This window comes from Psammomys obesus, unplaced genomic scaffold, assembly GCF_907164565.1.
Source record: "Psammomys obesus unplaced genomic scaffold, mPsaObe1.curated_primary_1811, whole genome shotgun sequence".
In the NCBI taxonomy this organism is placed as follows: Eukaryota; Metazoa; Chordata; class Mammalia; order Rodentia; family Muridae; genus Psammomys; species Psammomys obesus.
The window spans coordinates 950618-1022706 of record NW_026590707.1 but is presented as its reverse complement, the minus strand read 5'-3'; the positions used below and the strand labels follow the sequence as shown (position 1 = coordinate 1022706).

Here is a 72089-nt window from a genome sequence, read left to right as displayed (position 1 = left end):
TTGTTTTGTCCCAGATTTTAGTGAGAATCAATTGAGTCTTTCCATTAAATATCTTAGCTGTAGATGTTTTTTCCAGAGCTTGGACTACATCCAGAATCTCACACATACCAATGACTGAGCTATTCCCCCAACAATAGATTTTTTTTTCATAGATTTTTGCTTTGGTTATTTTTCTACTGCTGTGATAAAACTAATGACTAAGGCAACTTACAAAAGAAAGCATTTACTATGAAGCTTACAGTTTCAGGGGAATAGAGTCTATAACCATTCTGGTTGGAGGAGGCAGATACAAGGATAAAGGAGCAGCTGAGAGCTCCCGTCTTGAGACATACCTGTGAGGCAGAGGGAACTAGGAATGCCTCCAAGGTTTCTGAAACCTCAAAGCCCACCTCCAGAGGCACACCTCCTCTAATAAGGCCTCCATTCCAAATCCCAAACAGTTCTACCAACTGTTGACAAAGTATTCAAACATAGGAGCCTATGGGGGCCATTTTCACTCAATCCACCACAATGTTCTTTATCATCTTAAGGTATGACCCTGCTACTTCACTCCTGGGCATTTACCAAGAAAACTGTCTGTACCCTCATGTTTATGTCTGTTGCTGCTTTAGTCACTATGGAAAAAAAATGGAATCAACCTAGTTGTCCATCAACAGATAAATGAACAATGAAAATTTAGTGTGTGTATATATATATATATATATACAATTTTAAAGTAGAAAAGAGAGCCCCAGGAAGGTCAGGAAGAAATGGATGACCCCGGAAGCAGGGGCAGAGGTGCTCTGCGGCTCTACAGCCTGGAGAGTGTGGGGCGCAGGATCAGTCCTACCGTACCATTACAGAATGCAGCATAAGCGCCCTCACAGCGGCGCACAGAACTGTGCGGTGTAAAGCTGCTCTGCTCTAAGCCCGTGCCGTGAGTCTGCTAGGCAGCAGGGCCAGGGATCACACACCCTCTTCTGTCTGCCTTTGAGGGTCTCCTTTTACCAGTACTTTCGATTCTCGGCATTTTTTACATACCGTACACATCTTCCCGCTTTTCCCCCAGAAGATAATTCAAAGAACAATTTTTTAAAAATGAGCCATTAAAGAGAAAAGCAATACCTGGGAAGAGGAGAAATTTTAACCCCACGTAGCCGAATGTCTTATACAAAGCAAAAATTTTTCTGATGAGGACAGACCATAAAATGCTCATACACTTAGCCAAAAAAGGCTAAGTGTAGATGTTTTTTCCAGAGCTTGGACTACATCCAGAATCTCACACATACCAATGACTGAGCTATTCCCCCAACAATAGATTTTTTTTTACACTTAGCCAAAAAAGGCTAAGTGTAGTCAATATCAACACTTCTGAGAGATTCTACAGTATTATCAAAGCCCCAAGACTTTGCATTAAAGAAAGACCAGTGTCCACACTCCAGCTGTCCCACAGGGAGCAGAGTCCACTGACCAAGAATATGTATGTGTGGTCCACCCCACCTAATGGCATGTGGGAGGCTCTTTTGCCTTACTTTGACTTAAAAATTTCATTAAGAATAATACTTTAGGGCTGGAGACGTAGCTCAGTTGGTAGAGTGCCCACGTGGCGTGGGCAGGGCCTGGTTTGATCCTCTGTGTTAAAGAAACTGGCTCTGGTGGCATGTGCCTGGAAATCACAGCACACCCTCGGTGCCGAGTTTGAGACTAGCCTGTTCAAGTCAAGAACAGATCTCCTGAAAAGAAATGCTTCAATGGTGCTATTTATTGACTCATCTAATAACTTTCTTTCAGGTGTGCATGCCTGGTGTCTACAGCCGCCGTCACATCCCCTGGAACTAGAATTACAGATGGTTTGGAGCCGCCATGTGGATGCTGGGAACTGAACCCAGGTCCTCAAGAGCAGCCAGTGCTCTTAACTGCTGAGCTGTCTCTCCATACCCTCATTTAATAATTTTATAGTCTACCTACATATAGAAATATATTGAGTTTTTAAATTTCTTTCTAAAGGGCTTGGGGAATTTTTGTTTATATAGCTCTAAATGACTGAAAAAAATCTCAAAAATTTCATCAAGAGGAAATATTCCAAAACAAAGCCTTTAACCTACCCCAGCCTCAAATGCTAACACTGGAATTAAGAAATTCTCTTGTGCCTGTCTACAGAAGCCCTGGAGATACTTTTTAACTTTATGGGGTACCTGTGAGTACGTATGTGTGTATGAATGCAGGCGTATACATGACACAACACATCTGTGGAGGCCATGGGACTTTAGCTATTGGTCCTCGCCTTAGACCCTGTTAATTCCAAACAAGATCCCTTTTGCTACTGTCTGTGTCGGTTTAGCTGACACACGTGCTTCCCTCTCCCTCTCCCTCTCCCTCTCCCTCTCCCTCTCCCTCTCCCTCTCCATATCTCAGTATTTTCCTGCTGCCTGGGAATCCAGATGTATAACTCTCCAGCACCATATCTGTCTACATGAGGCCATGCTTCCTGCTGTGCTGACAATGGACTAAATCTCTGAATGTAAGCAACCCCCATTAAATGTTTTCCTTATAAGAATTGTCTGTGATGCTGGAGAGGATGTGGAGAAAGGGGAACCCTCCTCCATTGCTGTGGGAATGTAAACTTGTACAACCACTTTGGAAATCAATCTGGTGCTTTCTCAGACAATTAAGAATAGTGCTACCTCAAGATCCAGCTATACCACTCCTAGGCATATACCCAAAAGATGCCCCACCATTCAATAAGGGCATTTGCTCAACTGTGTTCATAGCAGCATTGTTCATAATAGCCAGAATCTGGAAACAACCCAGATTTCCCTCAACAGAGGAATAGATACAGAAATTGTGGTGCATTTACACAATGGAATACTACTCAGCAATTAAAAACAAGGAAATCATGAAATTTGCAGGCAAATGGTGGGAACTAGAAAAGATCATTCTGAGTGAGGTATCCCAGATGCAGAAGAGACAAATTATATATACTCACTTATAAGTGGATATTAGAAATATAATATAGGATAAACATATTTAAAATCTAGAGCCCTAAAGAAGCTAAACAACAAGGAGGACTCTAGGGAAGACACTTAATTCTCATTCAGAAGGGAAACCAGGATAGACATTGGAAGTGGGAGAAGACAAGGAAAAGGAGAGGAGCCTTCCACAGAGGACCTCTGAAAGACTCTACCCACCAGGGTATCAAAGGAGTTACTGAGACTCATAGCCGATATGTTGGGCAGAGTGCCAGAATCCTTATGAAAGAAGAGGGAGATAGAAAGACCTGGAGGGGACAGCAACTCCACAAGGAGAATAACAGAACCAACATCCCTGGGCCCAGGGGGACCTGCAGAGACTGATACTCCAACTAAGGACCATGCAGGGAAAGGACCTAGACCCCCTGCTCAGAAGAAGCCCACTGGCTGCTCAGTTTCCAAATGGGTTCCCTAATAAGGGGTAAAGGGGCTGTCTCTGACATGAAGTGGCCAGCTCTTTGGTCACCTCCCCCTGGCGGCAGGGGGGGGATTGCAGCCTTGCCTGGCCACAGAGGAAGACAATGCAACCCGTCCTGATGAGACCTGATAGGCTAGGGTCAGATAGAAGGGGAGGAGGATCTCCCTTATCAGGGCACTAGGGGAGGGGCATAGGAGAAGAGGGAGGGTGGGTGAAACTGGAAGGAGACAAGGAAGGGGCTGCAGCAGGAATACAAAGTGAATAAAATGTAATAAATAAATATATAAATCAAATTAAATAAAAAAAGAATTGCCTGTGGTCATGGTGTCTCTCCACAGCAATAGAACGCTGACTAAGACAGTGGTTGTTAGGCCATTCAGATTGTTTTGTGCCTGGAATGTGGAAGAGTTTGGGACTTCGGGTTATAAAAGCCTTTGAATGCTGTAAACAGAGTTTAATGGACTATTTTAGTAAGATCTTGAGAAATAGAAATTTGAGGAAAGTGGGCCGTGAGGGCCTGGCTAATGAAGTTTTATTGGAAACAAGAACTCTATTAAGAATTGGACTTGTGCCATTTATGCAGTATTTTGGCCCATAATCTGGCTGAGATAATAGGTTAACTTATCTGGCAGAGGAGAGGTGTGAGAGCAAGGTTAAAGTGTTAGCCAAGAAGAGCACAGACAATGAAGCAGTGTGGTTGTTGAAACATGAACTCCATTAAGAGGCACCTGGCAGCCCGGACTGCAGCAACAGAGGGGGTATCACGAGGGCAAGACCCCGCCCACAAGAGGCTCTCACTTATAAAGGTGCAGATTTGTGTGATAGGAGAAAGCCTGAACTGAGAAAGGGGCTGAGAGGGTTCCCTGACACTCAGAAGCGCAGGAGAGTGTTGCCCCAGGGTCAGTAACCACAGTCAGAAGCTCATTTAACTATAGTCCAAGAGGACAGGCTCCGCCCCGAGCTGGCAGTGGAGTTTGGCTGTGGGGTCCACGTGGTACTATTAAGATATAACATTGTGGGGGTCATGGAGTCTTGCTCCACAGTTTCAGAAAGCAGCTGAGGCCAGGCAATGTGTGGCCAGGTTGGAGGACCTGAGAAAAGGCCTTGAGGGGCCATTGTACAAAGCTGTGAAGGTGACAGCTAGAGTGTAGCAAAGACCTAAAGATTTTGCAGATGCCAGGGCTGTGGGGTGCCCAGAAGGGAGAACGGCAGGTGTACAGGGTAGAGCTGGCCGGGGGGGGGGGGCTGTTCATATTGTAAGTGACTGAGCTAGAAGGTTGGGGCTACTTCTTCCTGGTTTCACCATAAGGCCTAGGTACTGAACACAGAGTTATAGACTATGTGCAGCGTTTATCATGCTGGATTTTGTTCTTGCTTTGATCTGAGCATCCTTTGCTATGCTCTCATTCTTCCCTTTTATAATAAGTGTTTATTCTGACATTACAAGTTGAAATTACATTGTTTATTTCTTATTTTATAGGAGCTCACCGCTAAAAGACTTTGGGTCTTTATTTATTTTGTTGAGCATATGGACATACAGATACTTCAATGTGCATGTAGTGGTCAGAGGACAATTTATAATTGGTTTTCTTCTTCTACCATGTAGGTCACAGGGATCAAACCCAGGTCATTGGGCTTGGCCTCAGGAACCCTTACCCCACTGAGCCACCTTGCTAGTCCAACTTTGGACTTTTAAAGTGTTAGAAGACGATGGAGACTTTTAAATTTGGAGTGCATGAATTTTATTTTATAACATGTTCTTGTGGGGACAAGAGGTAAACAGTTATGGTTTAAAAGTGATATGTATATGTGTCTAGCTGATAAAGAGCTAACTGTCCACTTGACAAAATCTAGAATCACCTGAGAGACAGGCCATTAGGCAAGCTGTGGAAGGCTGCTTTGACTGCAGTGACTGAAGTGGGAAGGTCTACCCATTACTGGTGCTACAGCTCCCTGGGTGGGACCCAGGACAAGTGAGGAAGAAGGTGAAGCAGCTGTGTGTATTTGCTGTCCTGTCTCCTAACTGCAAACGCGATGCAGCCAGCTCCAGCCCCCGCTGCCATGATTTCTCCACCATGATGGAGTGCGCTCTTGAACTGTGTGTGAGCTAGAGTAAGTCCTTTCTACCTTAACTTGCTTTTATCCTCATATTTTATCACAGCAGTAGAAAAGCCTGACAAGATATATCTAACCTTTTCAAACTAGAACCTGATGCTGCTGTCTACAAAGTTTATATTCTAGAAAACAATCGGGTTACAAAAAAAAAAAAAAAAAAACGAAAAAACCCCTCAATGTTGTAAGAAAGTTTATGGTTCTGTTTTGGGCCATATTTGTAGCTGTCTTTGGCTGCTTGAACCATATTCAGCCTGTGGACCACAGGTCACATACACTTGGAGGCAACAACCAACCATGTGGGCACATAGACCCCCTCTAGTCTGCAACTGCGCCATTGGATACTTCTTAGCAGCAGCACTTTTGAAATACCGGTATATATTTAAGGCATTTGTTGTCGCAGAAAGCAGCTCAGCCTCTTGAGTCCTCTTGTATCCACACTGCTCAGCACTGTGAGATAAAACTGTATCCAATGTCACCAAATTGCTAGCTGGAAAACCACTAAACATTACCTCTTAATTTCAATTTCCAAATTATACAGTAGCTTTTTCCTGATATCTCCTTTGTCTTAGGTTTTGTTTTAGTTTTTGTTCCTGTTGCTGTGATGAACCATTTCGACAAAAGCAACTTAAGAGCTGGCATGATGACTCAGCAGGTAGAGGCATTTGCTGCACGGGAGTGGTTCATTAGCTACTTTTCTGTTACTGTGATGGAAGACCACGATCAAGACAACTTACAAAAGAAAAGGGTTATTTTGGCTTATGGTTCCTGAGGGTTGCAGAGCCTGGTGGTTAAGGACAGGGTGACAGCAAGCAGCAGAGTGGCAGGAACAGGGACCCGACAGCTCACATCTTCAGCCAAAGCACAAACCAGACGGAGCAACTGGAAATGGCACAAGTGTTTAGGCTCTCACAGCCCGCCTCCAGTGACTGCCTCCAGCAAGTCCTCACCTAAATCTCTCCCCAAGAACACCGTAAGCTGGGGACATTCTCAGTCAAACCAACACCCTTGGCAAACCTGATTCAATTCCTGGAACCCACATAAAGGTGAACGTGTGTGTGTGTGTGTGTGTGTGTCAATGAATGAATAAATGTTTACGTTTTATATTTTTGTGTGTACATGTGTGTACATGCATTACATGTGGCACACGGAGGTTGGTGACAACTTGTAGGCGTTGGCTATCTTTCTCCTCATGTTAGTCCCAGGGACCAAACTCCCGTCAATAGTCTCGACAGCAAGTGTTTGTTGCAACCTGCTCAGCTCTGTGACCTGCTAAACCATCTCAACAACGTGACAGGGTTTGTTTTTTATTTTAATGTAAAGCAACTTGAAGGATAAAGGGTTTGCTTTAGCTCACACTTTGAGGTAAATTTCATCATGGTGGGGAGTTCAGGTGCCAGGAGCTTGAGAAGCTGGTCCCACCCACTATGTCTGCTGTCAGTGGAAGAGTGGGACAGATGCAAACGGCTGCTCGGCTCCTTCTCTCCTTCCTGTATGTAGTCTTTAGTCACCTGGCCACAATTAACACAGGTCTTTACATATCAGCGAATGTAATAAAGATAATTCCCCACCGGCAGTTCAGGGGCCTGTGTCCCTATTGATCAGAGATTCTGCCAATCTGAATATTAACATGACACATCACGCCCCTTCTCTTCAATCCCCCTCTCCCCCAGCAGTGCGGGGGTTGTAGCCACCGAAATGCATGCTGAGGAAATACATGTGCATGCTGAGGAGATACACAGTTGCAGCACCTGTCTTGCAAATAAGGGCACCAGAGTTTGGATGCCCAGACCCACGTAAATGCAGAGACACATGCTCCAGAGACGCTCCAGAGACACATGGTCCTGGAAGGAAACTGTGCCCTGGCACAGAGCAATGCTTTAACCAATGGGGCGGGAGGAACAAGACCAAGACAACGGCCACAGAGGAGTTAAGATTGCCTTCGAAGGACGGCTGATCCTGTGGCTTCTTTTACAGCTACGTGGAGGGAAGGAAGCTTACAGAGGGCTGCAGAGAAAGCAGTGGTCATTAGTGCTAAGTGACTGATACAATCAGCCTCATTAAGGCTACAGTGAGGGTCAGAAAACTAGATACACTAAGGTGTTCTTATTTCAAAAGATGAGAAGAATTAAAAGCAAAAGAAGATCAAAGAAAATTATTACAAGAAGATCATTCACATCCCAAGAACTAAAGACTAAGAAGGGAGGAGATGCTGGCAATCACATGAACTCGGGCAAAAAGCCCAAGATCCAGTTAAACACCGATGCTTTCCTTTCGGGAAGGACAAAGACAGTTGAGTTAAATTACCGACTGAAGGTCTAGGTGTGTGGAGGTCTGAAGAGAGCAGCAGGACCTTCTGATCCTGTAGTAATTCATAACATGCTTCTGGTGCTATTTTCCCACACCACATGGGAAGCATGAATGACAGGTTCTGCTTTGGCTCTGTCCTAATTCAAACATCCTCTCCTGTCCCTACACCACTCATGGTGGAACTGAAAACTGCACAGAAAGTTAAGAGAAGCTTAAAGGTGAGGCTCAACCCAAGGTCAAGGCCAGGTAGGAACTGCCCCTCACTGGGTATTTCTTTAAAAGCCCATGTTAAGCTTTTCAATTATAAAAAAGGTTTTATGGGTCCAGGGATCTGACTCATGGATAAAGGACTTGTCACTCAAGTAGAAGGACTAGAGTGTGGGTCCCCAGTACACATAGAAAGGATGCTGGAACCATGTCCTGCCTGTAAGCCTAGAGCTTGGGGGGCAGAGACAGGGGAACTCAGGCAAGCTGGCTAGGCAGACTCATGAACTCAGAAAGCTCTGGCTTCAGCCACAGACCCTGCTCAGTTTATAAAGTAGAGAGTAATGTACATGAACCTCTGACTTACACACACACACACACACACACACACACACACTTATACACACAAATATATGTGGGGTAGTGTCACTAGCGCTTGATTATGCCGGAGGACTTTAACCGAGATGCCACAAAGGGCGGCAAGGTATTGATTACTTTAATTGTTATACTTTATTCCAGAGCATCCCTTCATTCTTGCACACACACGGACACACGTCAGCTGCCCTAAGGGCGTTATTTAGTTACTATTACTACGAATATCTTCTTCTCTATCCTTGACAGCTCTGCTGTCTTACAAGCTCTCAATGCCTTAAGGGCGTTGCCTAGTCACTGTCACCAAAAATGTCTCTTAACTTTGCTCCTGATAGCTCTGCTGTCTTACAGGCTCATTACAGGTGAAACAAACACGTTTTAGGACTTTTTAGGATATGATTCCAGGGTGGTAGAGTTTGCTAGGTATAATGTTGGGAGCCAGAGTAAGGCTGTCTGTGAGCCTCAGTCTCTTCCCTCCTCTCCTCATAACCTACCCAAATAATTTTTATATCGAAAAGAACCATAGACGGAGCAAAGAGATCATCGCCTCCTCTCTTTAGGAATCATGCTTGTCATTTGTTTTAACTGAGTCTTAAGAGTCAAACAAATGAATAAAGCTCAAAGTGCTCTCTGGTGAAATTCAAATATTCAAACCAAAAGACAAACAGCTTAAAGATACATCGTAAAATGTGATTTCTTTCTCAGGCAGTCAAGAGGCAGTTGTCTAGACTCCCATTTCCAGGAAGACATAATAAATATAAATTTTCCCATTCTACCCACAAACTGCAACTGAAAACCCTAGACAAACAGGGAGTCCTGAGAAGGTAAACAAAGAACTTAGACATCATCCAGGGGTCAGAAGACTCATGTAGCAGGGGCCTTGAGCTCACAAAGAGGGTAACTCGTAAGTGGAGTGAAGTGAAGGAGCCCACACTCTCCCAGCCACAAGATTCGGGGAAGAGGTGGGACAGGGGGAGGGGGCATAAGAGCAAAAGAGAAAACCTCCAAACCATAAGCATTCTGCTGCAGGCAAATACCACACAAAAAGATATAGCCTCGTCCCACCCAGCCAGCAAAGACCTTGACCTTGACCTCCACATTCAAGATGACATAAAAACAAAAACCAAGTACTAGTTTCTCTGTTGCTGTGACCAAAAGCAACTTAGAAGAAAGGGTTTATCCCTTCTTATACTTGTAAGTCATCTTATTCCATGACATATATGCATAGATATGCAGAAAAATAATAAAATAAATAAATGTAATTTAAAATTTTTTTTCAATACACAAGTTCTTGCTAAATCACACAGGTTAGCCTCAAATTTGTGCTGTCTTAGTCCTTCCCCATTGGATGGGCTTGTGGGTAGGTGCCACCACTCTGAGCTCTTCTTTGTTGATAGTACTCTCATTTCCAGCTTATGTAGAGTTCCATCTCTTGCCAATTTGGAGAACTTTTCAGCCATTACTTATCTAGCCCTTGCTCAATCAAGCCTCTTTTCTTCTCTCCTGCTAAGATTCTGTTTAAACTCTGTTAGGGTATGAAAGGCAAGCTACACCTCAAGAATAAATATCTGTATGTTTTGGCAGTAACCAACACCAAATCTAATTGGGTTTAAGGCTTGCTCAACAGGGGAGAAATCATGCTTGGCACTAGAAAACTAGCCATATAGCCATGGCTAGTGAGGTCATGAGCTCTAGAGGAGAAACTTCTACTCCAAGTTTAAACCAGTATCCTAACTGCATTCTAAACACCTATCCTTCTACCACAGATGAATTTAGCTCTCAAATTCATCTCTCCAAGGAGCTTCTTTTTGCAACAGAGAGACCATTACAGAAACCCACAACTGGTCAAAATGCAGAGAACAACTAACCGTGGGGTGTCCAGTCCTGGGTAATACATCTACAACACAATCGCTACATCTAAAGATGAGGGAACATTGAGGAAGAAGGAGCAGAAAGACTGTGAGAGACAGAAGACCAGAAAGTCTGCCGTGAGATGTCCCTTCTAGATCCAACAAGGGAGGCTCATCCATGAAATAGCAACAATCCGGATGCTTACACACAACCTGAACAATGATAGAACACTGTTCACGTGCCAGCACAAATGAGCACAACCTCACAGCGCCCCACCCCTGGATGAAGAACTATAGGCCATTAGTGAGTGAAGAAAAGAAAGAGTGGTTCTTTGCTAGGGATGAGCACACTAAACAGTTACCAGGTACCAAGTACTCAGCCCTACACACCACACACACATCACTAAGTGGAGTCATCAGGCTGCATTTACATATTTATCCATGCATGTGTCAACAGTTATAATAACAGGAAAAAAGACAATGGATTTGAGAGGAAGTGGGGAGGGAGATATGGGGGGAATTGAATGGAGAGGAGAGGAAAATGATGACATTATATCTTAACTAACTCTTAAAATATATCAAAAATCTTAGGAAATAACTACATTATGAAAAGAAATGTCAAAATCCAAGAGTCAGAAAAAGTTAAATGAGCAAGTAACAAAAAAGAGACATTTTTTTAAAAACATAGGTGTGTTCATGAAGCTATTTCTCTAGATCAGCCGTCAGGGAAATGCAAGCTAAAGTGATATGTCTCCGTGAATAGTTTATCGCTAAGTGTAATGGCACAAACTTGTTACCCAGCACTCAGGAAGCTGAGGTAGAAGGACAACGAGCTTGAGGCCGGCCTAGGCTACTTAGTAAGACCCTGTACCTCGAGGAAAGAGTGCCAAAAACAGAGGCGACATTGAGGAAATTAGCAGTCAGTGGACCGCTCATAGTAGAAGCGAAGGTGTGAAGTAGGGCCACTCTGAAGAACTGCTGGGCGCTTGTAAAGAAAGCTAACCATTCAGCTACCAAGTAGACAGCTACCATAGCCCTAGGCATTTATAACAGAGATAAAATGATAAATGCGGAAAATGTCAAGGTAAGCCATTTCGAGGCCAGTAGGGAACGGCGGGTGAAGTGAATTCTATGACTCCTCAAAAGGTCCTGATCCACCGTACACAGTACTGATCCACTAGGGACTCCTAGCACACTAGTGAAGTCTCAAAATGGATCCGAGGCCAGGGCGGTGACTGCTTCCCCCTTCTTTGCAGAAGTCTCCTAAGGTGGCCTCGCCCCCGTCCCATCTCCCACACTTCCTTAGAGTTGCACCAACCTGATTGATTTTTAGTGGTGCTGGAGGCTAGCATGGGATGGTCTGATTGGCCTTTCAATCATTTAAAAGCTGTTACACTGGGTAATGAAGTCAGATCTGCACCTTTGAGTCTGGTCGCTGGAGTGTGATTCCCAGGATTCTTTGTGGGCTCCATCGCTACTCACCCCCTTCTCCCTGGTTCCTGATCCCCACAGATCTGTATTTATTAAAAAAAAAAAAAACCTGGGTATGAATAACAATTTCATTCATAATAGCTAACAAAATTTGGCTTTCAAGAAAAAAAAAAAAACTGGTTTAGTGTGTCCGTTTTTATATAGGTCTTTGATCCACTTGTATTTTAGTTTTGTGCAGGGTGATAAGTATGGATCTATTTTCATTTTTCTACATGTAGACATCCAGTTAGACCAGCACCATTTGTTGAAGATGCTATCTTTTTTCCATTGTATGGTTTTGGTATCTTTGTCAAAAATCGAGTGTCCATAAGTGTTTATTTCTGGGTCTTCTGTTGGATTCCATTGATCCACCATTCTGTTTCTATGCTAGTACCATGCAGTTTTTATTACTGTTGCTCTATAGTGCAACTTGAGATCAGGGATGGAGATACCTCCAGAAGATCTTTTATTGTAGAGGATTGTTTTAGCAGTTCTGGGTTTCTTGTTGTTCCATATGAAGTTGAGAATTTTTCTTTCAAGGTCTGTAAAGAATTGTGTTGGTAATTTGATGGGAATTGCATTGAATCTGTAGATTGCTTTTGGTAAGATGGCCATTTTTACTATGTTAATCCTGCCAAGCCATGAGCATGGGAGATCTTTCCATCTTCTGATATCTTCTTCAATTTCTTTCTTCAGAGACTGAAAGTTTTTTTCATATAAGTCTTTGACTTCCTTGGTTAGAGTCACACCAAGGTACTTTATGTCATTTGTGACTATTGTGAAAGGTGTTGTTTCACTAATTTCTCTCTCAGCCTATTTGTCTTTTGAATATAGGAGGGTTACTGATTTTTTTTTTAGTTGATTTTGTGTCCATCCACTTGGCTGAAGGTGTTTATCACCTGTAGGAGTTCCCTGGTAGAATTTTGGGGTCACTCATGTATACTATCATATCATCTACAAATAGGGATACTTTGACTTCTTCCTTTCCGAACTGAATACCCTTGATCTCCTTTAATTGTCTTATTGCTCTAGCAAGGACTTCAAGTACTATGTTAAAGAGGTATGGAGAGAGTGGACAGCCTTGCCTTGTCCCTGATTTCAGTGGAATAGATATAAGTTTTTCTCCATTTAGTTTGATGTTGGCTATAGGCTTGCTGTGTATTGCCTTTACTATGTTTAGGTAAGTGCCTTGTATCCCTGATCTCTCCAGGACTTTAAACATAAATGAATGTTGGATTTTATCAAATGTTTTTTCAGCATCTTTTTCTTTAAAAAAAAAAAAAAAAACAGACACACTAAACCTGTTAGAAGAAAAAGTGGGGAAGAGCCTTGAACTCATTGGCACAGGAGACAACTTCCTGAACAGAACACCAACAGCACAGGCTCTAAGAGCAACAATCAATAAATGGGACCTCATGAAACTGAAAAGCTTCTGTAAAGCAAAGGACACTGTCGTCAGAACAAAACTACTGCCTACAGATTGGGAAAGGATCTTCACCAACACTATATCTGACAGGGGGCTAATATCCAGAATATATTTTAAAAAAACTTAAGAAGTTAAACAGCAACAAACCAAGTAACCCAATTTAAAAAATGGGGTACAGAGCTAAACAGAGAATTCTTAATAGAGGAACATTGAATGGCAGAGAAACACTTAAAGAAATGCTCAATATCCTTAGTCATCAGGGAGATGCAAATCAAAATGACCCTGAGGTTTCACCTTACACCCATCAGAATGGCTAAGATCAAAAACTCAAGTGACAGCACATTCTGGAGAGGATGTGGAGAAAGGGGAACCCTCCTCCATTACTGGTGGGAATGTAAATTTGTACAACCACTTTGGAAATCAATCTGGCACTTTCTCAGACAATTAAAAATAGTGCTACCTCAAGATCCAGCTATACCACTCCTAGGCATATATCCAAAATATATAACAAGGACATTAGCTCAACTGTTTGTAGCAGCTTTATTTGCAATAGCCAGAATCTGGAAACAACCCACATGTCCCTCAACAGAGGAATGGATGCAGAAATTGTGGTACGTTTACACAATGGAAAACTGCTCAGCAATTAAAAACAAGGAAATCATGAAATTTGCAGGCAAATGGTGGGATCTAGAAAAGATCATCCTGAGTGAGGTATCCCAGAAGCAGAAAGACATACATGGCATATTCTCCCTTATAAGTGGATATTAGAAATATGATATAGGATAAATAGTAAAATCTGTACACCTAAAGAAGCTAAGCAAGAAGGAGGACCCTGGGTAAGATGATCAATCCTCACTCAGAAAGGCAAATGAAATGAACATTGGAAGAGGGAGAAAACAGGGAACAGGACAAGAGCCTACCATAGAGGACCTCTGAAAGACTCTACCCAGCAGGGTATTAAAGCAGATGCTGAGACTCATAGCCAAACTTTGGGCAGAGTACAGGGAATCTTATGAAAGAAGGGGGAGATAGAAAGACCTAGAGGGGGAGGAGCTCCACAAGGAGAGCAACAGAACCAAGAAACTGGACACAGGTGTCTTTTCTCAAACTGATACTCCAACCAAGGACCATGCATCGAGATAACCTAGAACCCCTGCACAGATGTAGCCCATGGCAGCTCAGTGTCCAAGTGGATTCCATAGTAATGGGAACAGGGACTGTCTCTGACATGAACTCAGTGGCTGGCTCTTTGATCACCTCCCCTGAGTGGGGTGCAGCCTTACCAGTCCACAGAGGAAGACAATGCAGCCAGTCCTGATGAGACCTGATAGACTAGGGTCAGATGGAAGGGGAAGAGGACCTCCTCTATCATTGGACTTGGAGAGGGGCATAGGAGAAGAAGAAGGAGGGAGGGAGGGTAGGACTGGGAGGAGATGAGGGAGGGGACTACAGCTGGGATACAAAGTGAATAAACTGTAAATAATAAAAACAAATTAAAATTTTAATAAAAAACTTGGGTTAAAAAAAATGTTTTAACTGTGAGTTATCTGTATCAGCAGTAAAAATGATGCCGGTTACCAAAACAGACAACAATCTGGATGGACATCCAGAGACTTAGGCTGAGTTAAAAAGGATAATTTCCAAAAGTTACACATTGAATAATTTCATTTAAATGAAATAAAAACTAGAGAGATGGAAAAGAGATTGGTACTTATGAAAGGTAAAGGAGGTGTGTTACAGTATGGTCTGGTGCTCTGTATTTGATTGTCAATAGCTTTGCTCCCTGAGGCCTGCTTGCTGTCTTTTACGAGCAGACTATCCAGACTATCGTAATGGAAAATGATACTGTGGAACCTTGCCTCCAAATTATCCCTAACTGCATGACAAAACAAATGCCTACACCTGGGCAGGCCAGACGTGAGGTAGGCGGGGCCAAGGTTTGAGGGCTTGGAGGAGAGGAGGGTCACAGGAGTGAGAGAGACAGGTAGGGATGAGGAGAGGCAGAGCTGCCCTGGGTTAGTGAGAACAAACGGCACGAGAGTGGAGGAGCCTGCTCTAAGGATCCGCGATGGAGGGAAGCCTCCCGAGGAGAAACGTGCACAGGTGTTGAAGAGATATTGCATGGGAAGTAGCCCAGATTAGAGCAATTTGGCACGGAATGTGGGGCTGGGAGACAAAAGGTAGCTTAGGGGGTCAGTTTCTGCCCAGCCCCAGGTTTAAGGCCTATTAAAAATCTAACAAGTGTCTGTCTTTTTTTGATATGCTAGCAGGTTAAAAGAATTGCTATGGATTAATAGTACACATTAATAACCAATATTGTCTACCCCATAATGGCGCCCAATGGATTTCATGCTATCCACACCCTTACAAATCGTACCTTACCGTGATTTGGCGAGGGGAGGAGAGAGCCACAGTCTCGGGCTGAGAGAACCCGGCAGCTGCTGACAGCGAACACTGCCCCAAGCTTGGGCAGGGGAGGCTCTCTAAAGGCTGTCTGAATGCTGCCCAGTGGTAGTGGCACACTTTAATCCCAGAGCTTGGGAGGCAGGAAGGTCGTTGAGTTCAAGGTCAGCCTGGTCTGCAGAATGAGTTCCAGGCCGTCCAGAGCTACACAAACAAACAAAAGGCCAATCTGGAGCTCCTGTGGCGATGGGCATGTCAGTACCCTTCCCGTGACGCTGTACTGACGGCCCCTGATTGACAAGAGCATTTTCTCTCAGTGTGCTCATCATAGAAGCTGCCATGAGACTTAAAATTCATGGAGGACACCTAACCTACTGAGCAGTGTGGCGTAGCCTGGCCGGCCTTAATCATGTTCGGAGCATGTCCCCATTGTCCCCCAAAAAAATCACTAACGTGAGAGCAATTTTAAAATGAAGTCTTTTATGTCACATACATAGACGTGACAGAAAACATAAAAACACACGCTGAATGCACTGGCGTACTACAGAACAGCATTCATCCTCATTATTGCCCGGCTGACTGAGAACTGAGGCTGAAACTTGCTGTTTCTAGCCAGCATCGTGAGAGAGAAATTATCACATTGTATAACTGGCCCAGGTGGGGGAAAAATTCAAAATCAGAACAGCAGTTACTAAGGCCTGTGCGACGGCTCAGCAGGTGAAGTCCATGAAAGAGGCCAGGCACTGTGAGGTAGCATCTGCAGTCCCAGCACCGCTTCTGTGTAAACGGGAAGTAGAAACAGGAGAACCACCCGGAAACCCACAGGCCAACTAGCCTAACGTACACAGTGGAGCAGAAGCAACAAGAGATACTTTGCCTCAAAAACAAGGTGAAAGCAGATAAGAGGCCCCAACGTTTCCTGCAAACTACACATACAAAGAGTATAACAGTAGTGACAACCACAATCATAAATTACAGTTAGTATAATCTGAAGCAGATATCACATTGCTGCATCGTAAGTTAAAGCAGTGTCAATCACACACCTGAAAAACAATGGTAGAGTAGGTATCCCCAAAAAAGAAAGAGAGGGTGTCTAGGCATGGCAATGTTTGGTGCCACAGCAATCCGAAATCCAGCAAAGCAGCCGTGGATGGTTTGGATCAGGATTTTAGTCCCTCCTCTACCCGAGACTAAGTCTTTCACTCTTGGCGCCAGTCTCTGGAAAGTGGGTTTTTTCCTTCTGATTCGTGCTTCTATTTTCCCCACAGAGTTGTACTCACAGTCCTGGCTCACTCTTACAGAAGTTCCTGCTTCTGTATGCATGGCATCTTTTCTTTGGTTCTGTCTCTGTCTCTTTTAGTACAAGCTGGGGATAGTGTTCCCAAAAACAAAAAAAAAGATCATATTTTTGTTGTTGTTGTTTTTGTTGAACTCTTAAAAGCCATAATAGAAGTCATTCCTATTAAGGTAGGAATTAAAGTAAACAAAACATAGGCCCAGAAATCTCTGAATCCAAGCCCTCCTACTTTAGGCTTCTGCCTAACTACCTAAGTACCAAGTTCTCAAGCTCCCAGAATAGTTCTGTGAGGCACGTTAGGTCTTTTCTGAGATCTTAACAAAGGACTCCACACACATAGCTATGGCTTTCTAGACGATGCTCTTTATAGATGATCTTCCATTAGAAACCGTCTCTTGGTGCTAGTGTCACTGGCTTTGGAAGGGTGGGCACAGATCTCATTCATCACTCCTGAAATGATTGTTGTTTTGAGCAGCGTCCAGGGTGCGCAAACACACCTGATGCGCCCATATGGACAATTCCAACCTTAGCTAAGTTTCTGTGTATCCCCTTCTCTCTATTACCCTTAGCTCCTTTCAGCCATATGAGAATTTTGCCCCTCAAGGAGAATGATAGAATAAAACATCTCAATATTACTCACTTGTTGGGATTCACTTCACCAGGGGCGCTATTAATGCTCTCCCTTCTCTTGCTAGTTGTACTGTTTGCCTGTCAAAGTCATTGAGCATCATGCACTCTGCTGTCTCCTCGACAGTGGTGTGCAGCTCACGCCATCACAGGAGAGTAAAGGTTAAGGAACTCTGCAAGCTGGTCATTAGTTTCTTTGTTATTAAAGTCATAAGAGACTTACAATTAAATAAACTATACTAACAGCAAAGAAACTACAGCCTAACTTGTCATTGCTTAATAATTTTTATTACATACTATTATATGTACGTCAAATATGCATTATATATTCACATGTATGTGTGGTTTATGTGTGATATATTTTATATGTACACTTACATATATCACTTATATTTATACATATAAAGCACTGTTCGGCAGAACACTGTATTACTCCCTAGGGGTGGGGCAATGTGCATCTCCTCTTTTTTGTTGTTGAGTATATGGTCTCGGTCTTGCTCTGTCCATCAGGTAGACCTTGAACTCGATCTCCCGATTATATGGCATCATGTGTGCCCTAGAATGTCCAGTGCTGACACTTCACTTATCCACACCATAGTCAACAGCCTCTTGTCAGTTCCCTCCACAGCAGAACTGTCTAGACTAAGGAAGTCCTGAAGGCTAGAAATCGAGACTAAGGTTTTCATTTCCCATGATAGTCTTAGCTTAAAGTGTTGAAGACAAGGTTAAGCAAGACAATCAAATGTGACAGTGCATGGTGCTACAGCCATTCTGAGCAGCACCCCCAGATTAGGAAATATTTGAAAGCTCTTACCCAATCATCAAAGGTCCTGCATCACTGGCAAGTGAGGGAACTGATTGTCTTTCTAAGATTTATTCTGTTTTTGAAATTATGTGTAAACGGGGGTGAGGGCATGCATGTATGAGAGGACACTTGCCGGAAGAGTCCAGAAGAGGATGTCGAATATGCTGGAGCTGGTGTTACAGGCAATTATGAGCTGCCAGTGTAGGACTGGGAACTGAACCTGGGTCCTCTGGAAGAGCAGTGAGAGGTCCTACCAGTGCGGCATCTCTCCAGCACCCATGGCCTGCTTATCTCGTTTCCCCTTTCATCACCAACAATATCAACATCTGTGTCAGAAAGCTCATTTATCAGTAACTCGAGCAGTTTCTTGACCAAATCCAATAATGTCATAATAGGTAACAGTGTGGTTTGCTTTACACTATAATTGAAAAGATAATTTTAAAGAACCGGTGAAGACTCAGGAAGAAATAACACCTCACACTGCAGTTATGTTTATAGACTACAAAACAAAGTGCCGTAATGTAAAGTTGATGTTATTTCTAAAATAACACAGTGCAGCTATGGTCTATCAGTTGGTCTTGGACATAGAGTTAACAGGATAGTATTCACCTGTCCTGATCTGAAAGTCTCTCTCAGTCATTTTAGTCACCAGAAGCTCATCAGGAAGCAAAATTAAAATAGAATTCATTTAAAAAATCTTACATGAGATTAAATATCTTATAACATAATACTTCATAATTAAGTTTATTTTGCTTTTGTTTATTTATTTTTGTTGTTGTTAGATAGGTTTTTATATTACAGCACAGGCTAGCCTTGAACTATGTATGTTCCTGCCTCAGCCTCCCAAGGGCCAGGGATATACGCATGAGCTTAATTCATTCTCTACATTTCATTTAACCACTCTAAAATTATACATGCCTTTACCACACGTTGTATGAGGTGTGATCTTAGTGAACTACACTACATCTGTGAGTAATTAAAACCCAAACGCTGGGCACACCTGCGAGGGGTTCTTCTTAATCCAATTATTTAAAGCAGGGAGACAGACCCTAAACTGGCCGACACCCAGTGACAGCCCATATGAAAGGACAGGAAAGAAGAAAACTTGGCTTCTTTGCCTGCGAAACCAAAAGAAGTTCTGTTCCTTTAAAGACTGACAGTTACAATAAGGATAAATCTAGCACAGGAGGATTGTGTTCAATATGTGCGTGTGACGCGTGCATTTTTGCATAAAGGTGTACTTATAAGGACACAGGAACCAATCAAACAGTTAGAAAAGCACTGCCCTTGTTCGCCCAGAAGCTTCCTTGACAGATGACTCTCCAGCCTCATCTTGGGGTGTAGAAGGAACCTCTTGTGTATTGAATGGATCCGACACCTGCCAATTTAAAACAAAACAAAACAAAACCCATGGCCTCTGGCTGAGACTGAAAATAGGTGGGCCATCCCACAGGCAAAGAATTCTGGGATGGTGCCTGAGCTCAAGTAACCAGCCACATGGCAGAATTTAGATTAGTATAATGGGTCAATTTAAGTTATGATCTCGTTAGAGAAGAGCCGAGCTATAATGGCCTAGGTGTTTGTAAAACAGTAATTGAGTCTCCTGAGTCATTATTTCGGGAGCATGGGGCAGGGAATAAAAACACCATCCTACAACATTGGGGGTTGCTTCCTATCGACTAAGTTGGACCTCTGCAAAACCCAATGCTTTTGCCCCTAGACTCCATTCCAGGCGCCTGGGGGAGAGCAGCTGGCCCTGGGGATGGTCTCAAAGGGTGAGAAAACTCAGGGAGTTTCCGGCCCCCCTCCTTTACTTGTCCAGAAACATCTTTCACACTCACTCCCACCTCTGAGCTGACAAATGTTCAGGGTTTTTAAGGTGACCAGGCTCTCCTCAGTCCTGGAGATGTAAACTGATCCAGGAAATTGGGAGCCCTCAGATCTGTCCTTTCTACTACGGAAACACATAGTTGCTCTTTGTAACATAAGACCCCAGAGCGCCCTCTGCTGGCGGCCGCTGTTAGGCACTGAGCGAAGAACACACTTCGCAGGCACACAGGGCTTATGCAGGTCACTTGCGGTTGGTTACGCGCCCCAACTGACAAAATAAAGTTCAAGGCCCATAAATTAATGTAACTCTAAGTTAGAAAAACCTAAGGTTTTAAGCTTACGTTTTCAAACATTACGAACAAACTTGCACCATGTGAAAGTGAACAGAAGAGTTCTCCTTACGACTACGGAGAAAGCTGTTAGAGGAAAAAAATAACTGTTCTGAAATTTTGCGTTAGGTACAGTTGTATTTCCGGAATAACCTATGAGGTGTCCACAAAGCCCCTGAGGCGCACCACAACCCGTCAACGCCCTTCCCTGGTCAGACTGAGCGGCACAGGACCGCTCTCTTTGCGGTGTTCTCTCACATTTCTACCTCCTAAGAGTCACGAGCGCAGAATGAAAATTACATCCTGGAATGATCTTTAAATGTATTTGTATGTAGATCGGTGTTCTGTCTGCAAACGGGTCTATGCACCAAGTGCTGCGGTACTCCTAGAGAGCAGAAGAGGGTGTTGGATTCCCTGGTCCTGGAGATGCAGACAGGACAGTTGTGAGCAGCCGTGCGTGGTGAGAACCAAGCCCAGGTAGTCTAGTGGAGCAGCCGGTAGCCCTAACCGCTGAGCCATCACACTTCCTGGATTATTACAGTTAAGTTTACATCTGCTGTGTTTAATAAGGATGTTTAATGCTGTTCTATGAACTCGGATTTTAAAAAGAATTAAGGGGGCAATGGACCAGTTTGGTGAGTAAAGGCACTCGCTACCAAGCCTGATGATCTAAGTCCACACTCCGGAGCCACACGGTGGAAGGAAAGAGCTGACTCCCGTGAACTTCCTTCTAACCTACACACACACACATGCATAATACATACTACAGGCACAGACACAAATGCAAAAAATAAGCCAATTATATGAAATCAAGTGGAGCAGTATCTTGAAAATTGTATCACTTAAATTAATAACTACTAAACTGTTTATTTATTCCTATGTAAGCATGGTCATTGAGAAGATAATTTAAAACACCACCATCATTGATCTCTTTCAAAGATATTTTGTGGGACTGGCAGGATGGCTTAGCAAGCAAATGTGCTTGCCACCATGCCTGATGGGAGCCACATGGCTGAAGAAGGCAGCACACCCCAAGCTGTACTCTGACCTCCAGACACGTGGACACACACATATGAGTAATTAATGCAAAATGTAAAGCTACTCTACTTACATATATTTAAGTACATATCTAACTTAACCTAGACAACAGGTATTCCCAAAGTTTTAAGTTGTTGTGCCTGTATATATTGAGGTCATTAAAATCTTCCCATAATTTCGAGTATGACTAAGTAGTCAATGGTAATGTTTATTCCATAAGAATTTAAGAAGAAGCCTAATCTAGGTATTTATATAAACGATGAGTGGAGCTAGGGGTGAGCGAGAAAGTTCTCACTGCGCATGAGCTAGGTCTTGCTGCTGCACAGCACTGAGAGATCTTTAAAAGTCTATAAAATAATTCATTTCCAATACATTAATACTTATCAATGTGCTAGATGCAAAATGTCTATATTATCAGTTAGGACTGGGTATGATAACACACATCTGCAGTGTACTCAGGAGGCTGAGACAGGAGGATCAGGAGCTCAAAGCCAGACTGGGCTACAGGGTAAGATCCTGTCTCAAAAAAGAAAGCAAAATAATGATGCTCCTGACTAACAACATCCTAGAGAAACTACTGACACAAAACAGATGTCTAGGTTTTAAAAAGCAGGTGTCTTTTATTAAAAGTTTATCTTTAAGAGCATATTTATTTTAATAATTTCACAGATAAAAATCAGGGAAGTGTGGAGCAAAAACCCTTAACATGGTTATTGAATCAGTAGACAAATAGGAACTGTATTCCTGCCACATCCCTTCAAAGCACTTCCATCTGTATGGAAAGTTCTAATGTTTCTTTGTTTAACTGAATACTTTGTTTCTATAGTAACTCTAAAGCATATAATTGGCTACAACTTCCCTAAGCCTTTAACATAGTAAATTCTTTTCATTTAGTAAACAGTAATAAAATATAATCCTTGTTTAGAACTTCATCGTCCTCCTGAATATCCCTTAATTAGTATGCAATAGGATTAAATTTAACTTTAGCCTCATTACAAGATTTTGAATAATTAGGAGGAAAAGTCCAAATTCTAAACTAAGCACATGCATCTTATAGGAGTTTACTGCCACCTTCAGGTTTTAATCAAATGCACGGAAACTAGAGTTTTCATTAAATTTCCCAAACACAGCCCCTAAGCAGTGTAGTTGAATTATTATTGTTTCTAAAAGTAAAAAACTATTTCAGTTAGCCTACAGCACAAATGTCTTAGGAAAGGCCCTTCTGTCTTCTCCTATGTCTAATGTGAGTCATTCAATAACACGTAATTGGAAATAAAAACCAAAGTTTATTTGATCAGTCACTATAACTGCAACTATACAGTGGAAGCGCCCACAACACTGCTCCAAATACAAGTATTTTAAAGGCTATTTCCAACGAATAATTCTCAGGACTAGTTTAAGGCCAGGCATCGCGGCACATGCCTGTAATCCCAGAACTTTGGAAATAGAAGAGGACTGGGAGCTCAGGGTCATGCAACTATAGAAGATCCTGTCTCAAAAGAACCAAAATGGAGCAGCAAGATGACTCAGCGGGAAAGGTACTCACCGCTCAAGCCTAATGACCTGAGTTCTATCCCCAGAACCCTACGGTGGGAAGAGAGAAGCAACTCTCTGAAGCTATCCTCTGACCTTCACATGTGTGCTGTGGCATGCGTGCCCATGCATACACAAATAGACCTTAAATTAAAATGTTTAAAAAGAAAAGAGTACTCATTTAGCTGTCCTAGATTTCCTGGGTCAAGGGCTGGAGAGATGGTTCAGAGGCTAAGAGTGCACTTCCTGTTTGCTTCCCAGCACCCACACTCGGTGGACCATGACCACTTTTAATTCCAGTTGCAGGGTTCCTATGCTCTCTTCTGGTCCCCACCACCACTCACATATACACCATCTTTCTCACATACACACACACAAATAAAATCTTTTTTTTAAATCATTCTATATATTGGTGGTTCCCAAACAAAGGTCAGCAGGAACTCATGTTGGCCAGGCTGAGCTCCTCATACACCACCAGCCATGAGTGAACTATGAGGAATGGTGGGCTTCCGACCAGGACAGCGTGAGAAAGGATTCATGGGACTTGGAGTAGACATCTTATTACTGTTATTAGATTTGGAGTAGGGTACCAGCCACGGGCCTTTGTCCTGGCTAAGAGTCTCACAGCTGTGCATGGAATAATGATCCGGGCATGTTGTCACAGTTAATAGGTCCAGATGAAGAGAATAAAGAAGAAACCCACTCAGAAAGCAGCACTCACACAGCTACAGGAGGGAACACTTGGCCTCCTTGTGGTTTACAGATAGATCTTTTTGTGAAATATAGTATTTTTATTGGTTCTTTGGGAATTTCACATCATGTACCTTAATCACACTCAGTCCTTCCATGTCTGCTCCCGACCCTTGTAACTTCTCCCACACACACAAAAAGAAGAGCAGGAGGAAAAAGAGGAGGAGAATAATTAAAAAAAAAAAAAAAAAAAAAAAAAAAACCACAAGCCTAATTTGTGTTGTTTATACACTCACTGGAGCATGGCTAAACTCAGTGGCCTACCCCTTATGTAGAACTGGGTCCTTCCCTCCTGCACCCCGCTAGAAACCATCATTGTGGAGCATCCTTATCCCACTTAGTTCTCTTCCATGGCTTCCTATTTAGGCTGTTGCTTTGCAGGGGAGCAGTGTAGGAGCTGACACAGAAGTCTTCCCTGTCTCTCCCTCTCAACTGTGCACTTGCACTCATGGATATCACTGCAAATGTAGCTTCCTTGCTCTTGATGGTCATTGGGAGAATGGACCAAGGGCCTTAACATGGCTTCTAGCAACACCACAGAACACTATCACCGCCCCAGCAGGACCGCAGACCCAGAGGAGGCCTGAGGAGGCAGCCTGGACAACAGATATCATCATGACCTCCAGCCGCAGCACAGCCCAGGGACCTCAACAAGGCTTCAGGCCCCGGCCTAGGCCATCAACATCCACATGGCCTTAGATGGTAACATGGGCCACAGACATCCATCCAGACCCAGACCCCCACCACATCAGGCCCACTGGCCCACACAGGGTCTTCAACAGCAGCATGGACCAGGGGCCAAAACATGGCCACAGGCCACTGACATCAAATCCCCACTTCCCCAGGCGGCAAAGCCCTAGGACATCACCGTCAGCAGCACAGACTGCATAGTCCACATGGAACTCAGCCTTCATCATGGCCTGGGGCAGCAGCATGGACCACAGTCACCAACGTGGCCTCTGGTGACAACACCAACCATGGTGGCTCTTCAAAGAGGTCCAGTCCAAAATTATGAACTGCTCCTCATCTTGGGCCTCCATCATTGCCTGGAGCCAGGGCGATCCTATGGCTAGGCAGCATGTTCTGGGCTAAGTCTGCATCTGTAGAAGCTCTTTCCACGGGAGAAAGCCCTGCCTACCATTCTCAACTGTCACTGTCCCGCTCTGACAGTAACGGTACACTGATTTTCTCTCCACGCCCACCTCATCAGGAAACTGGGACTTAGACTGCACAGTTGTTAGAGAAGTGCTCTCACTGGACCCACATAGTCCGCTCAGGTAAGAACCATCGACTGAAGTGAATGGAAGCAGAAACTGGGTGCTGCAGAAGCAAAGGAAGTGAAGTCCAGGTGTGAGTAAAAGATAAAAACTCAGTTCCATGTTTTAGAAATAATGTTACCATTGTAAAAAAAAAAAAAAAAAAAAAAAAGCCATCCCAATTGTTCCAGTAAAATACACCAATGGCTAGAACCAGGGGGCATCAGGAAGCAGAGAAAGGGGAAAATCTCAGGAAATGCTTGTTAGAATATGTAAGAACTGATAATCACATGTATTGTGGACTAGAGTGAAATACATATGTGGGGCATATACCCAAAGGACTCTGTCTTCTCCTACAGAGACACTTGCTCATCTATATTCACTGCTGCTCTATTCTTAACAGCCAGAAATTAGAAACAGCCTAGACATGCACCAACAGACTAATACATAATAAAATGTGGTACATTTGCACAATGGACTATTACTCAGTTGTTAAAAATGAAAATCACAGGTAAATGGATGTAGCTAGGAAAAAAATCATCCTGAATGATATAACCCAGAACTAAAATGAGAAATTTTATATGTATGTATGTTCGCTTTTACCCTTCAATAGGTGCAGTTCTGGCTCTGTTTCTGGCGTCAGGATGTCTACACACTGTTGCACACCAGTGCTAGAAGAATGAAACTTAACCGGGCAGGTGGGTTAGCAGGATCACAGTCGGCACAAGTGACTGGGGTGGGGGGATGCCTTCTCTGAGACGGTTTTCAGTGAAACAGCTCTTCTTTAATGGGGGAAGGAAGGGCTACACAAACCTTGGGGAAGAGAGGAGGGGTTCTCTGGGTGAATGAACATCCCTGGCTGATGCTGAGGTGCTGAGAATGCTTCAGTTGCATGGAGAGGAATTCTAGGTGCTAGCCAGACATGTTCTTATAAGGAAACAGGAAGCTTTAACCTGAAACCTGGCCACCAGGCTGTATGACTGACTCCCTCAAGAATGGCAGAGGTGGGGGCACAAGGCTACGTGCACTGAGGCATGAAGGCCCACAACAGGGGGGGGATCCTTACTCCTGCTAGTTTCAAGATAAGATTTTTGGGGTTTGGACACATCTTGACCTCACCCTTGCTCCAGGACAGCACCCTCAGTCCCACAGCTCCCTTGCCCCACAGATAGGCTACAATTCATATAACCACAGGATTTAGGTATAGAGTAAGGGACTCGGGGAGAGGGGAGGACCCCCCAAGGAAGAAAAAATGAAATATATAGTAATGGAGAGACAGGGCTTAAAACTTAGAATTAAACGACTTAGGATTAAAGAAGGAGCGGGAGGAAAGAGGGGAGTAAGGGAGGAGGAAAACTAAGACTGAGGCCATTTGAGGGTACATGGAGACCCGCTACTGTAGAAGCTTCTTACGTATAAAACAAGAATATGCGGAGTCACCAAATTATGGAGGAGACAATGCTTCACCTGAACATCTTTCACCAAGTTAAACTTCCAGCGACAGAAATGGATTAAACCTAATTGAGTTGTTGGCCAAAAGGGCCCCAAGAAAATCCCCGAACAACTCAGGCCAAGGCTGAGTAGCGCTTGTTCTCCACAGGCTGACCGCCAGGCCTGACTGCTGAAGACAGCACGAACGTACCTCACCGCACAGTGAGAAGCTGAGCAGGTGCCTAACTAGAGCCTTCACCACTACTCCTGGCCAGCACTCGTGAGACTGGAAGGTAACTGCGCATTAATGGAGGAGAGGGGTCACCACCGATCCAGTACAAAACCTGCAGTGTACAGTGTGACCTGCCTGCATGAGTCACTGGAACAACAGGAGCATAAACATTGACAGTAGCCAACCATGATCTGATTGGCTTTAAGGCCTGCGCCACACGATGGAACCCACACCTGACACTGATTGGGTGCCCAAGAACATGAGACTAGATAAGCCTAGGGAAAAAAATACTGTTCTACTAAAGAAACATAGGACAAAATGACTCCTGAAGATATTCTGCTAGGCCCATAGGTCAGTGTCTCACTCAGCAGTCATCAGGGAAGCTTCCTCCTGCAGAAGATGAGAACAAATACAACACCTGGACAATGTGTGGAGTAAGAGGCCTTGGAACACTCAGTCCCAAATGGGATGTTTTCATCAGCCTCTCCTGTCAGGGATCAGGGAGCTAGGAGGAAGAAGAGGAGGAAAAAGTGTAAGAGCCAGAGGGGATGGAAGGCAAGAAGGCACGACAGGACTGAAACACATGGGAACTCGCAGAGACTGTAGAAGCCATGCACAGGGACTGCACAGGTTCAAGCCAGCAGGATCAGAGTGCTGAGAGGGTGAAGTATGCACGAGCTCCCATCCTTAACTAGGAATGTATTTCCAATTCTTAACTGCTCGCAGAGAAAAAAAAAAAAATAGCTGTACTAGTTTAAATGAAAATGGCCTCCATAGGCTCATGTATTTGAATTCTTAGCCATCAGAGAATAGTACCACTTGAGAGAGATTAGGTGTGGCCTTGTTGAAGGAAGTGTGTCACTAGGGATAGACTTTGAGATTTCCAAAGGCCAAGCCAGTCCCAATGGCTCTCTCTTCCTGCTCCTGCAGATCCAGACGGGGAACTCTCAGCTACTTCTCCAGCGCCATGTCTGACTACATGCGTCATGTTCCCCACGGTGATGACAACGTACTACATTTATGAAGCTGTAAGCAAGCAACAATTACATGCTTTCCTTTGTAAGAGCTGCCATAGCCATGCTATCTCTTTGCTGACTAAGATAGCTATTTTTCAAGTGGATCAAAGACCTCAACATAAAACCAGATACTCTAAATCTGTTAGAAGAAAAAGTGGGGAACAGCCTAGAACTCACTGGCACAGGAGACAACTTCCTGAACAGAACACCAACAGCACAGGCTCTAAGAGCAACAATCAATAAATGGGACCTCATGAAATTGAAAAGCTTCTGTAAAGCAAAGGACACTGTCATCAAAACAAAACGACAGCCTACAGATTGGGAAAGAATCTTCACTAACCCTTTATCGGACAGAGGACTCATATCCAATATATATATAAAGAACTAAACAAGCTGAAAAGCAGCAAACCAAGTAATCCACTTAAAAAATGGGGAACAGAGCTAAACAGAGAATTCTCGACAGAGGAATATCAAATGGCAGAGAAACACTTAAAGAAATGCTCATCCTCATTAGCCATCAGGGAAATGCAAATCAAAATGACCCTGAGATATCACCTTACACCCATCAGAATGGCCAAGATGAAAAACTCAAGGGACAACACATGCTGGAGAGGTTGTGGAGAAAGGGGAACCCTCCTCCACTGCTGGTGGGAATGTAAACTGGTACAACCACTCTGGAAATCTATCTGGCGCTTTCTAAGACAATTAGGAATAGTGATTCCTCAAGACCCAGCTATACCACTGCTAGGTATATACCCAAAGTTTGCTCAAGTACACAAAAGGGATATTTATTTGCTCAACCATGTTTATAGCAGCTTTATTTGTAATAGCCAGAACCTGGAAACAACTCAGATGTCCATCAACGGAGGAATGGGTACAGAAATTGTGGTATTTTTACACAATGGAATACTACTCAGCAATCAAAAAGGAGGAAATCATGAAATTTGCAGGCAAATGGTGGGATCTAGAAAAGATCATCCTGAGTGAAATATCCCAGAAGGAGAAAGACAAACACAGTATATACTCACTTATATAGACCTATAAGATGTGATAAACATAATGAAATCTGTACACCTAAAAAAGATAATCAAGAGAGCAGACATGGGGTAAGATTATCAATCCTCGTTTAGAAAGACAGATGGGATGTGCATTGAACGTATGACAGGAATCTACTGAGCGCATTTGAAAGACTCTAACTAGCAGTGTTTTCAAAGCAAAGACTCATGACCAAACCTTTGGCAGAGTACAGGGAATAATAAGAAAGAAGGGGAGTTAGTCTGATGGGGAAAGGATAGGAGCTCCACAAGGACCAAATATATCTGGGCACAGGGTCTTTTCTGAGACTGACATGCAACCAAGGACCATGTATGGATATAACCTAGAACCTCTGCTCAGTTGTAGCCTGTGGTAGCTCAGTAACCAATTGGTTTCCCATAGTGAGGGGAACAGGGACTATTTCTAACAGGAACTCAATGGCAGGCTCTTTGACCTCCCCACCCCCCAAGGGAGGAGCAGTCCTGTTAGGCCACAGAGGAGAGCTTTGCAGCCAGTCCTGAAGATACCTGATAAAACAGGATCAGATGAATGGGGAGGAGGTCCCCCCTATCAGTGGACTTGGCAAGGGGCACGGTGGAGATGAGGGAGGGAGGGAGGGACTGGGAGGGAATGAGGGATCGGGACACGGCTGGGATACAGAGTTAATAAAATGTAACTGATAAGAAAAAATAAAATTAAAAAAAAAAAAGACAGCTAGTTTTCTCCAAAGGAGTCCCAGTAGGTACATAAACCACAGGAGCGTCAGGCCCCATACTCAGCAACAGGTGGCCGACACAAAGCAAACTATTTTAAGTATTTTTGTAGGTTTTTCTCTTACACTGCTTTGTTTGGGCTTTTTTTTTTTTTTTTTAATCTTACCAGTCTTTTGTTAGGGTGTTATGATTTCCATTTTTGTGTTTTGTTTGTATGTATATGTTCAGTTTCGGTTTTTTTATCCTGATTTGTTTGTCATTTACCTGTTTGTTTTCTAAACAGAGAAGGAAGGCATTGAATTTAATGGGTAGGGATATAGGGAGATTTCTTCTGGGAGAAGACGGGGTAATCAGAAAACAATGTATAAAAATTATTTCCATTAAAAAACTAATTAAAACATATATACATACATACACATATAACCTTTCCATGTTATATCATGCTGCAAGCACTCCCATTGGCCTTGATATATCTAACTTATTAAATTTTCACTACAACCCTACAAAGTCTTAATTATCATATAATTTTCAAATGGGGATACTGAGTCCTCAGAGGTTAAGTTTCCAAGCATATAGTTAGTAAGCTGCAAAACTCCCAACCAGAGGCAGAGGAGTTCCAAAATCCAAAAGTCAGGTCACCCACCACAGCTGACACAAAAGTCTCAAGGTAGATGGTAGTTTGAATAGAGAACAAAAACAAAAATGAGTCTATTTAAGACCAGGAAAGGGGACGAGGAAAGGATCCTTGGTTTTCTGTATGTTAGCAGTACCAAGAACATTGGCAATATGTAATATGAGGCTATGGCGAAGACAGTGATCAATGTGAGATTTGTCAGGACAATGACAAGACAGGAAATGAGGGCAGTCGTTCAAAGGGAGTAGAGTGAGGGTCTAGCTCACTGAAGCTGACTGAAGCAAACAGATTCAAGGCAACACAGGAAAATGACATTGAGTGAAGACACTGACAATTACCCCAGGGTTCCTGTGATTAGGAAATAGAAATAGTCATCCCTATATATATATTGTTAGTGGAATTATAAACTGGTATCGCTTATTTATAGAGAAGTTTGGCAATATCTAGTAAAATATAAATTCCCCAACCATTCAGTCCAGTAATTTTGCCTAAAAAATGAGATATATCCACAAATGTCACCTTCATAGAGTAAAAAGGTTTAAAAAGAGAGCTCACTTCAGACTTAAGGGGAAGGAAGGTGGGAGGAAATGGAAATTTTAAATGTTGGCAATACCGTGGTGTATGCCCCAGATGACAGTATACCTCTTTATTCCAAAAAGAACACGATGAGGCCCCAACTTTACAAGCTGTATCTCTAGCAGCTGATAATGGACCATCACTGCACTGACAAAATCTTCATCACTATAAGAGTGAAACATCTAACATGGAATACTTTTAAAGAGGAAGGGGGGGGGGTGTTTGGGTCCCAGTTTTGAGGCTCAAAGTTTAAGACTAGACGTTTCTATTGGACTGGCCTTCTGGTGAGAGCAGATGGCAGCTGCCAGTGACTATGGGAGTCCAGGCAGAAGAAAGGGCTCACAGCTTAAGCAGGAAGCAGATGAGAAAAGCCAAGCTCACACTTTGAGAATCCTCCCAAGAACCGCCAAGGAGATCCAAGAGAGCTATCTCCCAAGGGTATGCCCCCCCGTGACCCAAGGCCTCTAAGATCTCACCTCCCAAAAGTCCACCACATACCAACAGTGCCACCCTATGGACCAAGCCTCAACCAGAGATGTGGCAGACACTCACAACATAGCCAATTACCAAGACATATTACACTGGAAAAAGAAGATACAGAAGAGTAAAATACAATCTACCTTTAGTACAAAACAAAAGCCTTCTGTGTCCCTTCCTCATTATTTGGAAGACAAAGATAGAACAGAATCTTATAAAATCTTCTAAGCCCTGGAATGGAGGTAGAAAGTTACATGGAATTGGGAGGTCAAAGAGGCAGTGATCAGCAAAGCGGCCTCCCTCCTCAGCAGTTTAAACACAGGCCATGACCTCACCTGAATGTTCCTTTGGACAACACAAAGCAAGAGACAAAATAAAAGCTCTCAAGGATGAAAGGATGAGTAGTGGAAGTCTTGGACTCCTGCTCTAAGCCTCTCAACAGAAACTTTGGACTTCATCGAGGTTATTTGACTTGTGGTTCTTGTGTTGTGGGTAACTGTTACTATATATTTAAATATTTACGAGATATAATCTAACACCACAGAGTTTATGGTTCAAATAAAGAACTGCCACAATCTTAGAAGGCAGAAGCAGGCGGATCTCTGTGAGTTCAAGGCCAGCCTGCTCTACATAAGCGTTCCTAGCTAAGGCTACAGGGTGAGACCCTGTCTCAAAACAAAATTTAAAGTGCTCAAGGTACTGAGTAGGTGTAATGACCCACCGACATTACATGACTGAAATCTAAACTGACCTCCACATGCAAGCACTTCCGTGCCGCTGCCCCATCGATGGCAGCTGCACCGCCCTTCAGCAGCAAACGAAGCAGAATAGCTCTCTCAATACTCCTGTAAAGAAGGTAAGGTTGAGTCTCTGCCTGATGATCTTCTTGGTCATAGTTTAACATAGTTTATCATTTAGTAGCAGTGGTAAAGGCTACCATATAGCCTACTTCTAAACTAGAGGACCACAGCAATTTCCCAGCAAGGAAAATTGCCCAAATCTATTTTAGCCACAAAAAGAGAGAAAAGGACTCAAAAGGTGCTGCTATCTAACTGCTCTTAGCCTTCTTTGAATAAAATGTCTTGAAAGAGAACATAAGCTTCAACTTTTGATGAGAATTTGTACACTTATAAATCTTGGCTTTCCATAGCATAACACACACACTTTTTTCTGAAAGATAAGCTATTTGAGACTGTTTCAAAATGTTCATGGTATTTTGCCTTTCATATTTTGAGTAAAAATATTAAGGCCAAAAAAAGAAGCCCAACATGGGACACATATGTAGTCAGAATTCTTAGATTTTTATTCATTTTGTTTTGAACATGCAAAAATTGGTGACTTCCAGTTTATATCTTAAACACAAATGTGGCACATTCAAGCACTCAAATTATGACTTTTTCATTAATCACTAGCTACCCATTAGTCAGGGGCCACTGTGTTCCAATATGTTAGAGTGGCAAGATACATGGTCTAGAAAGAACACAGAAGGGGGCTGGAAGAGATGACTTGGTGTTTAAGAGCATTTGTTGCTCTTTAAGAGGACCCAAGTTTGGTTCACAGAACTCAACCTGTTGATTTACAAATGCCTTTAACTCCAGCTGTAAGGGAGCCAATACTCTCATGAATGGCCTGCGCGCGCGCACGCACACACGCACACACATAGTGTGTGTTTTAAAATATAAATCTTAAAATAAAATATAGGGGGCCTAAGGGATGGCTTAGTGGTTAAAGAGCTTGTTGCTCTTGTAGAGGGTCCAGGGTTTAATTCCTAGCACCTACTAGTAGGAGAGCAGACCTTCTTCTGACTCCAGGGTACCTGCATATGTGTACATGCATACATGCAGAAACATGCCCACGTACAAATAAAAAAGTTTAAAAAAAAATAACAAAATGTAGGAAGCTGTGGGGGAGGGGCAAGACACTGGCCCACAGTGCAGCTCATCCATGAAGGGACATGCCTCCTCTCTACTTTCCTGTGCTTTTTAGTATTTTCCATCTGATCATCTTTCAAAATACAGTAGCTTACATTCGAATGTGGCAATAGACTGTAAAGATCCTAGCTAATGTGCTCAGTCAGCCCTTCTTTATCTCCCACTGTCAAGAGAAATGCACTTTCATTCTTATAGCAGACTTACTGACGACAACCAATTTCACTATTTTTTTCATTTATTCACTTACATCCTGATTGCAGCTACCCCCTTTCTTCTCTCCTCCCCCTATTCCCCTCTCCTCTAGAGAGAAGCGGAGGTCCCCCATGGGTACCAACTCTCCCTGGTACATCGAAACTGCAGCAAGACTAGGCACATCCTCTCCCAATGAGGCCAGACAAGGCAACCCAATGAGGGGAAAGGGATCCAAAGGCAGGCAAGCAGAGAGAGTCTCACCCCTCAACTTGTCCTTATTCCTTTTGAGCAATTACTGGCAGGGATAAGGTACACAGAGGGCTCTGCAAGTGAAATGTTAGGTAACAATGTGTACATCAAAACATAATTTCCACTGCATTTATTTTTCAGTTTGTTAATTTGAAACAACCAACATATAGCCCAGGCCAGCCTCAAACTATTTAGCCAATTCTGGCCTTTAACTTCTGATCCTTCTGTCTCTGCTTCCAAGTGCTAAGGTTACAGGAATGTGCCACCATACCCAGCAAGAACAACTTTTATTGAAGACAGAATGAAATTACTCAGTGCTCAGTCCTCCAATATAAGCCAGGATAAAGGGGTAAGTGAAGTGTATCCATTAATGTTTGCGAGTAGCTATGACTTGGTGAATGAGATGCTGGCTGGGACCTCTTTCTTAACAGCAAGATGACAGGCCAGGTGAGCTCAATATGAACAAGGAGCTGTGGTAGAAAAGTCCCTGAAACAGACAGTAGAAACTGACCATAAACACAGCAGCAGCAGTGGCTGGTACAGCACACTGCAGGGTTTCCAGCCATTCTTTGAAATTAAATCTTATGACTAAAAAAGGCTAATGGGAAAGTACCTGCAGTAAAATCCTTCATATCACTGATAAGTGGTATCAGAGAGTATTCATGTCATTGACAAGTATATATTTGCCTCGATCTTAATATGATAGTGAAAAAGTAAACAGAGTACAGAAATTAAGTTTTCATGGTAAGGATGAGAATACATCTGGTTGGTTTTTTCTGGTTAGGGTTTCAAACTACGGGGTATGCATGTTAAAGTAGCACACACCTGCATGTGTGGCGTGGCAAAGTAGAACTTAGCTTCCTGAACACTCACCTACATCTGCCCACAGAGGTGCAAGTGTGAGGAGCTGGGCAGAACCACCTCCACAGTACTGTAGATCTGCTGGTGTCAAGCAGCTCAAACCCTCCCACAAGTGGACAGCGTGTAAACAACTACATAAGAGTGTGAATAAGTAACACAAGACGCCACAAATGACACTCAAACACTTTTATTACATACTAAATTTAAAAATACAAATCTCATTAAAAATGCTTATCAAACATCATATATATATGTATATGTATATATATATATATATATATATAAGCACTGCCAAATGCTACTGGATTGGGACAGTAGGTATAGTCGCTAAGGTTGATCAGAAACAGCAGAGCAGCACAGTGTTGCTGACTGGGTTTCCAAAGTCAAAAGGGTTAGTTTGGCAACTGAAGCAGTGCCCTGCACGGTATCTGCAGAGGTAATCGTAAGGAACTAACGGAATCATGCAGACTCCTTCGTGGAGTGTTGGCTGAATCCTCTTCACCCTCCAAATATCATTGTAACAGAAAGTAAAGTGCATGAGGCCACCAGAATGCTTGGTTTGGCTGTACACTAAATCCATACTAGAGCTAGCCACTGCCAGGCTGAGGGCTTCAACCTTCTGCACCGTCCCAGAGGCTTTACAAGTTAACTTTGAATGTGGCTAAGGGAAGGGAGGCCAGCATTTTCTAAATTGCACCAAATGGCCTTAAAAACTCAGAGTATTTTTTAAAATGCTAATGGGGGGGGTAGATTCAAGGAAAGTGTCCACTTCTATTTTACTCTAGCAATAAAATTAGAATAAGGATCTAGTCTGCCCTGGAGAACGCTTGCTAAAATCTTCAGAAGTCTAGATGTGCAGGAAGCAGCACAATGCTGCCAGCCACCGCTCACGCAGACACTGTGCACCATGAACGTGGCCCTCAACTAGCTCACAGTAGCACAGACCGCGTCTTCATACTTGACACATTGTTACCAATAACCATCAAGTACGATCAGGAAAAGAGTCCCCATCGAGAAAGAGGAGAAGGAGAACCAGGCTACAAAAGTGCTCCCTTTGCTTCTCAAACCCAACAGTTTCATTTCGGGTAAAACAAGATTGTATGGGTAAGCCACCAGTTCTAAGTACGCTGGTGTCGCCATATATACATACTCACACATATGTATAAATTTCTGTTCTGATTTAAACTAATGCACTAATACAAATCATTTATAGGAAACATTTCATCAGTCTTATTTACAAACACAAATAGTGACAATAGTTTGGAAATTTAAAAATTGCAGGTAACTGCAGTTGTAGTTCATTAGAGATGAAACACACATAATTAAGACATGAAGTGAAACAAAACTGAGAAAGAAATACCTACCAAATATACCTGTTAGCCACTGGACCTATAAGGCAAATAGATGGGATGGTCATGATAAGCTGCATCTATTTCTCTTAATGACTTACTGCAGTGGGATCTACTTAAAGCACTGCCTAGGAGACACACTCTCTCATGACTGATGAAAACAGTAAGCTGCTGAATACATTTCTTGGCTCCCATGGCACATTACACTTGGTAACACTAATAAGGTCGATGCAGGTAACACTTAAATCGTGATTACGAATGTTTAATGGAGTATTTCCCTTTCTGTAGCTGGGAAATATAAAGCTTAGATTTGCTTCCATCAGGCCTCTTAAACCAAACTTCATCATGGTTAATTGTTGTAATTACAGCACTAAAAGAGAAAAAAAGAGAATGCATTACAATACAGTTCACTTCATTTATTTTAATTTATTATTTTGGAGTTTTATTTGCTTTTTCTTTCCTTTTTTCAGACATGCCTTGATATCTACAGCCCAGGTTGGCACTAAGCTTGCATTTCTTCTGCCTCCTCCTGGGTTATACTAATCTCATTTTAGATTACTAGCACAAAAACAAGGTTTCATATATTACAAGCTATGACAGGCTCAGTTAGTTCAAGTATAAAATGGACATTTACCAGATGCTGCACTATCAGCAGGGCATGGAGTAGAAAATATCACAATGATCAACATTTAGTTATATCCTTCCCTTCTTAATGAGCTCGATAACCTTCTCTACTAGACCTATGGCTATACAGTATGGAACATCTTGATCAATAATACACAGCATATACAACAGTAGTGACATGACCTAAAAGCAAAGCTACGAAGTTCTTAGTTAGGGAGCACTGCCAAATTGTTACAGCACAATGTGTTCTTCACTGGTCCACAGAAACCCACTGTGTTGCCAATCACATGAAAGCAGAGCGCATACAATCACATGCGGTGCCAACGCCTGCAGAGATGACACACACTTTGTCACTTGCCTGAGGACTTCCCATGCCAGACATTTTCCCAGTGCTGAAGACTGACACCTGGACTTTGTGCAGGGGAGACAAGCACTGGACCACTGACCTACAGCCCCAGCCCTCTGCTGCATTAGCATTTTTGTTATAATTTTAGCATGTTTCTTCACAGTTGTTGTTGTTTTGTTTTGTTTTGTTTTGTTTTGTTTTGTTTTAATTAAAAGGGTGGCTATAAAGCATCTTACAACTCAGCTTTTTCTCATCTCTTGGCTGCATCATGTGACTGGCCTATAATGGTTAGCTGTGTAAGTATGCTCTATGGTGCTTGCACAACTGCTGAAATGGCCTGTGGCACATACCCCTTGTTAAAGTAAGTCCTGGCCGTTCTGAAGTACGCCATTCCCTACCCCATCCACACTTCAGCCTCCAAAAGGACAGTGAACTGAAAGCCATTACTCAGTAGCATCACAGCCTTACTATTAGTCTCGACTGTAGGACATCTTTTAATACTAACCTATCAATTCCCAGTGTCAGACCATCTGTACTGACTTTTTTTTTCAATACTAATCTTTATGTAAAAAAATACTTATAATCTATTTTCATAAGATTCATCTCTTTCACTATCATCTCTTTTTCACCACTTTAATGCTAAGTAGTAGTAAAATGCCTCAAAACTAATAAAACAAGAGAATTCTGGAGTATCAAACAAATTGACATCATAATAATAAAATAAATTTCTATGAGAAAAGTTGTTATGCATGTTCCTGAAACCCAAAACTGTAAAGATGAAGTCACAAACCAATTAAGCTTTCAAAATAAGAATTTAAATTAAACTCAAATGTTATCTTGAAAAAAAGTGTTTCTTACTGTAGCAAGCTGACACTCTAACCTTTCACCCTTTAACCCGAGAGGATGAAAGCAATAATTCATTAATATTTTCAAAAAGACAACAGCAAGATGACTTATAGGCTATATGACTACATAAACTTTAAGTCTAGATTAAAATTTAAAAAGCAATTTCTAGTTTTCAAGTTATAGTTTACAAAGTACTCTTTACTTAAAGTTTTGTTTTTTTTTTTTTTTTTTTTTTTTAGCATGTGAATGTTTTAGCTGCACAGTGCACAAACTGTGTATAGTGCCCACAGAGGCCAGGAGAGGGCATCAGGTCCCATAGAGCTGGCATTAACTGACAGATGTGGTGCTGAAAACAAACCAGAGTCCCCTTGGAGAGCTGCTCTCAGCAGCTGAACCATCTCCCCAACCTCCCTAGGTACTCTTAAAGTTTTCATTAATTTTCCCTTTCTTTCCTGCCTTAATTAATACTTCTTGTCTGAAATGGAAGCTCATGTATCTAGGTTGCCCTCCAACGCTCTATGTAGCTACATGTTGGGAGCACAAAGGTCCTTGTTCTTATAAGATAACCTCTAGGGAGACCAGGAATGCTACACACACAGGGTTTTCCAACCAGGAGGCTGAGGATGGAGGTGGCCGAGACCCTAGGTGAGCCTTGTGCTGTCTGAACAGCCAGGGGCTCTGCCAGGCTCCCACACACAGGACTGCAGATGCCTCATAGTCCAGATGACCTCTGTGCTGTGTACAATTCTAATATAAAGTCTACCATTGACATACTATATAAATGCTACTATATAAGTAAAAATAACCATTGTGTACACGTGATTGGATCTTACTCAAAAAATCCAAACTAATGCTGACATGAAAAATATCCTAGAGCGGCTACAAATGTTGATTGGCAACAGGTGTAAAACAGCAATTCTCAGCAACAATAAAGTGACAGGAAGCTTCTTACCTTGTAGGACATTCATCTTTCTTATCAATACATATTGTTTGTCCACGTATATACCATTCACCATCATAATATAGTCTTCCCTCTTCAGATCTAGCACTGTGCAGATGTTTTTCCAGTTTCACAGGTGCTAAAAGAATCAGTTAAACAACTGTTATGTTAATAAGATAGTGCCAGACAACAGTAATCCATGCTCATATGTGTGTATAAAAAACATTTGAAATAGTCTTACATAGGAATCTAGTAAGTAATACAGTAAAAACAAGAGCATCCCTTACTCTGGAGCTCACTGTAATACAAACAAAGGTAAGCAATGAATCGTAAAGACGGCCAGGAAGGTAAGCAGGCACATGGATGATTAATTTCCAGCACCATTTTGAAGTAGTCATGAAAATATGGCTTGTCATGTTTCCACTGAAAATTCCTTTTCCAATCTCCTTCCCTATAAGGCATCTCACACTTGGGAAGAAGCAGACTTAATGTGAGAGGTTCCCAGAACTTTCATTCTCCTAAGTAGAACTTGCATTTACAGCTCTCAGCAATGACTCAGCAGCAGCGGATGCACTGCTGCGGGAAAACACGCTCCTTACGGAAACACGCTGTGGGAGCCACACCACACAGGCACCTCCACCAGTCAGCTGTCACTTCTCAGTCATCGTCACCATCCACATGGACTTCCTAACAGCTGTAAGATCTGGTACTAACTTAGTTATGCACACAGAACTCCTCCACCCCCTGAAGGGAGCTCCAAGTTCATTTCCTTCCCTACTGTCTTCAAAAACCTAAAACAGTCTCTGCTCTGCAGAAAGGAGTGAATGAGTATATATGCATTTGTTTTCCAGCTGTTCGTTCACCACATGTCTAGGTCTATCCTATACACAAGGAACTGTGCTGGGCGCTGAGGAAAAAGAAACAGAGATATGGTGTAAAGCTTATAATCCAGTCAGGAGGCAAAATGAGCAAGGAGACAATTAGTTTCAACGGGGCCAGTGAGATGGCTCAGCAGGTAAACCCACCCATACATCACAAACACACACATCAATCACACATACTTCACATGCAGTAACAATAAATTTTTCTTTAAAAAATTGTGGAATTTGTCATTCTTAAAAATAAATGGACAAATGGAGGCAAATGTTATGATTAAAGCTAGTAGAACATTAAGCTAAAACAGGCCAGGAAAGAGCTATTCAGCTGGGTGGTAGGCTCTAATCTTCGACGGGCTTGCTGCACCAGTGTGAGGACCAGAAGCCACAGAACAGCAGGTAGGCACAGCAGCTGCCTGCATCCCAGCACGGGGGACAATGACAGAGGCGCCCCGGAGCATTCAGGGCAGCTAGACTTACCAGAACCGGCACTCTATTCAACAAGAAATCTTACCCCAGTGGATGAAAATAAAGTGGAGAGCCATCAAGGGCAAATTTCTAGCTTCCACATATACACACTCATGCACCCACACATGTCCAGGCATGTGAACACACATACACACATGGCTGCAAAAAACCCATGCACAAAAAACATTCTAGAGAACGCATCTGTTCCCTCCAGTCAAGCGCAGTACACAGGTATAATACAGCTGCAATTTCCTGATACGAAATAAAGTTTAAAGGAACCATTAAAAAAAAAAAAAAGTGTTTTTTTCTTTTTCTTTTTTTTTTTTTTTTTTTGGTTTTTTTCGAGACAAGGTTTTTCTGTGTGGCCCTGACTGTCCTGGGACTCACTCTGTAGACCAGGCTGACCTCAAACTTAAAAAGAGCTGCCTGCCTCTGCCTCCAGTGCTGGGATTAAAGGCGTGCGCCACCAATGCCCAGATAAGTAGCTCTTAAAGATACTTTTGACATGGAACAAGAAACTCTTCCTTAATATTTAAAACATGCTTTTTAAAAATCTAACCCCATTACCCTTTAAAGGATTACCCAATCCAACCAAGGACCATGCATGGATATAACCTATAACCCCTGCTCAGTCATAGCCCATGGTAGCTCAGTATCCAAGTGGGTTCCATAGTAAGGGGGACAGGAATTGTTTCTGACATGAACACAATGACTGGCTCATTGAGCCAGGGAGGGAGGGAGCCCTCGAGGGAGGAGCAACCTTACTAGGCCACAGATAAGGACACTGCAGCCGTCCTGAAGATACCTGATAAGCTAGGGTCAGATGGAAGGACAAGAGGACCTCCCCTATCAGTGGACTCGGAAGGGGGGCGGGAGGGAAGGACTGGGAGGGAAAGAGAGAGGGGGCTACAGCTGAGATACAAGTGAATGTATAAAATTATTTAAAAATAAAAAAAAAAATATTTAAAAAAAGGATTACCCAAAAAGTTCTTAAAAGAAAAAAAGACAGACATCAATGTTCATCACAACTTGGACAGTTATCTTAGAGCTGCAAAAAAAAAAAAAAAAAAGAATAAAAAGAAGCTGGGCACAGTGGCACACACTGTAATCTCAGCACTCTAGAGGCAGAGGCAGGCAGATAGCTCTTTGAGTTCGATGTTCGATGCCAGCCTAGTGTACAAATTTGAGTCCAGGACAGCCAAGGCTGCACAGAGAAACCTGTCTTGAAAAACTAAAAAAAAAAAAAAAAAAAAGCTTAAAAATGCATATATAGGGCTGGAGAGATGGCTCAGAGGTTAGGAGCACTATCTGCTCTTCTAGAGGTCCTGAGTTCAATTCCCAGCAACCACATGGTGGCTCACAACCATCTATAATGAGGTCTGCCCTCTTCTGGCGTTCAGGTATACATGCAGGCAGAACACTGTACACATAATATAATAAATAAAAAGAAAAAAAAACTTTTACAAAATGCATATATAATCCTAGCACTCAAGAGACAGAGGCAAGCAGGTCATAATTTCCAGACAGCAAAGAACTATCTCAAAACAAAACATGTAAATCTTAGTAGCAGATAAATCTCTTAGTAGTCCACTGATAAAATTCTAATCTCTGCCAAGAAAATATATAGATAATGAAGAGAGAGAGGAGAGAGAGAGAGAGCACTTCTAAGAAATATGGTACACAACTCCAGAGATTCTGGACTCCCTGGAACCAATTCATCAATTTGTGACTTCCCAACACCTCCCCTAATGAAGTAATGGGCTAATTAAAAAAAAAAAAAAAAAAAAAACTTGGGTAAATGCATTTTGAATTATAGATCTAATATAAATAAGAATACGGCTTAATAATGAAAAAAGAAACAGACAACATGGAAACTTCCAAACTTTTACACGAAGCAGAAGAGTCCAGAGTCCCTCGTAACGTCGTGCTGAGTTTGCTGAGAAATGGAACCAAGTGATGTGATTGTCCTCAATACACAGGTGACTAACCACCCTGACTCAACAGCTCTCCACAGAGCACGTCACAACTCAGGACTTACGTTCTGTTTTCACTCGGTGTGGACCCAATGTAGCCATTGCCTTAGGAAAAAGAAGGGAAAAGGGAGAAATGTGAGTTCAGACTGAAAATATATTTTGCTATCTATAACACATACAGTTCAACAACAGACTAGAATATAAACACTAGATGCTCTCATTTTCTTCTGGTGCTGGGGGAGAGGCATCCCCAGCCTCCAGACTAATGTCTAGAACCACAGAGAATACCTTCTCCCATAGATACGATTAACAGCTTAAGTCATTTCTCTGGGCAACTTATAAGAACGGAAATTTTAATTAAGAAAGCAAGCCTCAAGCTAGACCTGGTGGCACAGGCTTGTAATCTAGCTTCCAGGAAAGCCTAAGCAGGAGGCCCACGGGTTCAAAGACTATGGGAGCTACAAAATTAATTCTAGGGCAGTCTGGGCAAAATAAAAAGTAAAAAGGATAATAGAAATAAATAAAAAAGTAGTCAAGATACATAGCTCCATTCTTTTTTTTTTTTTTTACATTTTCAAGTAAGAGATTATTGTAATTACATACATCTATCTTTAAAACTTTTTGAGGGGTAAGGGGAAGCTACTGAAAATAAAGGACCAGATAATATTGTGATTTAAATGCTTCTTATCCTTTGCATATATAAGCTCTATTTATCAGATACATGGATACATTTGGCATATTACTTTTCAGAAAAATGACTTTCTCTTTAATGATAGTTGAATCAACTGAATTCCTAAGAAATTAGTTTCACTCAGAGTTTTTAAAGGATAATGTTCAGCAGTAAAGTAATAATTAAGATCAATGTTAGCCACTCAAATGAAATCAAGACTCTAAAAATATATATTTGCAAATAGTGTACATTTATGGGCACTGGCATGTGAATAACATAGCTCCATTCTTAAACAAGCATCAAAGAGTCCACTCACACCTCAGTAATTATTAATAGAATATAAGATACATAGGTTCACTGTATTCATTCAACAAATATTTACTGGGTGCCTTATACACCAGAAATAGACAAAGCTCTAACCCCGAATATTCTAGGGCAAACTAAATATGCTATTCCATACTCTTATATAAATTATTACATTATTACAGGAAAAATACAATTACTGACATGTCTCTACTTCTTAAAATATTCTCTACCCCAATGTTAAGCAAAGTATTTACAATATATGTTGATGGACTCCTAAAAGGCAGACTATAAAAACACACTGCTGTCGCACCATTTGTCGAACATACCTTTCTAATTGTTGTCCAGTCCTCAAGAATATCAAGATCCTGCAGCATATACACTATATATGGACGTGAAAAGTCAAGGTCAACTTAGCAGTGGGAACATCACACACTTTGGAGCCCAGGGTGGCAGACACATGTGTGACTCCAGAACTCAGGGAACGGATGTAAAACGACTACGGGTTCAAGGCCAGCCTGGACCGCATACAAGACCTTGTCTCAAAACCAACAAACAGTGCGTGTTCGAAGTAAGCACACTGTACCATCTGCAGCTGTTTCCCCTCAGTCCTGTGGCTGAGCTGAGGGCTGGAGCTCCTCTTCCTCCCGCCTCCTCAGTCAGCAGTCCACCTTGCCTTCAGTCGTTCTCTAAGTCCCCATGTGCTTGCTCCAGGGCAGTCCAAGGAAGGTCAGGAACCAAGACAGGCACCATGTGAGAACCCAGAGAAAGTGGGAAAGGATATCTGAAACTACGACTGGCTTCTTTTTGTCGGGGCTGAAAGGGTCCTTCCTCTTTTTTCTTGACTGAAGCTCATCATTCCACAGCTCTGCAGGGAATCAAAGTGTGAGCTGACTTCCGGTAGCCACATGAAGAAAGAGCAGCATATAACTTCATGTTCACTGCTTATTTACATACAAAACTCCAAGGAAACCACACACATGCAGTTTGTCTTCTCTTTGTTTTCACTTTTTTACACTTATTTACTTATTTACTCATTGTGTTGTGTGTATGTGTGTGTGTGTATGTGCGTGCGTGCGCGCGCGCACACACGCACGCACTCGCACACCACAGCATAAACGTGGAGGCCAGAGGGCAACGTGTGAGAGTGGGTTCTCTCCTTCCACCACATGGATGTTGGGGATCAAATTCTGGTTGCAGCCTTGGGGCAAGCACATTTACCAGTGAGCCATCTCACCAGCCCTGAGGTAGCTCTTCTTCTAACTTCACTTTTCCACAAGAACACTGATTTAGAAAAACTAGCAACTGCCCACAGACACTCAGCTCGTGGGCAAGGGAACGCCCACACTAATCTCATCTCCTCTGCCCCAATGACAGCAGAGAAACAAAACGCAAAACACAAACACAATACATACTCAAGAACTGTGGGGCCAAGCCCGTAAAACTTCTATCAGTGCACAACAGAAAACTTTCCTATAATCACCCTGAAATGGCCACAACTCATACTGACCTGATCTAAGAAACATGGTTAGTGTTTTCTTTCCCCAAGGCAAAACCTATCACCACGTAACATCCATCCACTTGCCTGGAGGAACACAGGTGGGTGTCTTCCAGTACAGTCCCACACTAGCTCTTGTCACACTTCTGTTCTGTCCCTTTTCCTATGCCGTCCTTTTTACATCTTTCTAGAGTGTGACTCTTAATACACGCAACAACCTGAACCTGATCACATTCTTCAGAAGCCTCCTCCCCTGCTCCCTCCAGCTAGGACACTGCATTTGCATAGTATTGATGCGAGAAAACTGAGGCTTTCTGGGACATCACACCACACGCAGCCCTGACCTGAGGTAATGTCGATGCTGTGCCTGTCCTCCTCAAGCCTTCTTATCTTCTCCTCAAGCTCACTCTGGACTGTATCATATAACAAAAGCTTTTCACTCTGGAAAGAAACATGATACTTAAGTGAAAAGAAAGAAAACACCAATTCATCTTAGCTAACAACACAAAATGACTTAGAGTACTTTAATAGATGGTGGATTTGTTTGTTTTTTGTTTTTTGGGGGGAGATTGGTTTAATAAATGATGGGTTTTTTTGCTCTTTTGGTTCATCTTAGTTATTTTTATCCCTCCCCCCAGTTCTGAGAATTACATGCATGCTAGGTAATTGCTCTGCCATTGAGCTACATCTTTAGCCCCACAACTTAAAATTTTAAAGAAGAAATGTTCAGTATTTAAAATAAATAAAGCCAGAAAACAGTTATAAAAACAGATTTAACTAAGTAAAATAGCACCCTGTTTAAGAATATCTAAATTGGAGTCAGAGAGATGGCTAGGGCACTTGCTGCTCTTGCAGAAGACCCAGGTTCAATTCCCAACACCTATGTGGTAGCAACTCAAAACCATCTGAAACTCCAGCTCCAGGGAATTTGATGCCCTCTTCTGGCTTCCATGGGCATTGCCCATAGGTGCATGGGTGTGTGTGTGTGTGTGTGTGTGTGTGTGTGTGTGTGTGTGTCACACACACACACACAGAAAATAAAAATAAAAATTTTTAATTACATAAAATAGATCACTGTTTTTATTGTCTCTACATCATAGTAAATGCAGCAATATGAAACAAAAATATTTAGATACAAATTTTACAGCCATTTAAAGAAACTAAATAAAATAATACATTTCCATTAGAATATACTTAAGCAATAAACTGACTTAGAAAAATGTGACATATTAACTCAATTATAAAATTATAGATTAATCACTTGCTAAAACAGACAAGTCAGGGGCAAAAATGAAGTCTAATGAAAGTCTAATAAAGCCAATGGGGGCTAGAGAAATGGCTCAGCAATTAAGAGCATTGACTCTTCTTTCAGAGGACCCAAGTTAACTCCCAGTACACATGCTGCAGCTCACAACCATTTGTTTGTAACTTCACTTCCAAGGAATCCATCACCGTCTTCTTGCCTCCTCAGGCACCAGGCATGTAGATGGTGCACATGCAGGCAAAACACCCAAACACAAAAAATAAATATGTAATTTTAAATAATAATAGTAAAATAAATAAAACAAAATCAGTGTTTTACCAGATTAGATTAGAACCCAGAGCTACAAGGTCTAGTTCATTGTTTTTTTAATTATATTCCACTATAGCTTTTTAGGAAAGCCATAAAATGTACATAAATATAACACAGAGGACCCTTCTATAAAAGCCTATAAGGCTAGGCATGGTATAGAAGGTCTGTAAGTCCAGTTTTATGGAGGGCTGAGGCAGTAAGATCCCAAGGTCAACGGCTATCTGTACTCCAGACTGAACTCAAGGTCAGCATGAGCAACTTAGTAAGATTCTGTCACAAACTAAGACAGCTGATGTAGGTCAGTCGCAGGCACTTGCTCAGTATGTTCAAGGTCCTACATGCAATCCCTAGTACGAGGTGGAGAGCAGACAACCCCTAACAGAGTTACAAACCGTCCACCACATGGTTAGTTCACATAAATACTGGATACTGTAGCTATGACTGTCTTATGAAATCCACCAGAATAGACATGGCTTTTTGAGGGGGAGTTAGAGAAGGCCACAGTTGTGTAGGTAGCAGGCCCAGGTGTCAATTGTGAACTCTCCTGATACAGATTTCAAATTAAATCTGCACAGACCTGAAGGTTATCCTGTACGGTAGGGGAAAGACAGGAGTTAAAGAGTCTGCAAAAGTTTCTATGGCCAGACTATGCTGAGTTTGCCACATCTAATCTGAACTCAGAGCCTCAGGAGTAGTTAGCATTTTGATGGGAGAGTGAAAGCTAAAGTAAGACAAATGTCATATGAAAAATTATAGCAGCAGATGCTGCAAAGAAGCAAGAGAAGGGAATGGGATGGATACAGGAAAAGTATGCAACACAAATATACGAAAATATCCCAGTGAAACCTATTGCCTGGCACACTAAAATAGTTAATAAAACACTAACTATGAGGACTGAGAGTGTGGTGTCGTCAGGGAAGTGCTTGCCGTGCAATCAGAGTCTCCAGCAGCCACTGAAGTAGCCAGGGTTACTAGTACACGCCTGTAATCCCAGTGCCAAGGGATACAGAGAAAGGAGGACTCCCAGGCCCTGCTGGGCAGCCAGTCCAGGCAGCTCCAGGCTCAGCAGAGGCCCTGTCTCCAAAACTAAAGTGGGGAATAACTGAGGAAGACCACAGATGCCAACCTCTTGCCTCCACACCTGCATGAACACACATGTACATGCAGCCATACATGCACATAAGCATGTACAGACACATATGTACACCAAATGAGTATGTATGGGATAAAATTATTTCAGCACATGATGCCCTCAGTACTTCCTTCTGAAATGCTCCACCCACATCTGCCCTGTGCTACAGAAACTAAGTTACGAAGAAGAGAAAAGGGCAATAGGCCTCCTCAGGAGACAGGCCTCCTGGCAGCTGGCAGCTGACCTAGCTCCCCAAGCAAAGATGACTTACATAAAGAACTCGAGTGACAAGGCTTTGCTTTTATGAGCATGAAGCGACACTGGCCCGCTCTCTTTGCTTTATACTGGTAAATTTGCTCTAGGCTAAGCAGAAATTCTCTAAGTCTACTAACCATTCTTTATGATTTGTTTTAAAAATCCACAATAAGAAACGGAAATGTATGACGCTTTCAAGGCCTTTAAATGTATATATACATATACACACACTCTACAGTGTGGAGGGGTGGGGGCTAGGAAGTGTGGCAGCATGCACAAGGCCCTGGGTTATATTCTTAGCACCTCATAAACCAGGTATGGTGGCACACAGCTCTAATCCCAGCCCTAGGGAATTCAAGGCCAGCTTGGTCTACACAGTGAGTTCCAGGCCAGCCAACGCTACATAGTAGGACCCTGTTTCAAAAAACAAAAACAAAAGCACAGCACTGGATACATGAGAACATTCTGTTTCAAAAAAATAAATAAATCACTGAATGACATGCCTTGAATCTATTGTCATTTCAGTCCCTACCTGAATTAGTCACTTTTCTCAATGCTGTGGTAAAATATGTATCTGGCAACTGAGGAAAGAATAGTTAATTCTGACTTACAGCCTGAGGCTACTAGTCACATGCTATCCAGTCAGGAAGCAGGGAAATGGTGCTGGCCCCTAGCTCGCTTCCCCCTTCCTCGGTACAGGACCCTAGGCCTCAGGACATTGTCTATAGTCACGGTGGGTCTTCTCCTCATCCAAACAGCCTCACAAACATGCCCTGAGGCGTGCTACTAAATCCAGACAAGTTGACAATGAAGATTAATCTTGACATTCTCTTTTTAAAGAGATTTTCTCCTTATTCTCCTGCAAGACTCTCAGAAGCCTCCCAAAGAGAGAGAGAAGAAATCATACTTGAGTGGCCAGAGGACATCTGCAAAAGAAAGGGCACACCAAAAGCGTGGTGGCTTTTCTGTTCAGTGGGTGACTACTTACAAGGGATCCAGCCCTCTATTCTCACTTAAACTAACTGAACCTATTCGTTAGTCCTTTCCCAGGCTAACATTTCAATAGGCCTTTTCAATAGGATTATGAGCCCACGGTTTCCATTTTCGTGCTAATTTCACACTGACCTATGTTCAGAATGAACTCTCCTTTGGTAGTTTCTTGCCTTAAGTGCCTCACAGTTCTCAACTCAGGACTGGAGCCTGGGGAGATTTTGAAGGATCAGAGAGTGACACACCACAGTAGCCAGGATTGGTGATGCAAGCCTGTAATTCCAAGACTTAGGAGCTGAAGGCAGAAGGATCAGGAGTTCAAGGCTAGCATGGCTACATAAGTGACTCTGAGGCTAGCTTAGGCTACATGAGACCTTGTCTTAGTAATACCTTAGGCTTTCCAGATGGCTCAGCAGTTAAAAGCACTTGTGGTGCAAGCCTAGCAACTTAAAATTTGATCCCCAGAACACATGTAAAAGTAGAAGGAAAGGCCTGACTCTATAAAGTTATCTTCCGCCCTCCACAGTCCCACTGTGGCACATGTATCCACACACATATACAACACATACACACACAAACTAATATTTAGAAAAAAAAAAAAACAATTACACTGAAATTTAAAAAAAAAAAAAAAACTAATTTAGAACATACCTTTAAACCTTAGGCCCTGACCATGAGAAAAATCATAAATCATAACAATAAACTTTCAAATCAACTGCAAATAAAAGGCTTTGAATAATAACAGAAAAAATAGTTTAACTGTATCTTCAGGGCGATAGCTCAGTGATACTTTGGTATGCACAAGTCCCTGGTATGCACAAGGTATGCACCTTCACACCCTCCCCCAAATGGACTAAAGTTTATAAAATTAAACCTAAAAGAAATTAAAGATTCAAAATTTTCCCAGAATGGAATATGTGTTTCCTAATTAAAAGGCTCCCTTGAAACAGGGTACAGTATTAGACTCCTGCAATCTTCGTATTTGGAAGTCTGTCAAAAATACTGCAAGTTCAAGGCTAGCCTGGGCTATTTAGGAAGACATTATCTCAAAATATTAAAAGTTCCCCTGAGTATGCTGCACACTGAATGAAAAAGAGACCATGTCTCACTACTCCCTAACACCAAAACTGAGAAGTAAAATCCTGTAAGTATTCAGGAAGAAAACAGGTCAAGGACAATAATCAAAATGACTTCTCAAAGGCAATAGGGAGCCAGGCCTAGCACACAGTCTAGGAAAATCCAGCCACTAGGTCTTAAGTGTGGAGAACAAAGGCAGAAGGCCATGACCAGTGACAACCTGCCAACTGAGAGTGAAACATACCCTTCATCCCAAGTCAAGCTGCACAAAGCCCTGACCATCAAACTACAGAAAAGTGGTTTAAGCCACTAAGTTTTGCAGTAGTTGATTATAAAGCAGTACAAAGCCAATATAAGAGATATCAAACACTGACTTCTCCATACCCTTTCTCAAGATGCCACTGAAAAACACTCTTTAACAAACAGAAAAAGAAAGTGAGATCTAGCACAAGAGATAGGTAAAGGGAGGTAAAATGGATTTCCAAGTCCATGACAAAGAGAACCTTCATGAGGACAGAAATGTAGTTTATCCCGGAAAGCATGGGAAAGGATGGAGCAGGATAGAGTAGAATGTGGCAGGATGAGGCAGAATGGAGTTGAAGAGCAGGAAGGAGGGCTGGGAAGAAGGCAGGGAACTAGAGGGGGGTGCTCTCAGGAGGCAGCACCTTACAGGTTGATACAAAGCTAAAACAGCATGAGGGCTTCACTTCAGGACAAGAGCAAGCCACAGGAAGACATCTTTTAAGCTGGTTTGATCTTTCATGAACATGACTTTAAACCTAGTATAACTGAAAATCGATACCAAGCCTCATGTTTACCTAGACTTCCCTTGAGTTTAGTAGGTAACTGGAGAGGGGTGAGGGGAATATAGGCAGAGAGGGTCAAGGCAGGCTCCCTGAGATGTGGCTTCTTATCCCAGAAAACTCAGTGAGAGAAAACAACAGGAAGGCACAGGAGCAGGAAAACCCAATCGATAATGGGAGAGGAGGTCATAGGCGCCCTATAAAATACCTAAGCTAGGTCCATTTAGCAGACTCCCAGCCTTCGGGCCCCTCCCTTACCAATGGAATAAAGCGGATACTTTCTCATGTTCCCTATGGCTTGGTCCTTCCCAGATGTTCCATTCTTTGTCAAAGAGAATGCGCTCAGCAAACTCCCTAGCACCCCATTATAGTGACATGCACTTTAATTTCTCACACAAGCTTTGTTGCAGGGAGGGGAAATCAATGAAACTAAAGTCGTTACTTTGTTTCTGAAGTAACGACTTCAGAGTTTGGGATTATGGCTACCCACTGCCAGCTTGAACCTGGGTGTGGATCCCCGGATTCTTGTTAATCAAAAGCCATCAGAACCCAGAAGAAGAGCTCTCAAGCAATCTTCCCAGGAACTGGAACCCAGAATGATTCTGAAAGCGTGTGCTTGCATGTGCAGTCAAATCTTAATAGTCGCTGCATGCCCTGTGGTGAGTCTCAAAACGTAGCCTAAATAAAGCATCCCCAGCCTTTTTCAAGTGTGACACTAGTACTCTACACATACAATCTCCTTTAAGTTGATACAGCCTATCTGCTGCCTCTCTCCCTCAGTAAGGCAGTAGAACATTTTCTGTGTGCATACCTGTGCACGTCTAGCCTCAGATCTCTCTATCTCAGATCTCTCTATCTCTAATCTCTCAGATCTCTCTATCTGCTGCTACTCGAGCAGAGATAAATGACACAGCATCTTCCATATTTCTCCTCTTCACTCTCTTTCACTTTTATGTTAAGTCAAAAGAACTACAAAATAAACAAACAAACAGCCCTCACTAATAAAGTTCAGAATTAATTGCAAGGTGCATGAACAATGAAAAAGAGCAAAGAATTCCAACTCTGGTTCTGCCAATTATCAATTGTATGACCCTGAGCAAGTCACTCGACTTCTCAGTTTCACTGATTCCATTTCACATGCTATATTTCTATCTCATACTGTTATAGTAAGGATTAAAATGACAATATAAACATTAAACACATGGCATTCAAAATATAAGTTACTTGGCTATAGGTGGCTCATGGGTTAAGACCACTCACAGCTCTTGGAGAGGAGCTGGGTTTGGTTTCAGCACCCACTCTATCACAATTATCTGCAACTCCAGTTCCAACTAGCTAAAGCTACAGTGCCCTCTTCTGGTCTCCACATGCACTGCACACAAATGGTACATATACATACACAGGCAAAAGCACACAAAAATAAATAAATAAAATTGATTTAAAAAATAAATTCACTTCCACTTTTTAATTCATCTTTCCAAAATGTCCTTAAACTCTGCCATTTTCAGATTTTTTTTACAAATTTTTTACAATGGCTGATTATACAGCAAATATAAAAATACCATAGATGACTATGACTAAGTAAAAACTTACAGAAATACAAGGAAATATTGGAAATTTTTTATCTCATTAAAAGCTGGGCATAATGGCACAATCCTGTCACCTAGCACTTGGGAGGTGAAGGCAGGAAGATCTCTGTGAGTTAGAGGCTAGCCTGACCATGTAAGTTCCAGGCTAGCTACAGCTACAGTGAGACTGTGTTTTGAGGAAGAGAGAGATGGAGAAGGAAAGAGAAAAAGACAAAGGAGGAGAGGAAAAGGGAGAGGAGAGAGAAGGGAAGAGAGGTGAAGAAAGGTTGATTTATAAAATCCACTGTCAATGCCAACAGTAACAATATCTAGCAAGGTGTCGTGATGAGCAGACAAAACCACAACACTTGGGAGGTAGACACAGAAAGACAGGAGTTCAGGGTCACCTTTGGCTACACAGTGAAAAGAACAGTCTCAAAAATCAAAGAGGTCTCTGCGCTCCACTCCCACTTCACTGTAGCATTACTCACGGTGCCCGGGGGCTGGAGCAGGGTCTTGTGCACTGTGTTCAGAGGCTGATGTCAGTGCCCTGAGATCTGGTTACTGCCCTGCCACAAGCATTGATATGAATGTTGAACCATCTCTTGTACCCGCATGAGTACACATGAGCTCCCCAATTATCCCTGATTGGCTAAATAAAGTCACCTACACACCTGGACAGGACAGAAATGAGGTAGGAGCAGGCTTGGAGGACAGAAGGATCATGGGAGAAGAGACAGGTACCAAGGAGGAGAAAGAAGAAGCAGAGTTGCCATGGGATAGGTAAAGAACCATGCAGGCCAGAAGGAGGAATTTGGAAGATTCGCATGGAGATAAGTGGCCCAGATGGATAACATAAGCAAGTATTTGGAATTATGGATGGGAAGTAGCCCAAATAGTAATTATTAGAACAACTGGCACAGAATGGGGGCTGAGAGGTAAAGGTAGTTTAGGGGGCTAATATCTGCCCAGCCCCAGGTAAAATAAGCTCATCTAAAATCTAACAGGTGTCTGTGTCTTTATTGATTTGATAGCAGGTTAGATGATAGTGCCATAATAATTATAGGCTTTTAATAATAAACATTAATAGCACAATTTTATATTTACTACAATATCCAAGCTATGAAATAATCAACCACAGATGAATAAAGAAAATGTGATGAATATAAAATATGCATTATAAAATGATGCAATATTATTTCACCTTTAAAAAGAACAAACTCCTGTTGTGACATAATGACCTTTCTTCTAAGTAAAACAAGCCAGGTAGAAGTAAGACAAATGTTGCAGAATCTTTCTTATATATGGACTCAAAAGAAAAAAGTAATAACTGGAACTCAGAGCAACAGGGGTAGACTGGGAGTCACTAGGCATTGGGGCTAGGAAGGGAACAGGACATGTTGGCTAAAAGGCACAAAGCTTAGACAAGAGAAGTAGGTTCTAGATCTACTGCACAGCAGTGATGGCTACCAGTACTAGTAAGTAACACTCTTGGAAGTTGTTATAAGAATAGCTCTTCAATAGGGTCTTTGGAAAAATATAAATTTGTTAAGATAGCTACTGAGATAGTTTGACTAAGAATGACCCCCAAAGACTCAAAGACTTGAATACTTTGTATCCAGTTGGTGGAACTGCTTGGGAAGGATTAGGAGGTGTAGCCTTGTTGGAGGAGCTGTGTCATTGAGGGCAGGCTTTGAGGTTTCAAAGGACTGCAATCATTCCCCATGTGTTCTCTTTCTGCCTCCAACATGTAGATCAAGATGTGAGCTCTCAATTGTTCCTGCCACTACCATGGACTTAGCCCTCTGAAAACATAAGCCAAATTAAATGCTTTCTTTCATAAATTGCCTTGGTCATGCTGATTTGTCACAGCAACAGAAAAGTAACTAAATGTTAATTTGGTTTTTTAATCATCCCATATTGCATATTATTAGAACATCATGGAATACTGTAGTGGAAGTTTTTGTTTCTTTTAAACTCAGTTATATTATGTAAATATGTTTTTGTTTTAATCCCAAGTGTGGGATATGGCACTGCCTTAGTATATCCACAGCTGATAACTGCCTCATGTGGGGCGAGGTCTTTGCCAGCTGGACCTCATACAATTCGGAGAAGAGCATGGTCTTTGTCAGCTACAGAAAATGGAATTCTGAGGACTCTGAGAGGGTATAAATATGAGAGCCAAAGAGGTTTTCGAAGACACAGATGGAGGAAGAAGAAGGGGGTTCGTTTGTTCCACTGCTGCTGTTTGCCATTTGCTGTTACTGGACTGCTAGATATCCTGACACTTGAGACTGGTATTCCCCCAAAGAACCCAATGGCCGTAACCAGCCAGAGCTAAGTCTAAAGAGGTCTTGTCCCCCCTCCCTTCTAGCCCTCTTTCTCTCCTACCTAGGGTTGGGGGTTTGAAAAGGAGGTACAGGCTTAAGGAACTCCAAAAAAAGTCGAGTTTAAAAGCAGTGCCTAGTGTATACAGCATAAGTTTACAGACTTTTTCAATTATCAAATTAAAAGTTGGTTTATTTTTAGGAGAGCAGGCACCCCCGCACTCAGAAGGCAGAGATACGAGGATCACACCTTCAAAATCATCTCATGATACACAGTAAGAAAAAAAAAAACAGACTACAAATATAACTATGTTAAAATATTTACCAAGCAAGACATAAAACAAAACAAAAACCAGAAATACCATACACCACTGTAATTCCAATCTTAAATTACTCATTTAAAAGAAAAAAAGTGAAATCATGATGTCAACGGGATATTTATATTCCTTTACAGACTGTTTGTTGTAGCACTATTCACAACAGACAATATTGTTGTGATTATACAACCTAAATATTCCTAGACAACTAAAGGGGTAATTAAATATGAGGTATATATGCATTGTAATACTTTTCAACCTTACAAAAGAAAATCTTGTCATTTTTGACAACATGGATGGCCTGGAGGACGTATGCAAAGTAATGTGAAGTAAGTCAGACACAGTAGAAAGATCCTACAAAGCATGTCCATGAGTCTACATAAACAAGACACACTGAAGTAGTGAACGAACAGTGGCTTCAGAAGCCAGGAACAGCACAGTGGAAGGCTGCAGCTGGCACAGTTGCAGTCATCTAAGAGGGCCAAGCGCTGCAGATCTGTTCAGACACGGTGCACACAGTCAACACTGTACTGACCACTTCACAAGATTAGTTGAAAAGGCGCTTCCCCGCTGGTCATAGCGCCTCACCCTTGCAGCCCCAGGTAGCTGGGAGACTAAGGCAAGATCACCTGAGCCGTCAACTGCTATTTTAAAGTCACTAGTATAAGAGATGATTTTAAGAAATAAAAAAAAATAGAAGAGGAAGAAAAGGAAGAAAGAAAGGGAAATGAAAGAAAGACAAGGATTGACTAATCCATTAACACATATAAAAATTTTAACAAATTTCCCTCAGAAAGTAATAGACAAGGAAAAAAAATTAACCAGATGTAATGACACATCCCAGCAATCAGGAGGCAGAGGCAGGCAGATCTCAATAAGTTTTAAGCCAGCCTGGTCTACAAAGTGTGTTCCAGGATAGCCAGGGATACACAGAAAAACCCTGTCCTGAAGGAAAAAACAAAAACAAGAACAAAAAACTAAAGAAACAGTGTTGGTATAATGTTCTTTTAGAATTTATACACCTTACCCTTGTTCATTCAAATGCTGATTTCTCTCCCCCACTATCTGGTTTCAATCCAGACATTACATTGTGATACTTATTCTAAGCATCACCTATCTCAAGTGTGTGCAAACATGCCACCATTTATTCTCTAAATTGTCAATTAAAACAACCAGCCACAATGTTGAGCAATGGAGAGGACAGGGTGGGACATCCTGGTTCACAGTGGGAGGAGAGGAAGGAAGAGGAGGACAGGAAGGAGTAGGAGGGAGAGGTGGAAGAGTAAGAGGAGAGGAAGGAGTAGAGGGGAGAGGGGGAGGAGCAGGAGGAGAAGAAGGAGTAGGAGAGAAAAGAGGAGCAGAAACTAGGAAAAAAGAAGCTGGAGAAGAGGTCTTGGAACAATGTGGAGAAATGAACTGGACCTAAGAGATCACTAAAAGCAAGTATAATGGGTGAATCTGAATGGTAGGAAACTATGCAGGCTTGGAGGTTTAGGATGAAGTAACTATTGCCCAGCATTGTGTTCTAGGTTAACTAAATAAATCCTACTCTCTATGTGGTGATTTGATTACACAGCTGTTTAGGATTAACTGCAGCTTTACTAAAAGATATAGCAATAGTAAATATTAATGACCAAACACAACAAAACAGTAACTTCATATTAATACAAACAAACAAATAAATGGAAAGTTATTATGAAAAACAGGATGCCTGCAGTTTTTAAGTAATTCTCCTCAAACTACAAATCTATCAGAACAGGAAAAGTAAGTTTACTTAGGGAAAGCTGCAATTTCAATCAAGTGATCCAAGTAACATTACCAGTAATGGGACTTATCAACATTGTACACTCCCACACAGAATTCAATAAAAATACAGCAACAGTGATATTTCTTCCAAATTTACAAAACCCTGCTCTTAGATATTAGCCCACAAGGCCCTTGATTCAATGTGCAGCATCACAAAAAGTAGATAAAGATTTTGAAGTAAAGGAAAGCCGGAGGAAGGACTCCAAAAAGAAAACTAACACAGGCACCCAGCACCAGCATGCAGCCTAACACTGACCATTCAGAGATAATCCTGACATTTGAAAATAGATTTCACTTATCAAATGGAATGAAATATCTAATATATATACATATATACAGATATATGTGTATATATATATTTGCAAAGTGCCCGGCATGGAAGCACACCTCTTATCACTATGTTTGGGGAGCAGAGGTAAGGAGGATGGAGCATTCAAGTCCAGCCTGCACTATGTAGTAAGCCCGCCTCAAGAAGGGGTGGGGGGGGCAGTAGTTGTCTGGGTGTGCCAGCATGCACCCTGGAGACAGTAGCAGATGAATCTCTGGGAATTCACAGCCAGTCTGAATTCCAGACTAGGTATGGCTACATATTGATCCTGCCTCAAAAAAAAGAGAGAGAGAGAGAGAGAGAAAAGAGAGAGAGAAAGAAAGAAAGAAAGAAAGAAAGAAAGAAAGAAAGAAAGAAAGAAAGAAAGAAGCAAGCAATAGGGTCCATCCTTTAATACTTTTCATATATGGTATATTAAAATAAGGAGGATTAGGGATTGAAGAAATGGCTCAATGGTTAAGAGCACTTGCTGGTCTTGCAAAAGTCCCAGGTTAGAGCCTCAGCACCACATGGTACAGCTACAGATGGTAGCTCCCAACCATCTGTAACTCGACTTCTAGGGGATACAATGACTTCTTCCAGTTTCCGAGGATACCAGGCACACACAGGGACACACACATACATTCAGGAAAAACAGACATACACATAAAATAATAACATTTTTAAGTTAGAATTAGGGGTCATTCTAGAACTTGTCCACACACTTATCTATGTCTCAGCCTTTTAAGATATCTAAATCTTATAAAAAGCTATTTGCAACCACTATTCAATACAAATACAACATAAAGAAAACGCACCTATATTTTCTTCACATAGAACTCCTGCCCTAACATGTGGAATCCGTGCAGGCAGCCAGAACTTACTTCTATCGCCAATGTCCTATCTGCACATGGCATATACACTTCTTAGCCTAAGGTTTTATACTGTGCTATCATACCATAGTTCCACTGGTGCTGACACGATCACCATCTAGTTCTCTAAAGACACAGTCACAGACTGGCTGCAGCAAGTGGTGCAGCACTTGCTGGCTGCTAATTCTACACAGGGCTCTAGGATCAGTTCCTAATTCCATAAATGTAAATAAACTTTGAAAAAGTAACCACTGCAAAACTTCTGAAGCTATCACCCTTTCTTATGCTTCTTTGAGCCCTGTTTCCAGTGCAGCTTCCAGTAGAACTACACTTCTTTTTTATTTTAATTTTTTTATATTAATTACAGTTTATTCACTTTGTATCACAGCTGTAGCCTCCCTCCCCGACATTCCCTCTCAACCCCATCCTTCCTCCCTCATCTTCCATGTCCCTCTCCAAGTTCACTGATAGGGTAGGTCCTCCTCCCCTTCTATCTGACCCTAGCCTACCAGGTCTCATCAGAACTGGCTGCATCATCTTCCTCCATGGCCTGGTAAGGCTGCTCCTCCCTCAGGGGGAGATGATCAAAGAGCCAGCCACTGAGTTCATGTCAGAGACAGTCCCTGTTCCCCTTACTAGGCAACCCACTTGGATACTGAGCTGCCATGGGCTACATCTGTGCAGGGGTTCTAGGTTATCTCCATGCATGGTTCTTGGTTAGAGTATCAGTCTCAGAAAAGACCCATGGGCCCAGATTTTTTGGTTCTGTTGCTCCCCTTGTGGCGCTCCTGTCCCCTCCAGTCCTTCCATCCTCCCCTTCTTTCACAAGATTCCCTGCACTCTGCCCAAAGATCGGCTATGAACCTCAGCATCTGCTTTGATACCCTGCTGAGTAGAGTCTTTCAGAGGCCCTCTGTGGTAGGCTCCTGTCCTGTTTCCTGTTTTCTCCATCTTCTGATGTCTATCCCATTTGCCTATCTTCTTCTTCTTCTTTAGTGGTACAGATTTTAGTATGATTATCCTATATAATATGTCTAATATCCACTTACAAGTGAGTATACATACCATGTGTGTCTTTCCACTTCTGGGATACCTCACTCAGGATGATCTTTTCTAGATCCCACCATTTGCCTGCAAATTTCATGATTTCCTTGTTTTTAATTGCTGAGTAGTATTCCACTGTGTAAATGTACCACAATTTCTGTATCTATTCCTCAACTGAGGGACATCTGGGTTGTTTCCAGGTTCTGGTTATTACTAATAAAGTTTCTACAAACACGGTTGAACAATGTCCTTGTTGTATACTTGAACATATTTTGGATATATGCCCAGGAGTGGTATAGCTGGATCTTGAGGAAGCACTATTCCTAATTGTCCGAGAAAGCGCCAGATTGATTTCCAAAGTGGTTGTACAAGTTCTTAAACGCCCCAGGTGGTAATCTAAAGTACTACTGGATTTCGTTTTGCTTATTTTATTTACTCTTTAAGCTTCTACATTCAGAAAAGTCTTGAAGAGCACAAATTATGTAAACATTAAACAGAATGACGTACCTCACAATGCTGGCGAGAAGCCTGGATTTCACATTCATACTTGTTCTTCACAGATTCTAAACAGAGCTCTCTGTAGATTCCTGCAACCAAGCACAATGATTCTGGGTATGCTGGCAATAAAGAGTCGATCAGCAGTACTGTCCCACAGTCTGTCCCCAGCACAGTTCATAAGATGCCCAGAAAGAAAGTCACAATGATTCTAACTTTATCCTAAAAGAAAAAAAAAAAAAATCAAAACACGAATCAAAGAAGATGAAAAAATTAAGAGTTCCTGAGCTAGGAAGGAAACACAGGGCTACTTTTTGTTCCTACCTTATACTCCTAAGCACACACACTAGAGAGTGATCAAAATAAAAAACACAATCTTTTCTCCTCAGATTTCTCCTAACAGAAAGAGAGACAGACAATATAAACTCTGGTTTCATCATTCAAAAATAACCAAAGGAATAAACAGACACTTTACTCCATCAAAACCACTGTGTGCAAACTATTCTCATCAGAGTCCAAAGCTTCCAAGAAGACTAAGTGTGTAAGCTGCAAGAACACGGAAGGTCGTGGTGAGCATGCTCCCAACAGGCGGATGCCCACGTGCTACTCTTCCAGGAAATGTAACATGAAGCAGGCAGCACGACCATGAGCATGTGCCCTGCAGAAGTGGCAAGCAGACAAGCTACGTGTGCATACTCAATGCCAAGCCACAGCTGGCCCAGCGATGTCCCCGTCTGTGCAGTCAGGGCGGGTGGCAGACACCTGGCTCTATGCCATCTGCAACACAGTCACCCATACAACACCACAAAATCAAAGTGTCACAAAGTACACGAAATGTCACACGATCCTACCTGCTACCTTTGTGCGAATCTGCATATTTTCTTGTAAAGTTGCCAGTGGTTCCAAATACTCTGGTGCTTTTCCAGCTATGACTTCTTGGAGTTTTGCATCCACCTGACTCAACCGTTCTTTGTAAAGCCTTAACAAGGCAAAAATTAAGACATTGATTAAAAATTTCCAAAAAGAGAAGCAACTTGCCACTCCCTAATAAAGCTCATGTTCCAATAATCTATCAAATGTATTCTTGCCTTGACTGCAATCAGAAAACACACTTATACATTCCATAATATTAAATTAGATACCAGTCTAGGATTTGTTTAAATCAGTATCACTCTTTAGTCACAACAAAAAAAAATCAATTAAATTCCAGGCCCACTGGCCTCAGCCTATTGTCTAAAGCTACTGGAGGAGGAAGTGGGGCAGGAAGATGGTCTGGACTGGGCAACACAGCAAGACCCAACTCAAAACAATAAAAGTAAAAGAAAAAGCTTGAAATGACTACTTTGGCACTCTCAATTTGTTTTAATTGAACAACAATAAATAAATTCTAAAAGAAAAAGGTTATTTAAACACTGAGCCTAAAAACAAAACAAAACAAAAATAAAACAAGGAAATAACTTTTACTAGTTTGGGTATAGATGATATTATTGTCAAAGTAAATCCCTCGCTGTTCTCCATCTTACCTGAAAAAGCACAATACCATATTAAACCCATTTAATTTGTTGTTTCTGGTATTTTGAGAGTGGGCTCATTATATAACCCAAGCTAGTCAAAATTCAATAAATAGCGCAGGCTAGTCTCCATCTCACAATGGTCCTCAACTTCCTGACTGCTAAGATTTCAAGTGAGAGTGACTATGGATGGCTTCTATTTAGTGTTTAAAAACAAAGAAGAAATTATGGGGGGTGATCACAGAGTCCATAATGTGGTATATACAACTCAACTAGAAATGATGAAAGTAAAATAAAATGAGTTACTGGATAAAGAAATGAAAAATGAAGCTAAGCAAAGCACCACGCAAGCCTGCTGCAATCCCAGCATTTGGATAATGGAGGCAGAAAAGACCCCAGTTTGAGGCCAGTTTGGACAATATAGTGAGAAGTCTTCACAGTCTGGACTACCATGTAATAAACTCAAAAAAAAAAAAAGTCAATTGTGGTGGTACACTCTAGTAGGATATGCTAAAAAGGCAGAAGCAGGGGGATTACAAGTTTCAGGGCAGCCTGGGCTACACCTTAGGACCAGTAAGACAGCTCAGTGGGTAAAGGCATTTGCTACCAAAACTGATGACCTGAGTTTGATCCCCAGAACCAACATGGTGAAAAGGGAGAACTGACTCCTGCCACTTTTCCTCTGACAGGAGCACATGGCATAAGTTCAACTACACATACATATATATTCACATATGTGCACAAAAATAAACAAATACCAGAGGACACAGATCCAAGTCCCAGCAACCACATGGTGGCTAACAACCACCTACAACTCCAGTCTGAAGAGATCTGATTGCCAGCACTCACATGGCGCTCACAATATCTGTAACTCCAGTCCCAAGGAATCTAATGCCCTCTTTTGGTTTCCACATGCATGGGATACACAGACATACATGCATGCAAAACACACACACACCAAGAATAGTTTTAAACAATGTATTCAAAAAGAAAAGGTGACTCAGAGCCCATGCTCCTCACTCTGCAACAGTTCCTCCAGAGAAAAGTGCCTACAGTGGAATCCACACATAACACTAAAGGAAAAAGGCCTGACTTCACTTACCACTTTCTGATAAACTACAGGAATGAATAAGCAAACCTCTCTGGGTATCAGTTTCCCCAAGTAAAGTGGAGGTAAGACTGCCTTCTAGCCCTACAGAGCTAATACAAGAAGTAAAATCAGTGACATAGGTGAAAGAGATACATATACAGTATTCAATCAAATTACCAAATAGGAAACTGGAGGACAATACTCTATTTTATTCTTAAAATTTTTAAAAGGATATCTCAGCTGGACCTGGCGGGGCAGAGCTGTAAACCCAGATATACTGGAGGCTGGTTAGAAGAAGTACAAAGGCCTGCCTGAGCTATAAGCTGAGTTTAAGGCTAGCTGGCAACTTAGCAAAACCCTGTCTCAAAAGAAAAAGTAAAAAGCAGGATCTGGGGATACAGCTCAGTGGCAGTGCACTTGCTTATATACAATGCCCTAGGTGCCACCTCCAGTCCCAGAGGGAAAAATCTTCAGCTGATTATTTAACAAAGAAAGGACTAACCCAGACTAGGACCAAGTGTGCAGCAATGGAGACACTTGAATCACCAAAACCCACGTACAAGTCATCTACTCCATTCCAGCCCAAACACTTCCCGGCCTCAGAGCCCAACGCGGTTAAAGAGACCTCCAGTGAGTAAACAACTGAAGCCTCCTTCACAGCAGATCAGCCCATCCCTATAAAGCACAGAAGGGAGCGCAGAAGGGAGCGCAGCAGGGACCGTGTAACTGCTCCTACACTAGTAAAGATGATGCCACTCAGTGACAGCGGCCTTCTGAAGTTAGTACTTACTGATCCTTGAGATCTGTGAACTGCTTCTCCAGATTGGACATTTCATCTAAACACTCCATCCTCCTCCTTTCACAATCTTCATCATCCATTTCTGTTAATAAAAAACAAAAAGGGAAACATCAAAGATAAAACTTCAAGGCAGGCCTGGAGGCACACACTTTTGATCCCAGTGCTTGGGAGGGTCAGGCAGGGGATTAGGAGTTTAAGGCTAGCTATGACTATAGGCCACAAAGCAAGTTTGAGGCCAGCCTGGGATACATGAGACCCTGTCTGAAAAAACAAAAACAAAAAGATAAAACTGTTTCAAATAGATCTGAAGTTAGTTCAAATAGGGAAAAAATATTATAGTATGAAATTGGACATCCATGGTCTGTGTTAAACCTTAAAGAAAAATAAATCACTCTTATCCAAAATAATTATTACAGTAGAATTAATTTAATGTCAGATTAAAGATCCAGAAGCCTCTAGAGTTTCTAATGTTTATCCATTTTCCAATCTTTAAGGACCTTAAAAGCTATGAACGAAGAATGAAGTCAATGAAGTAATTAACCCACTTTTGATTTTATACTAATTCTTGAGAACTCAGACTATATTTTTAAAATGTCAATATTATTCAAAAAACACATTTGGAATTCTATCTTCACAACTATAACATGTCAGCTGTGGGTGAATACTGCTCTTGCAGAGGACTCAAATTCTGTTCTCAGAAATCATGCCATGACTCACAACTGCCTATAACTGCAGTTCCAGGGGGATTTGATGCCCCAAACATTGCCTCCAAACATAGCATACACATTCACATGATTTAATATTAAAATATGAAATAAAGATGGAAGAGAAGGAGCCACATAGCTGATTATGCCATCACACAAAAAAGCAACTAATAGCTAGGCAGCATGGTGGTACATGCCTTTGATTCAGCACTTGGGAGGCAGAGGCAAGCAAATCTGAGTTAGAGGCCAGCTTGGTCTACATAGGGAGTTCCAGGCCAGCCAGGGCTATAGAGTGAAACTGTGTCAACAACAAAAAGCAAACTAATCCCATTACGTTTATCTTAACGAATCGTGACCTGCCACTAACCCTTTTACTGTTCCCCGTCTCCAGATTATTGTCAGTCAACCAGAGAGCAAATGAGGAAAAAGATAAGCCAACTTTTAATGACAGCAACTATTAATTACCGATCTGTCCTATGTTCACATCTTCTGTTTTTATAGTGTATATAGGTAACATATCAAAATATCAGAGGCACAAACTGATCTGCATCTTGATCTTCATGAAATAAATATCAAACTATAGCCAGGCACTGGTGGCACACACTTTTAATCACAGCACTTAGGAGGCAGAGGTAAGTGGATCTTTTGAGTTTGAAGCCAGCCTGGTCTGCAGAGTTCCAGGACAGCAAGGGCTACACAGAGAAACCATGTCTCGAAAACAACAACAATAGGTCAAAGTATGAGAAAGAGAGTTGCAGCATGTATAGTTATTTTCATATAGCAAGGAAACAGATGATGATAATTTTCTAAAACAAATTTAAAATACTTGTGCCTCTTAATAGCCTATTCTGTTGCTCTTGAAAACTCAGTCCCTTGACTGAAGACATAACTCAGGAGCCTAAGCTGTTTAAGGCCCAGGGTTTGTCAGGGAGCAGGAGGGACATGGTTGGCACACATGATGGCACACACAACACTTGGTCCCTCAAATTTTCTTATCTTCCAAGTTCTGTAGAAAGTTGCTGTGCCCATAGCATCTGCTCGGGACCGAAGTTTGACAGAAAGAACTGGGATGTGTAAATTGCAAGATGTAGTAGAATAAAAATGATAGTAGGAAAAGTAAAACTGCAAAATGCAGTGAAATGATTTACTTGCACTTAAAATTGACTTTTAGTTAAGATTATTATTATGATCTTTGTAAATTATATTATTATTTTCTAGGATGAGATTTTTTTTGTACATGTTAAAAATCAGAAATATTAGGCATATTAACAACATAAATATTAGAAGGGGAGAATTATAACCCATGCAATTTGATGAGATCCTGGCTCCCATTAAAACCCAAAACCACATGCTGGGGAGATGATGGCTCAGGGCTCTGAGCATACTGTTCTTGCAGAGAACCAAAGCTGGGTCCCCAGCACTCACACTAGGCGGCTCACAAGCACTTGTAACTCCAGCTCCAGATCCAATGCCCTCTTTTGGACTCCACGGGCACCTTCACTCACATACCCATACCTACACACAGACACATACATATATGTACAATTAAAGGCAAAATCTTAAAAAAAAAAAAAAAAAAAAAAAAAAACTTGAATATAGAACTTCTTTGCTCCTGGGTACATAGCACGACCCTGTCCTCTATATCCCCACACACACCCCAAATAAGCTTTTCAGAACTATATTCAGAGTATAAATGTAACTTATAATCCCTACTCCGTGTTAAATAATTGGCTAATTTTAAAGTCTCACCAGTGTCCCTGACTAGGCAGATGACCTCAGAATTAGTCTTCTCATCCTAACCGAGAGCCAACACTACATTTCCATCTGTCGGTGCGGACAGCCTTCCATAACAGACCACATACTTAGCAAAAATATGCATAACACACCTTCTCTTCTCTCTTCAACTGCACGCTTTTCTTTCCCCTTAGTTGACGCCACCCACCCCTCTCCCTGTAAGAGCTTTCCTCTTACCTTCACTACTAAACTTGTACTCATCAATTCTGTTTTTCCCTTTGAAATCTCTCACAGGTTCAGCATTCTCTGCCGTTTTCAAGCTTGTTGATCTCCCAAACAAACTAGTTTTCTCCTTCTTCAACAAGCGCTGAACTCTGGCCTTTGCACTTTTTCTTACATTCCTTCTCCTATATGAACTTTCCACTTTAACTATCCCAACCCAAATCCTTCAAGACTAGACAGTCCCATTTTCTTCAAATGAACGTGCTGGCCACTCAGTTCTGGAAGTACCTTCCCTGTCTCTGAATTCCTACAGCATTACTTACATTCAATCGTTTATTTGATGACTTAATCAAGTAGTAACTTACAAGTGTTTTTAGATTTTTTTATTAACTCTTTGAAAATGTCATGCAGTTTTTTAGACACATTCACTCTCCCTCCCCCAACTCCTCCAGATCCACCCCAATCTCCCTAACCACACGACTTCAAGTCCTCTGCTTCAAGTCCTCTACTTTTTCTTTTTTTCTTTTTTTCTTTTTTTTTAAACCATGGAGTTCAATTTGTTTTGCCTAACTATTCTTGGGTTGGAGCCTGCACTGGTGTGTGGCTGACTTACCAAGGGTCATGCTTTTAAAGAAAACTGACTCTCGGACAACCGTGATGGCTCCCCTGCCCACCTCCACCCCTCCATACTGGGATTTGTTTTTCTTTTCTTTTCTTTTCTTTTTACTGGATTGAGCCTGCCCAGGTCTTGCGCATGCTGTCACAACTGCCATGAGTTCGTATGTTGAGTAAGGGAAACACTGTTCCTCAACTGGGAGAAGATAACTATGTATTTCGAGGTCGTGCTCACCTCCTACATTTTACTTTTGGATGGTTGACTTACTGACACTGCCTTCTTCCACAGACTGCACTCTGACAGCCAACCTGGGTCGAGGTGTGGAGTGATAACAGACTGTCATTAACCTGTTATCAACGCTTCCCTTACATGGTCAAAACCAGGAGGAGACAAAGAAGCCATCCTCAGTCTCTGTCATATGGTCAGACCGAAAAGGGTCCAGGAACCCAGAGTTCCATTCGTGTTTTTAATGACCATTATTAAAGATTTACACAATTTATTTGTGGTGTTAATCTACCTCCCCCATTAAAAAAAAAAAATGAAATATAAGTAAAGGGGTCAGAAACAGACCAAAGTTACAAAATAATGAACGCTCGAGGATTCTGGGAATGTCAACACTGCCCACACTGTCCAGATTAAAACCGATAAAGATTCGAAATCATCGCTCAGGCTGGTTCCTTGTTGGGCTTGAAAACTTTAGGGACCTACTATGAGCCGGACAGTTCCCAAGTCAGTCCCCTCGAGAGCACTGATGACAGCACTAGCGACGGGCTGACCTAAAAGCGAAGGTTAATGAGCTTCAAGCCCACCAACGACCAGGGCAAATGTATCCCCAGCCCGCACAGACGCTGACACGGCTACAGACGCCGGCGAGGCTGACGGGGACTGAGAAGAGGTCGCCGGCTTAAGGAAAGGGACATTTTCGGGTCTTCCAGACTAGCCAGCGGGGCGTTCCACTCCCGGGCCAGGAGCCCTGGGGCACTGCCGGGCGTCCCCAGGGCGGGCCCCACGGTGGACAGAACGGCCTGGGGTCCACCAGCCCGCGCTCGCCGCGTCCACCGGGAGCCGAGCCGGCGGCGCCCGCAGCCCCGGGCCCGGAGGCCGAGCCAGTCCCCGCCCCTTCCCCGTCTCCCCGCCCCGCGCTCGCAGCAGGACGCGCCGCCCGGCGGGAGCCCCGCGGCCTGTAGCGCGCCCGGCGCGGGGGACCCGGCGTCCCCGCCCCGCGGGGTCGCGCACCTGAGCTGTCCCCATCCTCGGAGACCGACGAGCTCTCGGTGTCCTCGTCTTCGGAGCTGCTCCCCTCGTTCTCCGCGTAGTCCACCTCCATCTCATCGTGATGATTCGTCTCCTTCTTGTCCCCTCGGGAGTGGACCGGCATTTTCCAGCCGCGCCGTCGCTTCCCACTCCCTGCTCCCAGCCCGGCCACTGCCGCTTCAGTGAAGGGCGCGCCGAACGCCCCGACCCACCCGGCCGCCGAGCCCGTTCCGAAACCCTCGACTCCTCCCCACCCCCGGCCGGGGCCTCACAACCTAACCCGCAGGCTGTGCGCTGTGAGCTCTGCCATTGGTCGAGGCTGGCCCGGAGCTGGGGGCGTGGCTTGCCTTAAAAGGCGTACGATTGGTTGTTCGTGATTACAGCAGGGTCTTCCGGTGTGTGTCGGGAGTTGTAGTCCTTAGGCCTCAGCGCTTCAGGGTCTGTGGGCTTCTAAGATTCAGCTGCCTGAATCACTTCTAACTTCGGACTTCAAGTCCCACAAGGCAGGAAAGCTGACATTCTGGAACGCAGTTTATAAACTAAACAGAAACAGATTGTGCAGGTTTGGTCTGTACTTATTCTTTTCCCGCCAAGTGGCTGTCTGATCTGCCTGCCTATGTGAAGAGGTCCTTTGCCTGAAAAGAGTCTTTGCATACTACTTGAGCCTGAAGAGCTGCAGAATCTTCTCTTCTACATTAGTAATGCCTTTATTGCCGCGAATAAACTATTAAATTGAATTGTATGTGTAAGAAATGATTCATACTTTTTTTAATTTCACAAAGAAATTTTAATTCTTCTTAAAATTTTTACAGCCAAAAATACAGAGAGGAAGGAAGTTTTATCTTGATATTGAAATCCAGCACTTTTGCATTTTTTAAATGGAAGATGCCACCAATTGATTTAATTTCAGGTTCCAATGTAAAGTACGTTTGAAAAAAAAAAGTACATGTTTGACTTAAAAAGACGTCATTTTTTTTTCAAGGACAAGATATATAGAAAAGTAGGACTCAGTAACTGCCATGGTGATTGTAACTCATAATAGCTGGCCGCTTTCAGTTTATGTCAAGTTGTCTTGGTGAGTTCATTGCGTAGGTTAGATGACTTGAATTTTCAGTTTAGTAGCCTGAGGTTATTGGAGTATGTATTATGTCCATTTTGTAAACATGGATGTCATTTCCAGACTTTTTGGGTTTTGGTTTTGTTTTGTTTTGTTTTGTTTTGTTTTTCGAGACAGGGTTTTCTGTGTAGCCTTGGCTGTACTGGAACTCGCTGTGTAGAACAGGCTGGCCTCAAACTTATAGAGATCGGCCTGTCTTTGCCTCCCAAGTTCTGGGACTAAATGCCTACACACCACCACCACCCAGCTTCCAGACAAATCTTAAAACTATATTTTAAGATAAGAGTGGAGTAATCTCCACTTGGAAGGAGGAGTTAGGAAGGTCACAAATACAAAATAGCTACATTTGAAGCCAGATTGTCTACCCGAGATGCTGCTTTAAAAACAAGTGAAAAACTGTATCATACCATTTATAAGAGTAATTTACCATTGAAAGATATTTCATAAAATGAGCTAGAGATAGCTCAACACTTAAGAGAAAGTTCTGCTTTCACAGGGGACCAGAGTTTGGGTCCCAGCACCCTCATCAAGCCTCATATACACATGCCTACACACAGACTGATACATAAACTTTAAAATAATATAAACAAACAAACAAACAAATTTTGCAGCTGGGTGTGGTGGTGCACACATTTAATCCCAGCACTCAGGAGCAGAGGGAGGCAAATCTCTCTGGGTTCAAGGACAGCCTGGTCTACAAAGCGAGTGCAGGACAGCCAAAGCTACACAAAGAAACCCTGTCTCAAAAAAAAACATAATAATAATAAATCTCTAAGAAAGTTGTCAGGGGCTGGAAACAGGGGTTAAGAGTACTTATTCTTGCAATGGACATGGGTTCAGTTCCCAGCACAACTATCCATAACGCCAGTTTCAAAGGAGCCAATGCTCTCTGACCTCTGTGGGCATCATGCATGCAAGTGGTTCACACATATACATGCAGGCAAAACACTAAATTATATAAAATTAATAGATCTAAAATAAAATTTTAAATATTCTTTTCATAAAACAGTGCATCACACAGCATTTCTTTCTCAGAAATGAGATCCAAAGGCACTTGACCACATGTGATAACAACATCCAATCACAACTACATTAAAGTTAGGTTTAAAATTTTTTGTATTTGTTTTTTGTTTGTTTGTTTGTTTTTAAAGACAGGGTTTCTCTGTGTAACAATCCTGGCTGTCCTGGACTTGCTTTGAATACTAGGCTGGCCTCAAACTCACCTGCCTCTGCCTCCCTGAGTGCTGGGATAGCTTTGTAATTTAATGACAGAAAACATTTCAAGAGCTGTCCATTTTCTGCATGGTAAAAATCCAAGTTAGAGACTTCTATTATTTTGTGTCTATCAATCCAGTCTATTGCTTCCAGATAAAATTTGGAAAAAAACAAAAGCTCTCTTTACAGTTGCTAAGGGCATGAACTGGTTCCCCCTCCATTTCTTTGCACATTCCATTCTTTCTGCAAGCCCCTCTTTCTCCTTTTCTTTTGCAACGCCTCCTTGTTTCAACTCATGTCACCACCAGCATCTCCACAATTTCATATGCTTTTGTGTCCCACCCACCACAACACTGTCCTTTTCTTCCCTACCAGACTATTCAGCCAGTGTGAAGCACCTAAAGGATTATGAGTTCCTTGAGAATAAGGGGTTGTTTTAGTCAAGTATGAAAATACAAGCCAAAGGAAAGTTTATGTGCATGGCCAACTACCATGTTACAACCAGGCTGTCATTAGGACCTGGGAATTTTAGCCTAACGACATCAAGCCTTCCAATTTTCAAGATGACCTAAGCTTGGGACTTCCTATGGAATGTCAAGATACAAGCACTGGCTCGGATGAAGGTTTTGGGTTGTTATGAGCAAGTTTGTTGGGCCTCATTCTTGAGAAAGAAATGCTGTGTGATGTGCTATTGTCTTGCTGGCCTTGAACCTCATGGCATTCTCTTCTCTTCCTGAGAGCTGGGATATTATTGGCACCACCACTCCTGGCCTTGGGTTCTGCTTCTTAAATGCAGATCAAATAAAAACAGCTGTAGGCAAAAGTCACTGGCTCCAGTTAACCCTTGTCATACCAGTGACTGGAGACTGTGTGCTAGATAACACTGAGGGTTCAGGTTGCAGTGCTACCTGCTTTAAATAAATAAATTCATTTAATCCCAACAACAAATCTGAGAGTTAACTTCACAGATGAGAAAACTGAGGCACCGAACAGGTCGATTATCTCACCAAGGTCAACCAGGTAAGAACTAACATTAAGTAGTGTGATATCAGATAGTGTGATATTGCATACACTCTCTCGGCATACAGTAGTCCTCAAGTGGGTGTTGTCTGTTTCTGCTGTTCAAAGAGAAGCAGAAGGAGCCAGGCATGGTGCCTTTACACCTGTAACGCTGGCAGCTCCAGAGGCTGGGGCAAGAGATCTGCCACAAGTTTGAGGCCAGCCTCAAACAGAAGGAAGTTAGAGCGCAAGAGGCATGGATTCAAGCCAGGCTTCTCTCAATAACTCAGCAGTAAACTTGACAAAACAGAATCCATGGTAAGTTATAAAATAAGAAGCTTATATAATCTTATCTCTAAAATCCTTTCCAATTCTCAAATTCTTGCCATAGGCTGGAAAGATAGCTTGATGGGTAAAGCACTTACTTGCAGTGAAAGTGTAAGGACTGGAATTCATATACCCAGAATCTAAGCAGAGACCAGGCAGGCATAGCAGCTACATGTAATCCCAATGCTAAGGAAACAGAGACAGAGAATCCTGGGCTATCTAGAGGCTGAATCAGTGAATTCTAAGTTCAAGAGAGAGAATGCACCTCAATGTCTATAAAGGAAAGCAACAGAGGAGCACATTCAGCATCAACCTCTGTTCTCCATATGCACCTACAGACACGCGTGAACATACATACCTTTGCTGGCTGGTCTTATGCCAACTTGACATACAAACTAGAGTTATCTGAAAGGAGAAAGCATTAATTGAGAAAATGCCTCTAAAAGATCTGGCTGTACAGCATTTTTAAAATTAATTATCAATGGGTGAGGGCCCAGCCCATTGTGGGTGGTTCCATTCCTGGGCTGGTGGTTCTAGGTTCCATAAGAAAGCAGGCTGAACAAACCATGGGAAGCAAACCAGCAAGCAGCACCCCACCATGGCCTCTGCAACAGTCTGCCTCCAGGATTCTGCCTTGATTGAGTTGCTGTTCAGAATTCCTTAATGGCAATATAGAAGCATAAGCCAAATAAATTCTTTCCTCCCCAACTGACTTTTTGGTCATGGTGTTGAAAAAATAAAAACTAAATTAATACCATACACACTACATAACAACATTTTTAAATTTTTCATAATTTTTTAAGATTTTCTTTTTCATTATGTGGTCAGCTCCATCCCTTACATGGCCCTTCCTGTGGTTTCCCTCCAGAACCTACAGTGCTTGGTTATTCTTGTTGCTACTTTATTTTATTAATAATAATTTTATTTTGTATAACTCTGTACAGCTCTGGCTGGGTAGAAATGACTATGTAGATCAAGCTGGCCTCAAACTCACAGAGATCTGCCTTCATTATTTTCTCCACCCTGAGTGCTGGGATTGAAGGATCCAGACACTGCACTTCAGTTTCAATGACCTTTAACTATTCTTTTTTTTTTTTAATATCAAAGGTACTTGCATACATTATAGATTGATTTTGATTTTTTTTTTTTTGAGACAGGGTTTCTCTGTGTAGCCCTGGTTACCCAGGAACTCACAATGTAGACTCAGTTGGCCTCAAACTCAGAGCTCTACCTGCCTCTGCCTCTTGAATGTTGAAAGTAAATGCATGTACCATCACTGCCTGGCTTTTCCCAGATCTAATGATTGATTAGCTGTATGAATATTGTTTATGCACCTGTTGACGGGCATTTAGATTGCTTCCAATGTTTCCGTCATTAAAATAGTCTTACTTTGCTAAGTTCAGAGTGTTTGGTAACTATTTTGACAAATGACCTAAAGCAGCCACAGTATCGGTATTAGGGTGATTTTTTTTTTTGTCTTTTCTTTTCTTCTTTTGTTCACATTTTTAAGATCCCTGCCTAATTGATGTATGAATTTGTCAACCAGATACGATGATACTAGAATATACCCTCCCCGTTTATAGTATTTTTGAGCTTTTAGAGTCAAGGAAAACTGCGTTTTATTATATTTTGAAGTATATTCTAAGTCTCATAGTAAC

At 42.2% G+C, this 72089-nt stretch overlaps 1 protein-coding gene across 1 annotated transcript; it reads right to left on the bottom strand.

Annotated features, from left to right (window-relative positions):
• Positions 1-34575: 34575 nt before the first annotated feature.
• On the bottom strand, positions 34576-67047 carry Brms1l (BRMS1 like transcriptional repressor). Its single transcript, XM_055608730.1, has 10 exons — positions 66756-67047; positions 62235-62325; positions 59695-59822; positions 58856-58935; positions 44622-44718; positions 43564-43647; positions 43109-43173; positions 41872-41911; positions 38503-38629; positions 34576-36104 (listed from the first exon to the last, which is right to left on the bottom strand). Exons 1-10 carry the CDS (start codon positions 66895-66897, stop codon positions 35987-35989), a joined length of 972 nt encoding a protein of 323 aa, XP_055464705.1. The 5' UTR covers positions 66898-67047; the 3' UTR covers positions 34576-35986.
• Positions 67048-72089: the final 5042 nt, after the last annotated feature.

What these genes read in the sequence shown, in the direction of transcription:
- Brms1l (XM_055608730.1), bottom strand. Translation starts at nt 66,897, where the DNA reads ATGCCGGTCCACTCCCGAGGGGACAAGAAGGAGACGAATCATCACGAT. An exon ending in CAGCATCGACATTACCTCAG is followed by an intron (nt 43,648 to 44,621) that starts GTCAGGGCTGCG and finishes GATTCCCTGCAG; the next exon opens with AGCTGTGGAATGATGAGCTT. An exon ending in ACACCGAGTGAAAACAGAAC is followed by an intron (nt 38,630 to 41,871) that starts GTAAGTCCTGAG and finishes TGATTCTTTTAG; the next exon opens with CACCTGTGAAACTGGAAAAA.